General features: G+C 42.0%; 4 pseudogenes; 2 read left to right on the top strand and 2 right to left on the bottom strand.

Moving 5' to 3' along the window:
- Window positions 1-5,967, bottom strand: part of LOC123484904 — an 8,282-nt pseudogene extending 2,315 nt beyond the window's left edge.
- Window positions 5,968-16,237: 10,270 nt separating this feature from the next.
- LOC123484907 lies at window positions 16,238-22,394 on the top strand (annotated as a pseudogene).
- A 5,382-nt stretch (window positions 22,395-27,776) lies between these two features.
- LOC123484903 lies at window positions 27,777-48,192 on the bottom strand (annotated as a pseudogene).
- A 5,224-nt stretch (window positions 48,193-53,416) lies between these two features.
- LOC123484902 lies at window positions 53,417-69,307 on the top strand (annotated as a pseudogene).
- Window positions 69,308-72,089: the final 2,782 nt, after the last annotated feature.

Below are 72,089 nucleotides of genomic sequence, written 5' to 3'. Positions count from 1 at the left end.
AGAGCACCAATGCAGTGTGCAGATTTTTTGCAAAATATTAGCCTCAGGAACAGAATATGAGAGTTGCGGGAGGTGTCTTTAGATGATATCACTATCGCTGACGTGGCAACTTTGTCAAAGTATAACTGCTTTAGTAACCGCACACAACAAATGCAAATACAAGGTCTAATATACAAGGCGATGAAGTCCAGTAAGTACTGTGCAGGCAGCAACCAAGTCTCACTCTAGGACTATATAAGGAAGATGGTCCTCGCCACCATGCATTCTAATACGAACAGTGAGGCAGTGAGTTCACTATTCCAGTTCACTCTACATTCCAGCATGTATGGTCCCGACACAAAGCGCTGACTCATGTAGATGTGGAGTCATTCTAAAGAAGTTCTGCTTTCAGGTCTATCCCAGAAGGTACCAGGATTCTAAACAGAAAGACTGTTGTAGAATCATTGTATATGGGTGGTATTCTGAGTTTGAAATACTCAGCATGGGTGAACATTAGATTTTCATCAGTGTCTTAGATTGACTGTAATAATTTTGTAGTGTCTGTAAAGGGTTCTTCAGCTATTCCCATAGAGAACTCCTTTGGTTCCATAGAACTTTAACAGGTAGAAGAACTCCTTTTAATTTACATAGAACCTCTGCAAAAGGAGTTCTACATTTTACATTTTAGGTCATTTAGCAGACGCCTTATCCAGAGCGCCACTTACAGTTAGTGAGTGCATACATTTTTTCATACTGGCCTCCCGTGGGAAACGAATCACAAACCCCAGGTTGTGTGCCACGCCAACCAACTGAGCTACAGGGGGACTATGGAACTCCAAAAGTGGGGCTCCATGGAACCAAAAGGTTCACCCTGGATCCAAAAAGGGTTCTCCAATGGGTCACACTAATAACCCCTTTGAGTTCTAGGGGATAGCACCTTTTTTTCTAAGTGTATTTGAGAAGCAGAATAGGGTTATTTTGAACATTCTCTGATCAGCTAACCGGATCAATCAGACTGACTGTGCTGGAGATGGCTATGGAGTTAGAGAAAACTAAAGACTTAACCAAAAGGCACAGAGGCAATAAGAGGTTTGATCTGAACACATGTGGGGCCTAGCAGGTGCATCATTGATCATTTCAAGTCCCCCCAAGCATCTCTAAGCAAATTGTTGTGTGAGCTCTCAGTGCCAATGCAACCAGCTGGCTGCAGCTACCACTCCTGGGTAATACTGCCAACTGGCAAGGAGGGCAATGAGGTACACAAAGGTAACCCAACTGAATCTACACAAATGTACAGTACAAAGTTACAGAGCTTTTTTGAGAATAATGAAAGAATATCGGCTTTTCAAATCTTTTTTGAGATTGGCCATATCTTTTTGAATGTGAATGTGGATATTATACATACTTAATCTTTTCAATGCAAACTATGGATTTTGTGTGTGTTGTTTTGAAGATGAATGCTATGAGGCTGTTGTAGTGACATTATTTATGAGTCTCTGGGGGTGTGAACTCCCAGCCTGAGGACACACTTGTTCTATGCTCACACTAACAAATGCTTGGTTGTTTGGTTGACCCAACTGCTGCTGCAGGTGTTGGGGTCACTTCTAGTTGGGTTGTTTTCTTTAAAACCTGCTGGTTATTGATGCTGGGTTACTGAGATATGACCAAGCAGGTCGATCAGAAGACTGGAGGCATAGTTTAGTCGGGGCGTGACATTCAGATAGTTATTTTTAAGCTACCTGAGTAAAATGTCATTCCTGTTCATCTGTTCTGCTGAATAGTTTTAACATGCTATGGTTAAACATTTACTCGCTGAATGATGCTTATAGAAGTAAAAGGAGTTCCCTAAAAGCTTCTAAAATCCCATTGTTGGGATAGAATAAGGTGGTATACCTTATTATAATATGTATTAAATAATCTTAATATTATAGAGGAATGTGAAGAGAAAAAAGGACAAATGTTATTTGTGGTATGTAACTTAATATGATGAAACAGAATGACATTTATGATGTTAGATAAGGTCTCGATACTAACAGTGCTTGTCCTCTCAAGATGAAGCTTCTTCATGAATAATACCTGTAGCATGACTCGCTATCACCAACCAACTAGAGTGTTTACCAATAGTGTTGGATCGTGACATCCACTTGTATTGATCATATCTTCACTAATGCTACAGAGCTTTGCTCCAAAGCAATATCGTTCTCATTGGCTGTAGTGACTCATAACATTGTGGCAATAACAAGGAAAGCTAAAGTACCAAAGGTAGCCCTAAAGTTATTTATAAGAGATCATACAAAATGTTTTCTGAGGACTCTTTGTTGAAGATGTAAAAAATGTATGTTGGTCTGATGTGTATAAGGAGGAGAACGCAGATGCAACACCTGGAGGATTATTCTTGTCAATTTTTACAAACATGCACCTGTTAAGAAACTAATCAGAGAACTGTTAGAGCTCCCCTGGACGATGATGAATTGAAGAATTGTATGGTTCAAAGAAATTATGCAAATAAAGTGGCAAACAAGTCAGGCAGCTCAGCTGATTGGTCGACATACTGTAAATTGAGACATTTTGAACAGTGAACCATCATATTTGTGTATTGAAGATCTAATAATGAAAAAGAAGGATTGCAATGTTAAATTTGGTCAAATGTGTGTGGAAGAGATTGAAAACGATTGTTATCCAACAATAATGATAAGCCACCAGGTACAGACAACCTAGATGGGAAACTATTGAGAATGGTAGCAGACTGTATTGCCGCCCTTATTTGCCATGTCTTTAACCAAAGCCTAAAGAGGTAACCACAGGCGTTGAAGGAAGCTAAAGTAATTCCACTACCTAAAAATAGTAAAGATCCCTTTGCTGGTTCTAATGTTACCAATCAGTTTGCTGCCTGTTCTTAGTAAACTGATGGAGAGAATTGTATTTGAACAACACAAAGCTCTTTTTCTAAAGCACAAGTTAACTACTGACTTTCAGAATGCATATAGAGAAGGGGCACTCAACTTGTGCTGTACTGACTCAGATGACTGATGATTGGCTAAAATAAATGGATAATAATATGATAGTTGAGCTGTATTATTAGATTTCTTGTGTAGCCTTTGATGTTATTGATCATAAATTGTTATTGAAAACTCAATTGTTATGGCTTTACATCACCTGCCATCACATGGTTGGAGAGTTACTTATTCAATAGAACTCAGAGAGGATTCTTCAATGAAGCTTTTCTAACATCAGATATGTACAGTGTGGTATCCCCAGGCAGTTGCCTTGGGTTGTTACTCTTCTCTATTTTTACAAATGATTTGCCACTTGTCTTACAAGAAACTAAAATGACTATGTATGCTGATGATTGCACACTCTACACATCAGCACCTACAGCCAGGGAGGTCACTGAGACTCTTGTGCAAAGGGTTACAGTCAGTGCTAGAATGGGTAATTAATAAACAAACTGGTCTTAAATAAATCTAAAACCAAAAGCATTGTATTGGGTTCAAAGTATTATATCTTAGATCTAAACTCAATTGGAGCTGTGCATGAAGGGTGTGACCATTGAACAAGTTGAAGAAGCTGAACTCTAGGAGTAACATTGGATGGTCAGTTATCATGGTCAAGTCCTATTGACAAAGTTGTTGTTGGGGAGAGGTATGTCTGTTATAAAAAATATGTTCTGTGTTTTTTAAAACAAAGATCAACTGTACTAGTTGTTCAGGCTTTGATCTTGTCCCATCTTGATTATTGTCCGGCACATGGTCAGGTGCAGCAAAGAAAGACCTAGAAAACTGCAGCTGGCTCTAAACAAAGCAGCACACCTTGCCCTTAACTGCACACACAGAACTAACATCAACAAATATGCATGATAGTCTTTCAATGGTTGAAGGTTGAGGAGAAATTGACTACTTCTCTTCTAGTCTTTTAAGAAACATTTGTGTGTTGAAAATGCCTAACCACTTGTATAATCTATTTGCATACACTTCAAACAGACATAACAGACCGGGACATGCCACTATAAGCCCTCTTCACGGTACCCAAACCAAAAACAGATTGAATGCGGCGTTCTGGTTATGGATAGAGCCAGTGTCATCGTGGAATGCTCTTCCACCAGAGGTTACTCAGGCAAAATGCAAGTCTAGCTTTAAAACACAGATTTAAAAAAATATATTTAACCACAGCACCTCCCTATTTCTAAAGATCTAATTTAACTGTACTATGTACAAGAAAATGAATATATATGTGAATAGTGTGTAAATAGTATTTTTGTTGAATCTTGGGTGTCTTCTCTATATATACAACTATTTTTATTTTGAATGTAATATAATATTTTATGTTGTTCTTGTCTATAACTGTTCTGTACTTTGTCATGTATTTGTAGGTTTTATGTGGACCACATGAGGTTGGTGGCACCATAATTGGGGAGAATGGGCTCGGTGGTAATGGCTGGAGCGGTATTGGTGGGATGGTATCAAATACAACAAACACATGGTTTCCATGTGCTTGATGCCATTCCATTTACTCTGTTCCAGCCATTATGTGAGCCGTCCTCCTCAGCAGCCTCCACTGATGTGGACCCCAGGAAGAGTAGCTGCTGCAATGTGCAGTAGCTAGTTTATCATGGCTAGAAGGTATCCAGCTTTTTGTCTGATTAAAGTCAGATTTGACTTTTCGTGAGAAGTTAGGAGAATTTACGTAGCTGGTTAGGAGAATTTATGTAGCAGATTAAGACAATTAGGTTACAGGGAAAAGGGTTATGGTTAGCTAAAACGCCAAAAAAGGCAACTGTTAATTTGACAAAACCTTGATCCCTTCTAGCCATGACTATAGCTAATGGGTATCCTAATAAACTAAACTCAAGGGTGGCCAATAAGATCTAGCTGGAAAGCCACGCCCCTAATAAAACAGGCCTCCTGAAAATAACCTGAGGATTACATAAAAAAATGGCCCAGCTGCTAGGTCCACTCAGCATGAGTGTAAAAAATACCCAACTGATTGTTAAATTAACCCATGTTTGTAAAATCCCAACAAACCAACATGTTGGGGTTATTCACCCAAACCAACTGGCTGGGTCAAAACAACTCAACATGTGTTCTGTCCACTAGTTAACCAGAAAGTAAATGGGTTACCAAATAACCAAAAAGTGTTTGGTATGAACAGTTGGGGGAAATAAACGTAAAACAACTAGAGAAAATGATAAACACAAGCAACATTTGGTTTTGTTTAGTTTTATATTTCAAATAATAATAATAATTATTAGTATTTCAAGCTATTTGAATGACTTTTCCTGTATGCATTGAACCCGCACGTTGATTTCGTTCGTGCTCCTACCCTTTAAATACAAAATACACAATATAAAAAAAACTGTGCCTACTTTAAGGAATTTGTGAATGTATTGTTTTGAAATCACAGACACTTTCTGCTCTTAGCGGGGCGGGGGACGACGCGCTGCATCACCTTGATCAACTGTGTAGTCCAAACGTTACGCACCGGACCCAGCTTGGTCTGCGCGTGAAAAGTGGTTTTATTTTTGTTTTTTTCTAATACAATAGAGCAAACGGTAGCCTGCCTATAAGATACAATAATTACACACCTGTCTCTGCGAAACTGATTATCTCCGAGCTCTCCTCCAGCACTTCGTTGGCATTGCTGGGTCGCGTGTCCATCCAGATTCGGATTTCTACTCTCCCATCCTCGCGCACTTACCGGCGTGGAGTTTCGAAGCAGTCACCATCGCCGCCTTCGGGATAGAATGGGTGATGTTGGGTCTTACCCTCATCTGTAACCTGCTCCAGATATGCCTTTTCACCACCTCCAGAAAGTCAATGTCCACCAGTCCCGATTCCTGGGCTGACCGATGCCACACGAAGTGCAAGTTTCCTGAGCTACGGTGTGCGTCTCCGTTCCCGGCAAAGGGTTCAAGGATCCCGGCGCCGCTTCTTTGCAGAGGACAGACTGCACGCAAGCCATAAATAATGCCACTTTGATTATACAGTTAATCATTTTCTTTATGAAGAAAAAGTCGTGATATTTGAAGTGCCTGCTCAATTCGTTTTCACGCAAAAGGCAGAATATTGCTGTCAAATGTAGGCTATTCACTTGGCGTTATTAAGAAAATACGATTTCGAATGAAAAGAAAGATAAAGTTGTAAATCCCGTTAGTCCGTATAAAGTTGCAAGGAGTCCATGTGGGTTGAATAAAAATAAATATTCCACTCAATTCAGACGCATTTTGATTAAATATTCAATTCACTGTACTTGAAATATTCCTCTGCTCGTGTCTGTGTTCATTCCTGATGTCTGTCACTTCCAGCTGACTTCACTTCAGGGTCACAGTGGGAGCCAAGTCCGTTCTGCCTGTCTCAAAGACTTTGCTTCACCATTTCAAGGTAAATACAATTTAAAAACTAGTAGGCTACCATTTATCCGTCAATTGAGTTTCAGTTCAATGCCTGACGTATCATGCCATGGTTTAATTGATCTGCAATCCGCAATAATCATTATTTAGAAACTAATAGAAGAGGACAAACTAAACGAATAGAAAATCAACGCATTGGTTGATAAACACAAGTCAGGATATTCCATAGAAGGGAAAAACTGTTATTTGTCAATGACAACTTATCGCATATTGTAGCATCCAGTTTTTCATTTGCTTTGACTTACTCCTTCAGTTTTTGTTCCTGTATATCCTTATTGAAATGCACCTTAATTGGATTTGAATTCTGATATGAAATTGCCCTGATGTACTTGAGCACAAAGAGGTCTAATGATCGACGAACCTTTCCTTGCTATGTCGATTTAGGAGTCCCATAGACTGGAGTTTTTATACAAGGAAACCACGTGGGACGTCCCACTAATCAAACAGACTCCTCTAGTCATTTGGTAGGAGATTATGCATAGGCTTAAGGTAAACTATCCTCCTTAGCTGTCCTGTCCAGAGAAAAATACTTATAATCATGGAAAACGAATTAGGAGAGATAAAAAAATGACTTAAGAATTCGAGTAACCAATTATTTACCAGACTGACTGGTGACTTGCATAATGTTGATTTGGGCACAATATAGAGCATCATTAGCATAGACTATCTTTACAGTGGAAACTATCTACTTGAAATAAGTAAACGAGGATTGCATCAATAAACTTCCATTATATAATTAATTAACATTTAATATGTTCCAGCCTGTAGGTCTATACAGTCATATACCAGCTATGTTTTAGCCATAAAACATTTTCATCAACACGTGCTATCCAAATGTTTTTTTGTTGTTGCTGCATTTTCATGCTTCAAACAAAAATAAAAATGTCCAATATAGATGCTCCAAAGAAAAACAGCTAAAATAGAAAATAAAATGGTACCGACAGATTCTTGACAGGCCTTTTTTATTGCGGCTCAACCATGACTGCATGGTGATCATAAGCATCTCCTAAACCAGACTGGATGTACTGGAAACAACACTCAAGGTAATACAGATTTAAGCGCCAAAGGGTACACTGTAGGTGTGGGTACTATTTTTATATTTGAAGTGACACAAAACATAATAAATTTAACGGTCAGAGCTCTGATTTTGTCGTCACTCAAATATGAGTGAAATATAAGCCTAAAAAAATATCACATAATACATTTGACTCAACATTGGCAAAATAGTACTAGGTGAATGCCCAACATATTGTAATGCGACAGCCAAATGGGCGGTTCTCCAAATACTGTAACAGATCAGATCACGTTGAAAGTTGTTAAATGCTGCCACCCTTCTTCTAAATATTGCAACTACACATTGCATGAACTGCACAATTTTTACAATCTGCAGCCAGGCAATAAACCGGATAGGTCGTAGCCACATAGCCTATAAAGGCATATATTCTAACAGTTGAAAAATAAATGTTTTATTTACAGCATAAATCATGAAATATGCTGGGAAACAGTTTGAGGGATAACATGGCACATACAATGACTGTGTAGGCTACTATAGATAATTAGATGTGATAAATGGGAAACTTTGCACTGTTACTATAGCCGATGTATTTGTCAAACGCAGGCTGTTCAATTTCAACCTGAGGGCAGAAACACCCTAGATTTGGTTTTCACTCTCTTAGTTAAATTGTAATCACCCATTAAACATTATTCTATAATCTGCTGTGTAGGCCTACATACAAAATATAGGGTTACGCAAAAACACGCTTGCACCAGTTTGGCATTTATAAAAATTGAACTTGACATGAGAATGTGCTTAGCCCTTGTTTTTAGTGGTTGAAGTGACATATTGCAAGCAGGCAAGTTGAGCCTAGTATTTGTTCAAATTATACATATAATTACACTTATTTCTAAAAAAATTATATAAAAAATTTATATATAATATATATGATTGAATTATTTGCTGTTAGTGAGAAGAGGACCCTGTATATTTGCATTCTAAAATAGTTAGAAAATAATAGTTAGAAATAGGCTCATCACTGCTTAAGACCTCTGGGACTAAAAACACTCTCTGCAACTGGATCCTGACTTCCTGGACGGGCCGAATTCCCAGGTGGTAAGGTTGGTAAATAAACATTGACTGCCACACGGATCTCTAACACGGGTTTCACTCAGGGGTGCGTACCAGTTCCCTCCACTCCCCTGTTCACTCCATGACTGCACAGCCAGGCACGACTCAACACTACCATTAAGTTTGGTTGACTTACACAACAGTGGTAGCCTGATCACCTGACAACCATGAGAGCCTATAGGGAGAGGCCTGAGACCTGGCCGTGTGGTGCTAGTGGGATAACAACCTCTCCTTCAACGTGACCAAGACAAAGGAGAGCGATTGTGGACTACAGAAAAGAGACTGTTACTCTCATTCTCATCGACGGCTGTAGTGAACAGGTTGAGAGCTTCAAGTTCCTTGGTGTCCACATCACCAACAAAACTATCATGGTCCAAACACACCAAGACAGTCGTGAACAGGCACGACAGTTTTGCCCCTCAGGAGACTGAAAAGATTTGGCATGTCCTCAGATCCTCAAAACTTCTACAGCTGCACCATCGAGAGCATCCTGACTGGTTGCATCACCGCCTGGTATGGCAACTGCTTGGCCTCCGACTTGGGGCACTACAGAGGTGGCACGCATGGCCCAGTACATCACTGGGGCCAAGCCTGCCATCCAGGACCTCTATACCAGGCGGCCCAGAGGAAGGCCCTCAAAATTGTCAAAGACCCCAGCCACTCCTAGTCATAGACTGTTCTCTCTGCTACCGCACGCAAGCGGTACCGAAGTGCCAAGTCTAGGGTCCAAAGACTTCTCAACAGCTTTTACCCTCAAGCCATAAGACTCCTGAACACTAATCATGGCTACCCAGACTATTTGCACTGCCCCCCCACCCCATCTTTTTACGCGCTGCTGCTACTCTGTTAATGATTTATGCATAGTCACTTTAACTTTAACCTACCCACATTATTTCAACTACCTTCAACTAGCCGGTGCCCCGCACATTGACTTCCTGAAATCGTACTCCCTGTATACAGTGAGGGAAAAAGTATTTGATCCCTTGTTGATTTGGACGCTTGCCTACTGACAAAGACATGATCAGTCTATAATTTTAATGGTAGGTTTATTTGAACAGTGATAGACAGAATAACAACAACAAAAAAATCCAGAAAACGAATGTCAAAAATGTTATAAATTGATTTGCATTTTAATGAGGGAAATAAGTATTTGACCCCTCTCAAAACATGACTTAGTACTTGGTGGCAAAACCCTTTTGTTGGCAATCACAGAGGTCATACGTTTGTAGTTGGCCACCAGGTTTGCACACATCTCAGGAGGGATTTTGTCCCACACTGACGCTTTGCAACTCGAACCTTCAGCTCCCACCACAGATTTTCTATGGATTAAGGTCTGGAGACTGGCTAGGCCACTCCAGGACCTTAATGTGCTTCTTGAGCCACTCCTTTGTTGCCTTGGCCGTGTGTTTTGGGTCATTGTCATGCTGGAATACCCATCCACGACACATTTTCAATGCCCTGGCTGAGGGAAGGAGGTTTTCACCCAAGATTTGATTTGCACATGGCCCCGCTCCATCGTCCTTTGATGTGAAGTTGTCCGTCCCCTTAGCAGAAAACACCCCCAAAGCATAATGTTTCCACCTCCCATGTTTGACGGGGATGGTGTTCTTGGGGTCATAGGCAGCATTCCTCCTCCTCCAAACACGCTGCTGAGTTGATGCCAAAGAGCTCGATTTTGGTCTCATCTGACCACAACACTTTCACCCAGTTCTCCTTTGAATCATTCAGATGTTCATTGGCAAACTTCAGACGGCTTGTATATGTGCTTTCTGAGCAGGGGACTGACCTTAAGGGGGCTGCAGTATTTCAGTCCTTCACGGCATAGTGTGTTACTAATTGTTTTCTTGGTGACTATGGTCCCGGCTGCCTTGAGACTGACACGATCCTCCCGTAGTTCTGGAGCCGATTCCTCACCGCTCTCATGATCATTGCAACTCCACGAGGTGAGATGCATGGAGCCTCGGCCGAGGGAGATTGACAGTTCTTTGAGGTTTCTTCCATTTGGCGAATAATCGCACTACCTGTTGTCACCTTCACCAAGCTGCTTAAGGAAGCGGTCATGTAGCCCATTCCAGCTCTGCAGAGGTCTTAAGCAATCTTGTCCCTGACATCCTTTGTGGAGCTCTTTTGGTCTTGGCCATGGTGGAGAGTTTGGAATCGAATTTATTTATTGCTTTTGGACAGGTGTCTTTTATACAGGTAACAAACTGAGATTAGAGCACTTCTAAGAGTGTGCTCCTAATCTCAGCTCGTTACCTGTATAAAAGACACCTGGGAGCCAGAAATCTTTCTTGATTGAGAGGGGTTCAAATACTTATTTCCCTCATTAAAATGCAAACCAATGTATAACATTTTGACATGCTTCTGGATTTTTGTTGTTATTCTGTTTCTCACTGTTCAAATGAACTCACTCATTAAAAATTATAGACTGATCATTTCTTTGTCAGTGGGCAAACGGCCCAAACCAGCAGGGATCAAATACTTTTTTCCTCACTGTATATAGCCTCCTATTGTTATTTTATTTTACTTGGGCTCTTTTTTTCAACACTTTTTTGTTGTTTTATTGTACTTTTAATTAAAAATTAATCAATTGTTGGTTATGGGCTGTGAATCTAAGCATTTCACTGTCATGTCTGCACCTGTTGTATTCGGCGATGTGAAGCTAATAAAATTTGATTTGATTTGATTTCCTATGATCATTTCAGAATAAATTCTCACCTTTTCTGGACTGTGATGGTTTCATGCCTGCCAAGTATCCCATAGGCTCATTTGGTCTACAACGCTCCATATCTCATTTAATTGGACCCACTTTACAGTAGTAAATAGATTTCAAGTAGCTAATTTTGCTCCATGCGATCTGATCCGGAGCGCAGTTTAATGGTAGAACAGGCGGTTCACCTTTTTCCATTTACGTTTTTTTTAGGCTAGGCTACTGTATACTGTAATTTCAAATGTCTCAAACAATATTTCATTTATAAACATAATAAATACAGCAATACATATTTTCATAGCCATTGTAGAATAAATTCTCACCAATTTTCTGGCCATGATAGGTTCATATTACAGAAGAAGCTTTAACTCACAAATAAATTGCTGTATGTCATCTCTCATTTAATAGGGCCTATTAGATAAGCTATTATTTCAAGTATTTTGCTCTATGCATCCAAAAGGGAGAGTTGTGTTTATACAGTTTACAGTAGAATTTAAATAGATGAAATAAAGACAGTTGATATTTTGCTTTGAAGTGTGTAGGCTACCACTGTAAGTAGGCCTACTAGGGTTTTTACATTTTGTCACATACTAGACAACGCGTGCTGTAACTTTAAGGGGGCAGCCAACATGTTTAAGTTTGGGAAAAGTAAATGAAAACATTATTGAATTCAAACGATCTGTTTACAGGTCCACAACAATTTGCAATAGTTTTTTTCTGAAACTGTCAGATACAGCAAATGTCACTGTAAACGTTAAAAACATTCTGCCAACACCTCCAGAGACATTTGATGAAGTTCACTGCTATTTCCTTTAGAAACTGCCTGGCAGTAATTGCAACAGAGAGAAATAGTAGCCTAATGGAGTCTTTGTAGGCACTAACTCCGCTTTGTCTGCTGGACATAACTGTGAGGAAATGAATGGTGTTTTAGAAGGGCTTTGATAAACCCTGGAAAATAAGGTATGGGTAAACACAGGCTTATGAGATCTTATACATTTTGTTCTATGAGATAATCTTTATCAGATAACTTCACTTCTTTTTGTGAATTTTTAAGAATTGATGTTATAAAAAAGCACATAAAGGCTTCATAATTCACAAAGGTCATGATAACTGATTGCTACATCTCATAGAACAAAACGAAAAGGACCCTAAGCCTGTGTTAACATCAGACCTTATTTCGAGAATTTATTCTAAAACCCTATTCATTTACATTTACATCTTTCCCTATTCATCTTTCCCAAGGGATGGCTGAACGAACCAGAGCCAACTCATTTCTGGGTTTTAGGACTACAAGCTGGCAAGCTCTATAGTGGAGGTGTCATACTGCCCATAAAACTAAGTGGTCAGACCGGGAAAATGGTTCCAATCGCTTTTTCCACCATTTATTTTTCCCATAGCGGATTTTAGAAACACTAACTAAGGGCTGTGTTTCGTGTAGGCTTACCCTGGTGTGACGCTTTGATAACCATGTAAATCTCTTGGACAAGGTGACTTTTATCAATATATCTCGGCTCTATTTACTCTCAGATTTGAAAATGCTAATTAGTATCAACGTAGACATGCAAGACTACAAATCCTCAGTAAGGTCCTGCACGCTATTTCTAGCTGACACCTTGATAACAGGTATTGTGTCAATTTAAAACGTGCACAAGACAGTTCACAGAATTGTCAATTTAAAGAGATTTAGCCAATTTATTAATTACTACATTTAGCTAACTACATTAGATAGTTAATCCAGAGATTATTTCATTTTGCCCCGATTCGGCACGCCACCCAGATCATCATGGCATTTGGTAGTTCTTTATGATATTTACATTAGGCAGTTAAACTGTTGAACCATTTCCTGTTTGACCGCTTAGGTTTTATGGGTATTAGTGACTTATAATGTAGCTCTCTATACATCCAAAGTACATTGGCACAGTTTCTGTGTAATGGTTTCATTTTATAAAGGAAACATGCAAATGTATAGCATGCACCAAGTTTCTAAATCTCAATATTTTTGTACATTTGAATGGTCATCCAACTCCGAATTCCAACCTGGAATTTAGGCCTCTTTCTAGAGCTCTGACTTTCAGACCTGAAGATCACTGACATCACGATTTGACCGTGATACTTTCTCAACTTCCCAGTTGTATTAGTTATCCTTCTTCTTCTTCTTCTTCTTCTTCTTCTCGATGAGGTTTAACGGCGGTTGGCATCCAATATGTTACATTACCACAACCTACTAGACTGGAGTACAACTCCTTTATATTTTGCTTGAAAATAACAAATAAAATAATTCTCTACCATCTAACACTACACTCACAATTAAAAAAAAAAAAAAATAATAATATATATATATATATATATATATATATATATATATATATATATATATATACAGGGAGAACAAGTATTTGATACACTGCCGATTTTGCAGGTTTTCCTACTTACAAAAGCATGTAGAGGTCTGTAATTTTTATCATAGGTACACTTCAACTGTGAGAGACGGAATCTAAAACAAAAAATCCAGAAAATCTGCTTGCCTATTGTCCTGTAGCCCATCCCAGCCTTGTGCAGGTTCACAATGTTATCCCTGATGTCCCCACACAGCTCTTGGTCTTGGCCATTGTGGAGAGGTTGAGTCTGCTTGATTGAGTGTGTGGACAGGTATTTATACAGGTAACGAAGTCTAAACAGGTGCAGTTAACACAGGTAATGAGTGGAGAAACAGGAGGGTTTAAAGAAAAACAGTGAGAGACGGAATTTTACTGGTTGGTAGGTGATCAAATATCACTTATGTCATGCAATAAAATGCAATTTAATTACTTAAAAATCATACAATGTGATTTTCTGATTTTTGTTTTAGATTCCGTCTCTCACAGTTGAAGTGTAAATGAAGGAATTACAAAAATTACAGACCTCTGCATGCTTCTTCTTGGAAACTCTGCAAAATCGGCAGTATCAAATACTTGTTCTCCCACTGTATATGAATTATTAACACCAACCTAAATCTATTTATTCCTACCTCATGCCCTCAACCTATTATCCAACGTCACCATGACATCGCCACAAGTGTGTGTGTGATCGGGGAGGAAGCAGTCTCAGCCTATCTTGTTCTTATTGTACTATCTTTGGTGGCACAATTCCATATGACATCACATCCGGTTAATATTTTTTTTTCACACGACGTCCGGGAGTGGTCAAAATATCGTCTTTGCGGCTGATAAGTGGAACTTGCCTCTATTTTTGCTGCTCCCATGCTGTATACCGAATAACAGCCAGAAAGACACCAAACTCATTACGAGGAGACGTTTGCCATTCTATGCACTTTTGTAGAAGTATGTACAAGTGGAAATCGATATCAGAAGCGGGTTTTGATTGATCTTTTATCTTGGTCAAACATACCGCCAGTTTGCGCGCACGTCTGTTGATTGACAGATTATCAGCCACAATAGTCGGCTGTCGACAGCTTTCTAATTTGTATCTATCCAATCGAGAGCTGCTCCCTGAAAGAACGTGGCGGGTCTAGAAAAGTAGCAGGAAGAAAGTATCAGAAGTCTCTGGGCCATATTTTTGGTGATCTGTTTTGATTTTAAAAGTAGTTAGGCACTTAAAAGTGACATACACGTTTAGCTGCATAGTTTTTAAAATAGCCAAAAGCTATGGGGAAGTGGCGGTCTTAGTTCCTGGAGAACAGTGTTTGTTATGGTTTTTGTTCCTGCTTGGAACCGACAATAAGGCCTATTACATTGTGGGAATGTTTCTCGAGTCTTGCTATCATACCATGTTGCAATACGTTATGTTTTTTTTGTTGTTGTTTTTTTGGGGATTCCTAATAGCTTTTGCAGAAGCAGCAGCTACACTAGACATGATGTTCACATTCAGTTGATGACACTTACAAGAGGTTCTCTGCCACTTTCTTCTTCTGCTTTCTCCTTTTCTTGTTGTATGCCTCATTATTATAATTTAATTGCATGATCTACTGATATCATTCCTTCAGATTATTTTAACTAGGATCATTGCTATACGGTATCCTTGGTACGCCTCTACTCCATTGAAATGTAAAAATGGTTAAGGTTAGGATTAGGTATGTTGTTGTTAAGGTTAGGGGTTAGGGACCTCTCAAGATCCTGGATCTTTTAACTAGGTTCAGGTTAGCCATATTCTCAACGGAGCTTGTTTTCACACCCAGAGCCTTTGAAATGAACGCCTGACTCCTTCTCGAATGATATGCAGTCGATATTGTGGGTCGTAATTCTTAAACCCTTACCATGTACTTATGTTTGTCCTCTCTTCCACAGCTGTGTGCCTTTCTTTGCTCTGCTGGAAATCCACATTGTTTTTTTAAATAAATTGTGAATCAAATACAACCACCGCCTGTTTGCTCATTGCTGTTTCTCTAAGATGACAACTCAACAAGAATGCCAATTGATCTCAATGAGGAAACAGCGGTAGTTGCATTTGTATGGATTTAAACAAAGAAAGGCACGCTTCAACAGAGAGGACATAGGCACACGGCACGGGTTTAAGAATTTACATTTTATAAAATGACGACTTGCTAGCTAGTCGGAGGTTCATAAAAAAAAACTGTTGTCCGCACTCAACTCCGGGGTGGAGGATGTACTTGGCTAGGCACAGGTTTGCTTTGTTTCCAACCTATTGGCTGTGAAGGTGTGTACTGAAAGTGCAGTAGGCTAGGCCTACAACATTCCTGTTTTATCATTGTAACCCACATCATTTTGTCCTTGAAGGCTGCCACAGCACTGCTGCCCTCATGAATTAAATTATAAGGGTCATCGAATAGGATATTTCCACAGCCTATGTTTCAGACAGCTGCCATTTTGAGATTGACAAAACAGCAAATCTTTTAGGTCCAGGTGGGATCTGTTTTAACATTAGACGTACATACGTATACAAAAACCTGCCTTCTTTCTCTGAACACTTTTCTGTCATGTTTGATGTGTTAGTTTTGTAGGCTAATTTTACATGTTTGTTGGGTCCAACTGTAGGAAGTTCTGGTGTTGGTGGAGGCGGTTTCCGTTAGTGTAGTAGCTGCGAACAGTGTCCAAATCCAAAGATGGCTACTGGAAAGAGTAAGAACCAGAGCTCTCTGGTGCTGCACAAGGTGATCATGGTGGGAAGTGGAGGTGTTGGGAAGTCAGCTCACTTTGCAGTTCATGTATGACGAGGTAAGAGCGAAAGTTTGGTCCTTTACCACTCCGTACATTTCTCCCTTTGTAGCATGTGGTCTGGACACCCAGGCTAAAGAGAGACTGGGCAAGCTGCCACTCAAACCCTCCATTACTGCTTTACCAATGAAAAGAGTTTAAGATTCTGTAAATAAAATAATTCCTCCTTCACTCCTTCCTCCTAGTTTGTGGAGGATTACGAGCCCACTAAGGCAGACAGCTACAGGAAGAAGGTGGTGTTGAATGAGGGGAGGAGGTCCAGATCGACATCCTGGACACAGCTGGACAGGAGGACTATGCTGCCATCAGAGACAACTACCAGGAGCGGAGAGGGCTTCCTGCCAGTCTCTCCATCACCGAACACGAAATGCCCACCGCCACCTCAGAGTTCAGGTATGTCCACTGTTGGCCGACAGTAGTACATCAAACACATGATCAACTGACCAAATGACAGCCTATGCCTTACCCATGTACAGTATATGGCCAGGACCACATGACCTGGACCAGGAAATATTCTGGCTATATACATGTATTTAGTTAGAACATTTAGTGCTTTATATATGTTAGCAGGAGTGATCCACATTTCACAAGAGATGTGTGTATTGTATATGTAGAAGGGCAATTCCATGGTAACGGAATTAGGCTTTGACTAAGTTTTTTCACTTAAAAAATGTATGCCAAACAAAAACCATTAAAAGTTTAAGAAACCATAGAACTCTATGCAGAAGGACTATTTTGAACAATTTCCACTGAAACATGTACAAAAACGAAAGTGGGAAGAACTGTGCAGATGCAAACTTTGCTAATGGAATTATGGTAAAATCTCCTCAGGTTTTTTATGCCACCACGTTTTTCCAAAAACAGTTGAATATCTGTTCGAATTAAGATTCAAAGAAGTCTGCAGGAAAGAATGGGGTCAGCTATGACATGGCACTCATGCTTCAATAACCCCCTTTTTGTTATTAAAACTACAGTAAGTGAAGTGGATTTACACCCGGTACCGGATTTATGTAAAGGAATTACATCATGGGTCCTTGATCTGTACCATACAGAAATGCATAATTAATGTCATTCTCTCATGTTTTACAAGTTTGAACATCACAGTGCAGCACAGTAGAGTACAGTAGAGTAGGTACAGTGCAGTATAATACAGTAGGGTAGAGCAGTAGAGTACATTACAGTAGAGTTCAGTAACAGCGGCTAACATAAATTCTACTGCACTGTACTTACTTTTTACTGTATTGTACTGTACTGCAGGGTCGCTAAGTAACGCAGGATTCTGCATTTTTCACACAGAAAAGGAAATCTAAAACGAAGGAAAATATCTTGCTGCGTTTTTGTAAATGCAGATCTGCTTTTAATTGTAAATTTTGCTCTGCTTCAGTCCAGGGCTTCTCTCAAATCAAGAATGTAAATGACAAATTCTGTGCTTCAGTTGCACTTCACTCTGATGAATATTGCTCTGGCCATTGGATCACCAGACAGCGCCCTGACTGATGTGTAGGCTACTTTTCTACAGTACTTCTACGGGTTAGTTTTTCTATGGTACCAAGTTAAAAATGCAAGATTAACTTCAAGCAAAATATTAGGAAATGGCTGGCTACATTCTTTCTGTATGATAAACATTATTAGAAACGCTGGCGCAAAAATGCTGATTTACTGATTGATTTACTTGTGTGGTTGCTAGCCAAATAGCTGCAATTCTTGTTGTCATCTGAGGAAAAAGATTTTCTGGCGAATGTGTTGCACTAATGTATTTTGTGTGAATAAAAAATAGAGAGTTGCAAGCCCCTTATCACTCTATTTAGCTGCAAAGAACATTGACTTCAATATGAAATGCAGGTGAAATGGTTTAAAACACAGATTTATTTTGATGGTCTGTGTTTTGAAAATGTTGATTTCTGAAAGCTAATGTGACTTCTGGTATTGTACTACAACTGTACTCTTCTGTACTCTAGTCACTGTACTGTACGCTCATCATTGTACTTTACTCACTGTACTATGCTATCCAAAACTTGTGAAACATACAACTATGATAGGTTCAGATTTGGTCCGGTTCGCTCTGTGGACGGAATATACAGTGCCTTCAAAAAGTATTAATACCTTGACTTATTCCACTTTTTGTTGTGTTACTGCCTGAATTCAAATTTGATTAAATATATTTTTTCCCTCACCCATCTACACACAATACCCATACGACAAAGCGAAAATATGTTTTTATAATTTGAAATATCAAATTTATTCACACTCCCTGAGTCAATACTTTGTGGAAGTACATTTGGCAGTGATTACAGCTGTGAGTCTTTCTGGGTAAGTCTAAGAGCTTTCCACAGCTGGATTGTGCCCAAAATTCTTCAAGTTCTGTCAAATTGGTTGCTGATCATTGCTAGACAACCATTTTCAGTTCAACCATTTAAGTCAACTGTAACTCAGCCACTCAGGAACATGTGGTCCTCTGTAGCTCAGCTGGTAGAGCACGGCGCTTGTAACGCCAAGGTAGTGGGTTCGATCCCCGGGACCACCCATACACAAAAAAAAATGTATGCACGCATGACTGTAAGTCGCTTTGGATAAAAGCGTCTGCTAAATGGCATATTATTATTATTATTATTATTATCCACTGTCTTCTTGATGAGCAACTCCAGTGTAGCTTTGACCTTGTGTTTGAGGTTATTGTCCTGCTGAAAGGTGAATTAATCTCCCAGTGTCTGGTGGAAAGCAGACTGGAGACCGAAGCCTCTAGGATTTTGCCTGTGCTTAGCTCCTGACCTGCTTTTAAAAAGTCCTGAACAACTCCCTGTGTCCTGAATCAAGTATATACAAACCCATAACATGATGCAGCCACCACTATGCTTGAAAATATGGAGAGGGTACTCAGTAATGTGTTGTATTGATTTTCCCCAAATACAGTGCCTTGCAAAAGCATTCATCCCCCCTTGGCATTTTTCCTATTTTGTTGCATTACAACCTGTAATTTAAATTGATTTTTATTTGGATTTCATGTCGACATACACAAAATAGTAAAAATTGGTGAAGTGGAATGAAAAATAACGTGTTTCAAAACAAAAATGTCTAAAATATAAATAATCTGAAAAGTGGTAAGGTATATGTATTCACTTTGCTATGAAGCTCCCTAAACAAGATCTGAGCAACCAATTACCTTCAGTCACATAATTAGTTAAATAAAGTCCACTTGTGTGCAATCTATGTCACATGATCTGTCACATGATCTCTTCAGTATATATACATACACCTGTTTTGAAAGGCCCCAGAGTCTGCAACACCACTAAGCAAGGGGCAGCAAAATTTTAGCACTAAGGAGCCCTCCAAACAGGTCAGGACAAAGTTGTGAAGAGGTACAGATCAGGGTTGGGTTATAAAAAAATATATTTACATTTTGAACATCCCACGGAGCACCATTAAATCCATTATTAAAAAATTGAAAGAATATGGCACCACAACAAACCTGCCAAGAGAGGCCGCCCACCAAAAAACTCACAAACCAAAAGTGCAAGGAGGACATTAATCAGAGAGGCAACAAAGACACTCAAAGATAACCCTGAAGGGAGCTGCAAAGCTCCACAGCGGAGATTGGAGTATCTGTCCATAGGACTACCTGCCGCACACCCACAGAGCCGGGCCACGGAAGAGTGGCCAGAAAAACATTGCTTAAAGAAAATAAGCAAACACGTTTTGGTGTTCGGCCAAAAGGCATGTGAAGACTCCCAAACATATGGAAGAAGGTACTCTGGTCAGATGAGACTAAAATTGAGCTTTTGGCCATCAAGGAAAATGCTATGTCTGGCGCAAACCCAACACCTCTCATCACCCTGAGAACACCATCCCCACAGGCCATGGGGGGTGAATAGTTATGCACGCTGCTCTTGCTCTTGTTTCTTTCACAAGAAAAATATTTTGCATCTTCAAAGGGTAGGCATGTTAAAATCAATGATACAACCCCAAAAATCCATTTTATTTCCTGGTTGTAAGGCAACAAATAGAAAAATGCCAAGGGGGGTTAATACTTTCACAAGCCACTATATTCAGGACAAAAAGTGAATTGTTTTGCCAAAAATTTTTCAGTATTACTCTTAGTGCTTGTTGAAACAAGCATTTGTATTTTGTACAGGCTTCTCCTTTTCACTTTGCCAATTAGGTTAGTATTGTGGAGTAACTACAATGTTGTTGATCCATCCTCAGTTTTCTCCTATCACAGCAACATTAACGCCACTATTGGCCTCATGGTGAAATCTCTACAGTTTCTCTTCTCTGGCAACTGAGTTAGGAAGGACGCCTGTGTCTTTAGTGACTGGGGTGTATTGATACACCATCCAAAGTATAATTAATAATCTCACTATGCTCAAAGGGGTAGTCAATGTCTGCTCCCCACACACTTTATTTATGCTCGCCATAACAAAGGGGCTGAATACTCTTTGACTCAAGACATTTCAGCTTTTCATTTTTAATTAATTAGTTAAAATTTTGAAAAATATAATTCCACTTTTTACATTTATGGGGTATTGTGTGTAGGCCAGTGACATTAAATCTCAATTTAATAAATGTTCAATTCAGGCTGTAAATCAAGGGGTGAAAATACTTTCTGAAGTCACTGTAAAGGCCAGTGTGGACTAACTAAATTTAAACTACTTTCAACGTCTATGGACATCCTGTGTCAGTCGGTTCTCAGTGGGTGAGGATGCTGATTAGATTAAATGGAAAGAGAGGTGGGTCAAGGGTAGGTGTCAGTAAGAGCTGGGAGAGGCTACTTTAACTTCGGAGAGTGAGAGAGGCAGGAGGGGATTGTCCAGAATGACTGTTTTAGACTCTTGGTTTGACCACCAGACAACATAGAAAACAGTTATGAGCTGAACATTCTGTAACAGTATGCCAGTGAAATTTAAGTTCAGTTACTGATAATGTTTTTTGCAACTTTGTTAACAATTTGCAAACGAACTTATGAGTTTTAATCACTTAATAATTTAAACAAAATGTATATCAGTAAAATCACTAACTAATTGGTTACTTGTTACTTGTGAATCAGTTTCATTCTCTTATGAGGGAGGAAATTAGAAAATACCTTAAAGATACGTTTTTGCTAACGTATTCATGAAGGCAATAAATGTATTGATATTAATTGGCAAGGGTCTTTACGTCAACATTGTGTTTTGATGTATTTCTGAAACTTTTTAAAATACTTTTTCCATCTGTTTATCCAGAAATCAAAGCCTTTACTTTACAAAAAAGGAAAATTGTTTAAAAAATATGTATATATGCCTTCATTTCAAAAAAATATAGACCTTAGCTTTCATTTGACACCTCATTTGATGTGCTCCTATGAACTTCATGTTAAGTTTTCATGTCCTTTTTTTCAATGGAAATGCCCAGAACAAAAAATACATCTGCACACCCCAGTGCTAAGTTTATTAGAACAGTGTTTAGATCCACAACTGGCCTCATCAGACTAATGTATTGTCTTCCCAGGAGCAGATTATGCAAGCAGAAAACGATACTTCCTCTGTTGGTGGTGGGGAGCAAATCGGATCTGGAGGACCGCAGGCAGGTGTCGCTGGACGAGGCCAGGCCAAGGCAGAGGAGTGGGGGGTGCAGTAAATGTGAGACCTCAGCCAAGACACGAGCTAACGCTTGACAAGGTATGTTACTAAACCTAACATACTGCATTTTGCTACAGTAGGACTAGGAACAACACACCTTCATGTAATTTTCTACTTATGATTTTCATATTTAGATGGGGGGATTGCTATAGAAATATGTTTCTTAAGACATGAGATATCAGAAGCAAACAAGCAAGCATGATTTAAAAACAACCTTTACAGTAAATCAACTTCCATTGTCAATGTAACTAAAGGCCAGCCATTGAATCATTCTTTCTTTTCAGGTATTCTTTTGATCTCATGAGGGAGGCAAAAAAGAAAATGTCAGAGAGCAAGGATAAGGGGTGGAAAAGAAGGCAAGATCAAGAAGTTAAAATGCTGTCTGCTTTGAACTAGACCAGACCTTTCAGTCAGACACACGAGCCAAACCAGACAAGAGCCCACAGCACAGTGGAATTAGAATTCTGACATGTCTATTTAGACATAATGTAGCAAAATATTTCAAACCTTTTGCAACGGAAAACAAAAATGAGCGTTTCTTATTGGACAATATATTATTTCTTCCTTTGGAGAATTTTCTTCAGTTTCTGCTCATTGAACACAAACGGATCTACAGCTCCTTCCCCACTGAACTGGACTTTAGCCTTTAACACGCATATCTTATCCATATACAGTAATCTCCTCACATTGTGGCAGTCAGAGGGGTGACCTTATCACTAACCGAGATCTAGTTGGGTAAACCATCCTTTATGCCACTGTTGGGGACAGGTCCAGAGGGTACTCTTTAGATGAAGTGCCTGGAACATTGATCATCATGAATACAGATTATGATCGCAGACAATCACTCACTCGCACACTACGAAAATATGGCCTTGGTTTGTTACTGTAGAACAAGTATCCTATGCTGTTTGATGTCTTACTGTTTGCACTGCAATCAATTTTATATTCCTACTTCCACTACACTATTTTTACTTTTTTAATTTATGGCACTGCATGAAAATCTGTCATAATTAAGTCACTTTATTCATAATCCAACATTATCCAAATAACAATCCAACATGTACTATATCCATATCATGTTTTTTTTTTTTTACAAATTTGGCTCACCACTTTTCTCCAAGAAAATGTCAACGTTTCAGTGTTGTCTTTCTAATTCTAAACTTGGAACTGAAGCATTAAACTAAATTACTGTTTGTATGTACACTTATTACGGGTTATATACACTGTTTCTGTGTTGCCAAATAAACTTATTCTCCTCTTTGTAATGAATTTGCAGTGTCTCAGTATTTAAAAGACGCCCGTACATCTAATTGAAATGGAATTGACCCTAACCCTGCTGTCCAGCTTCTGGGTCTGTCAACTCCTGAGAGCTCTGTCTAATCACAGCTACAAGTGGCTGGTCCAAGGTCAAAGGTGCTGTTCAAAATTTGCATGAAAGTGCGCGAAGAATTGCGCCCTTGTCGGATGTGCTGTACTATTTGTTGCTGGTGTGGTTTGACTAGTGCTTTTGATGTGTTTGAGGGAGCAGCACCAAAAAGGTTTTATGTTTATGAGTGTCATGAAACACATTCTGGTGCTGTCTAACTGGACTTTGAATGAATGGACGAAAGAGGCCTGCGCCTTCAGTCTGTTAACACTCTAATGTAAAGGCAGGACAGGGTCATATTCACAGGTTACATTGTAAAAAAACATTTTTGCTGCATAAAACTAAACCAAACTAAAGTGTTTCTTATTGGACAAATCCAGGTAGTTCCTCCCTGTTTTAGCCTGTTTTCTTCTTCCATTTGCTGCTTAATGAATACGATCCAGGTCAGCCTTAGATCCAGTAGCACACAGATTACATGTCCCATTGGCAGCTGGTTAACCTCTTCCCCACGCCCAAGTACATCCTATCTCACTGACACTACAACACCTATGGCCTGAGAAACTTCAAGTTCTGAAGACCCTTTTAGCTTGGCAAGACAGCCCTACTGGCTCAAGTCGTTCAGTCACTAAACACAGAATAAGAGACTAGCCACAGCTTCATCAATTTTTACATTTTAGTCATTTAGCAGACGCCTTATCCAGAGCGACTTACAGATACTAGGTTAAGTGCCTTGCTCAAGGGCACATCGACAGATTTTTCAATTTGGCGATCGGGGATTAGAACCAGCAACCTTCTCGTTACTGGCACAACGCTCTTAACCACCAAGCTACCTGCCACCATCTGACCTATAGCCTCTGTAGACGGCAGATTTTGCAACATCATGTCCTCCTGCAGTCAGAATATAATACAAACATCTTTGCTGTAACATAGTTGAGTTGTTTGTCTTCGGGTTCACTGTGCCACAGCAGTCTGAAATTGAACACTAGGTGGAGGCAGAGAATCTTGAAAGGTAAGAGAGAATTATTTAGTTTCCTTCTGCTGAACATGTACAACTAGTCTGTCTTTGTCAAAAAGGTAGAGGGAGGTGCTGAGCGTGTACTTATACAGCCTGACTCACTCCCCTTCCAGCTGACTGCCCTTACCTGACCTGGTTATTAGTGTTATTGTATACATACTGTATCTACAGTCATGTCATAGAAAATACTGTGTATACAGTAGAAATAGAATGTCTAGAATTTTGATTCTCTATGGTGGTTGTAGAAATTAAATTGACTAGAATTCTGATTCAATGGCTGATTCTAGAATGGTGAATGTGGAAAGGCAAATTAGGCTCAGTGTTGTTGCTGTGTTCATATTCACAGTCAAGGCATTAGAAAAAAGGACTATGTCAACAAAATCATACCTACATTAAATCAAATGTTTCAGCAGAAATTAGACTTTACTTACAGAACATTGGCACTTTAATGACATGATATTGCTCCTATTTACAACAAACACAGCATGTCACAGACCAGGCAGAGCCCATTGAGACAATTGAGAATCTGATATTTACCTGCATTTACAAGTACAGTAGTATGAAAATATTCAAAAAGTCAAATGGTACATCCCTTAAGTTTTTCTAACAACTAAAAGATTGAGATCGATACATTCAATTTCTGTACAGCTTCACATCAACAAACTTTTACATTTGTACATCATCTGATTGAACTTTAAACATATTTTACTAGTTCACAGATGAAGTATATATTTACATCAGCAGTTGTGAGAATGTCTGATACTATTACTAAGTGATGATGATGATAAGGTAGAAATGCACTGTGCAATAAAAACAAAATAACCCACAATCCAGGTCTCCCTTGAAAAATAGGTGTTTGACTCAAAGGGATAACCTGGTAAAATAAAATAAAATCTGTGCGTTTTCAGTCTATTTCATGGTGAAGTTATATACTAGTTCAAGTCCCAAATCGCTCCCTATTTAGTGCACTACTTTTGGCCAGAGCCTGTTCAAAGGTAGTGCACTATATAAGGAATAGGGTGCCACTTGGGACACAGCAGTGAGTGATCTGATTGTACCAAAGTTCCCCATTGCATAACAGCTTTTGTAAACACAATCACTTTCAGTAGATACACATCCTTTAAAATCACAAAAACTAACTCATGAAACATTGTAAACATTGTCAGTATAGTACTGCATAAACCTACAGCAGAAGTCTCAGCAAAAATCAAGTTTGACCAAGCCAACTGCTAGCTTGATTTCAAAAGAACAATCACATCTATTGATTCAACCTGAAATCATGGGAAATAAAATCACTATGTGGGTTTCCAATTGTAAAAAAGAACAGTATTGATGGTGATTAATTAATCTATTTGTCAGTGTACAGAGTCATGTTGCTCATTCCAAATTATTTGCATTGCCACTGGACTTATGGAGAGCACTTTTACAGCATATATCTACGCAATGCTTTCCCATAACAATAATTTCAAATTCCAGCAGGACTTTACACAAGGGGAAACGCTTGAACTTTTCTGCTCTTATAAAAATAACTTATTTAAATTTCATTAAACCTTAATTCTACGAAGTATAGTAAATGTACACTAGTTAAATTATTATTAAAAATCTAGATGACACCATATAGCTTAAATTTCCATAGTGGTGTCTATAGGGGGTCGAATCATACATAGCAGCGGACAGCTATGTTCAGCTGAAAAGTGCTGTCCATTCCCAAGAAGAAGCAAAAAGGGTCTCTTATAAAAATATCTTAAGCAAATCTATAGCTTGAGCCTTATAGCTTTTCAACACTTGGTTAAATTTGAAAACATTTTGTTTTACTCACAAGGCTAAAAAAACCTATTGGTCCTGAAAGCTCAGTCTTTTTATGTAATGTATGTACCGTATCAAGGCATTATTTTAGTATGTACCGTATACCAACTGCCTAAAATCCTAATGTACAGTACCATGGGTACTGTTTATGCACCATTTGCCAAAAACCCAGATGCTCTTATTCAGAGAGATCTGAATACCTAAGTATTCAATTTCAAAATCTGGTGCAATGACACTTGATCAACCACTATGTACTGTACCAACAAAATCCTGCATGACAAGGTCATTTTATGTGACTAGCGATAAATAAACCTGGCATAAAAATACTACTCCTTTTTGGGATAGTGGTTTAGCATCTTCGAGAGACTGATGTACCATCTGAATCAAAGTTGAATAGCTGCCTCAAAAATAACAACAACACCGCTACTCAAGTGCCGAGCTTCAATGACAGGTCATCAGCTAATGAGATGATGGTAAAGAGCAGGGAGGAGGCCAAAGAGGAGACGGGCTCACGGGCTGAAATGAGTCAATGCACGGGTATCAAACACATCAAAGACGTGGGTTTCCATGTTGTTGGTACCATTCCAATGACTCCATTCCAGCCATTATTATGAGCCGTCCTCTCAGCAGCCTCCACTGCTCCTAACCTACCCTGCCCTTACTCCTGGTTTGGAACACCTTCAAAGGACTTTGAGTTGTAAGAACTTGCACTGAAGATGACTCTAATCTGTAGACAAATACATATAAAAAGCCTGGGGGTACCCATCTGATTGAAATAATCAGACAAATCCTATAGCCTCAATGAGAGAAAGCAGGAGATGATAAGATGAGTAGTAGCATAATGTAGAAGTCAGAGCGCTTTTACTAGGACCTTTATATAGAATGGAGTTTAATGACGAATAGTTTTGATTGAAAAGAAATTGACTCTTATTAAGTCTATGGAGTAATGAAAGACAGAAAGACTAGTCTGAAAAGAAGCCACTGATATGACAACATTGTGATGATGCACTGATGGGTTGAAAACAAACGTCAGTCCACTTTCCTTTGAGCTGCTATGTTCATTATTAAAGTTTGTCAAAGTAATGACACTATTAGCAATATTATCCAATCCATCTACTGTTCTGTTTCTCTACTCTCTTTCTTCTTTGATCCTGGACCCTTGCTAATATCCCCAATTCCAGTTGATCATTGAACCTTCTTCAAATAATTCTCCAAAGTACTGGGCTGTTTGTCGTCATAAAGTGCAACAGTGCTTTGTTTCCTCACAGGCCAGTTCCGAGTGGTTGTCTGCAGTCGCCTCCATGGTTGCTACTGTAGTCTCTCTTGCCAGACTCAAGGTATGATGTGGGAAGAGACTATTGTGACTGAGACTGAGGGAGCCAGACAGACAGGCTCAAGACAGACAGATAGACAGACAGGCTGTGGAAGAAGAGGGTGGTGTTTAGGCAAATGCAGCCCTGTAACAGTCAGTCAATCAGTCAGTCAGTCCCAGCAGGGTCAAAGCCGACTTCTGTCTGTCTCTTACCTCTGGCTTTGTGGGTGTCAGAGACTCTAAGGGTGTCATGGCCTTGTAGGTGTCAGAGACTCTATGATGTCAGGGGTCGTAGGTGGCTGAGACTCATGCATGTCAGGGCCTTTGTAGGTGTCAGAGACTCTATGGATGTCAGGGGCTTTGTAGGTGTCAGAGACTCTATGGATGTCAGGGGCCTTTGTAAGGCCAGAGACTCTATGGATGTCAGGGGCTTTGTGGGCGTCAGGGGTTTGACCAGTTCCTCCTCATACACCTTGAGGATCGCCTCACAGACAAACCTGTACTGGCTCTGGAAGAAAACAGAGCAGCAGGACTGAGGTTAAATGAGAGTGACTCTGCACTGATGAAAATGATCACTTCCTGTATTCATGGTACAGTCGGGAGTGTGTACAGTAGTTACACAGTGATAACTGTAGCATTTGACACTTAAGGTCATAGAGTAACTAGATTCAGCCGCTGTGGACGATTTTTTGTCGGAGCGGATGGTCGGGGGCCAGAACATAATTATAATAATATGTACACTGCAAATTTACATTTACATTTTAGTCATTTAGCAGATTTGCCTGTATCCAGAGCGAATTTACAGTGCATACATTTTTCATACTGTCCCCCTGTGGGAAACGAACTCACAACCTTCAAGTGCAAGCGCCATGCTCTACCAACTGAGCTACAGGGGACTACAAATTGACCACAACTAAGCCCAATAAGAGACTGTAATTAAAAAATAACAATAATTTCATACCTTGATTACATTGCGACATGTTCACATCTCTTTTATTCGTGGGAATGCTTTTGGGAACAGATTTCCAAAATTAAACAAATTTTTATTAAAAACTCTGGTGATTTTACAGTCTTATTTGACCAAGAGGTTAAAAGCTGTCATCAAGGCAAAGGGTGGCTACTTGAAGAATCTCAAATATAAAATATATTTTGATTTGTTTAACACTTTTTTTGGTTACTACATGATTCCATACATGTATATTTCATAGTTTTGATGTCTTCACTATTATTCTACAATGTAGAAAATAGTAAAATTTAAGAAAAAGCCTGGGAATGAGTAGGTGTGTGTCCAAACTTTTGACTGGTACTGTATATCATGATTACTTGTGTCATGAAGCTAAACCAGACACAACTTTACGAGATAACGGAATCTGGAAAATACAAATTAGAATTGTTTATTAAGCATTACTTTACTAGGTTTATTGACAGAAAATAAATATATTGTACACCAAGGACCCGGGAAGAGTTGCAGGGTAGAGGACAATAAAATACTGATTTGAAAGCTAAAAAATATATGTAGCTCACTACATGATTAATTTTAAAAAAGTAGCTCTCATGCTAGAAAAGCTTGAGGCCCTGATCTAAGCCAACCCCATCTTGCCCCAATAGTTGCACACGCTACGGCTTTGCTGCTAAACAACCAACCTGTCATTGAGGATAGAGCCTCTGCTGTTCTCTTTATAGTCTCATTGTTATGCATCTATGCATCACAGATTAGATTACCGGGTCTGATCATGGCCCCTCTGGCTCTCATTGTCCTCACGATATCCAACGGATACACGGGCTGATTCCACTCAATCAAACACATGGCTGTTTCCATGGTGATGAGCACCCCCGTCCGACTGTCCCAGCGCTGCACAGAGGACGAGGAGAGTGAGACAAGGCTGAAGATGGCAGCAATGATAGAAGAGGATTCAAATCAATCCCCAATTACACTGTAATCAATCACTGTTGCTACAACAACATGCAAGTGTCTTATCGTCTTGATTCAAGTAAAAAGGGAAAATGCTTTTCTTTAAGTCAGGTTATGAGGCAGATGTACAAAGAAGCTTATATTCTTTAGCATGTTGTGTAAAAGGCCTTAGACTTACTTCAAAGCTGTATCAACAGTGAGATGGCTTACAGATGTTAGTTGAGGGGATAAGAGCTTACTTAGTGAGTGCAGCGTTTGTGTGAGAACTTACCTGCAGTGTACTATCACTGCCTCCTTGCCCTCCCTCTTGCCTCGAACCAGACTGACAAAGTCCAGGAAGTCAGTGTAGTCAGTCTGGGACACCGTGGTCAGGCCAGGCCATGTACTGGATCTGAGTCAGCGGTCTGCTCTCCTCACTCTGGAATAGAATCAATCAATCATTCAAATGGCTTATTATGTTTTTTATACTTTTTCTGGTACAAAGCCACTAAGTGCAAAAGTAATGTTTGTTAACCCAGAAATAAAATCTCAAGTAATTTTGGTCAGATGCTCGATGTTTATTTAGTCTGTCCATAAGAGATTATACAAGAAATGGTCCTGTACTTCCAGGTGTTAAAGAGTTATCTCTCTGACCAGAAATGCTGATTTCCTTCTTCTGTCACACAGGACACTCCGGGAAGTCCCCATGGGTAGCGATGGCACCAGGGTTGGGCCAATACTGATGACACTTCACCTGGGAATGAAACAAAAGGATAATTGAATATGGGCAGGAAGTATAGTTTGTCTATTTTCAGGGGGAATGGAAATGTCTTTAATTTCCACCTCATATGTTACCACTAGAAATTCCAAAACAAGACCAAAAGCATTGGGAAGGGGCTGAAACGTAGAGAGCAACCCTGAAACCCTGGTTGGGGACGACATACCCGCCTCCCACCTGCGTGGTGAGCATGACCACCAAGTGCTGGAGCCCTGCTCCCAAGTCATCCTCCAGTCAGAGCAGGCCTGGCAGAGGGCCCTGGGCACGCGATGTAGCGGTTTACAGCACTGGACGCTGATCACCATCTATGGGCCAGGAGAATGGCATGGGGTTGGCAAATATACACATATGTATAGCTGCATATTGGCAAATTCATAAATGAAAGCATAATCCATGTTTGGGCCTAAAAAATGGTCTTCTGATGTATTTAGGCATTGACAGTGTTGAGTATCTATCAAGCAAAAGTTAGTCAATGTCTCTTTCCGGGGTGTTTGAAGTCTGGTGTGAGATATTCATTACCTAGTCAAGGAAGGTGTTGCGGCCTTGGTAATAAAATCAAATATTGTGGCGTATATATCAAAGAGTGTTGAGTATCAAGAAAAGAAGAAGGAGAAGGCCTTCACATTGATGTAATTTACTGATATAGTCCCTCATCCTCGCCCTTCAGACAACCCTGGTTGCATCATCTGTGAGACAGCAGATACAGGAAGAGAGGAAAGGGGTGGCAGGTGAGTATTAGGGAGGGCATTTACGTACATCATTGTATGAGGGAAGAGATATGCGACAGAAGACGCCGTTCTGATGGTTCAGTATAATGCCACATGGTGTAAATGTCTCGATATCGATTTTTGGAAATGTTCTGAGGTAATTTCGCACAGCGACATTGTCAATCCAGGCCTTTTTCCGGTAGAGTTGCTTATAAAACATCAAAACAAAAAAACAATGGTTAACATTTGTCATAAGTTAACCTAGTTCAGACTGGGCCTGACATGAGCTTGGTTTCTAGGGTTACTCTAAACTACAATTCTCACTGATAACCCATCAGTGGAACACAAACAGGAAACGTTTGAGGTAGTGTGGAACAATAACAGGAAGCAATAAACTTTCAATATTTCCTTTCCTCTCTCATTTCACTCTCTTCCTCTCTCTCTCTTCTGGTTAATGACTAGATGCTATCTGATCAGTCTTAGCCATGTGCAATGGGAAATACATTCTAGAACCAGTGGAAACTTTGAATAACCAATCGCATGATAATATCAAAGTGGACTGGGAGCAGCTGAGACACAAGGGCCATGGGGCCACAGAAGCCACTAGTTATTTGGCCCATGTGAACAACAAGCATAATACTGTAGTTAGTATGAGTGGACTAACATCCCACAACAGACAGAGCAAGGAGCCAGATGTTACACTCGGGATGTATAAATCTGAAGCATCCCATTGGAATTCCACCCCACACCAAATATAAGGAGGAGAGGAAGCTTGGTGGCCGGCAGTAGGAGAGTATGGCTGTGAGATGAACTGGGCCTACATTCTGTCAGACCTCATCAAAGAAACATTTGAGCTCAATACAGTATTCTGTTCCCAAAACAAGAATCTGCTTTACGGACAGAGTGAACTGCTCAGAACTTTACCCTTTGCCAACGCTTCCCCAAAATTGCGTTGTTTAGAAGGAGGCAAGGGCTAATTGAGTTATTGCACTAGCACTTCACAGAGTAGGCGTTCCCTAACGGAATTATGCAAATACATGCTAAAATACACCAATAGGGAACGCACTAGCTCGTGCTTGGCTCTGCCCACCTCCTTGCTTGTTCTACCCACTATGCTTCATTTGTTCACTGGAAACAACACCGTGGTGTAATTTCAAATTAGTTATAAAAATATTTGATCAGACTGTGCTAATGACCCAGTACTGCAGGTTGGCATTTCATTATAATATAATTTGGTGGGTGCTTATATTTGTCCTATTCCATGTGTTTTCTTGCATATCCTAACTCCTCTGAGACACTCGGAGAGTGGGGTCACGCCCAGGGTCAGCCATTGTCAACGGCGATCCCGGAGCAATTAGGTTAAGTACTTCGCTCATGGGCAAATCTACATATTTTCACTTTGTTGCTCAACCATTAGGCTACCTGCCAAATTCTCATTAATGAAATCTTATTGGGATGACTCAGGCTGGGAGGCAGCTCTGCAGCGAAGTCGCTGGCACAGCAACAAAGTCATGAAATCTGATTTAAACTTCCCACCCCCAAAAAAAAAAAACACAACAACAACAAAAATATATACCACACTGTTAACCTTATGCTCAACCCTATACATGAAGTCCAAAATATAATTTTTGTTTTCATGAATTTTTACAATATAGCCAATTTTGACTTTGCAACTGGCCCATCTAGCGGAAATCGGTCAGCTCTGCCTCCAGGGACAAGATTCATCCTAATAAATCTTCAACCTTCCAAGTACTCAGGCCCTCTTCAGCTAAACATAAACTATATATTGTAGTATATTATACATCATATGTAAATATGACTAACATCAACCTGCTGCACGCCCCAGTGCCTGCCTTCTTTCAGCTGTAGTATGAGTCCTCCAGCAGGATGTGGGTGGTGGTCTGGCTGGGGCTGGTCCTGGGAAGCCCTCTCTGGGGGAGTACTGGTAGTTAGACTCTGTATCTCCATCCTCCAGCTTCTCCTCCACCAGGTCATACATGGCTGGAGTGAACAACAGGAAGGATGACAGCATGGTTGGAACACTGCACATCCATTGCAGGTGACAGGCACTAGAAAAACTACCCCCAACAACAGCAAAACAAAGAAAGGGTGTGGCAAAAAGGCAAAAAACAAATTCAAAAACGGGCCCCTCCTAAGTGATTACACTGCCGGGGACTGGATGCTTTGCCTTAAAGCTGAGATCCGCATTAGGCGAGATAGCGCCAATAGCTGCCTCAAGCGCATTTGATGTTGTTTTGGTTTTGAAAAGATGAGCCCAGAAACTTAATTTAAAAAAATCGTAGCACATACTCTTCTGTTCTATCACGCATGCAGTGATGTCCGGTGAAATAAATCAGTGTTTGTTGTTTGAAGTACTGTCTTTGTTGTTGTAATATCACAAACGGACGTGGCAGTTTCACCCAGCGATTCCAACTTTAATCAAAACCAATGCCTATAGTATAGTGGATCTGTATTGACTCAATATAGACAGGCAAGCTGCGGGTCCCTCACTCTCTTGTTTCAGGGACAGGCAAGCTATGGTCCCTCACTCCCTCTTGTTTCAGGGACAGGCAAGCTATGGTCCCTACTCCTCTTTTGTTTCAGGGACAGGCAAGCTATGGTCCTCACTCTCTTGTTTCAGGAGAAAAGCTTTGCTGTCCTCTACCTCTTGTTTCAGGGACAGGTAAGCTATGGTCCTCACTCCTTCTTGTTTCAGGGACATCCACAAAAAATCTAATAATAATACATGCCATTTAGTAAAAGATTTGATCCAAAGTGACTTTAGTCATGCGCTCATACTTTTTCTTATATATATGGGTATCCCGAATTAAACTCACTATCCTTACAAGTAATGCTCTACCAACTGAGCTACAGAGGACCGCAAAGGATCATAAAGGACCATAAAGGACCACAAGGTTGCCTGCCTTCTCTCACCGTTGGGTCTGACCAGTGGCGGGTTCAGTTCTCCTGAGTCGCTTTCCTCCTCACAGCTGGCCTTGATGAACATGACCACCTGGTCGTGGGTGTGTGTTGATGTCCTGGACCGTTGATCAGAACCACCATGCCCCCTCAGTTCAGCCGGGAACACACAGGTCAGCCTGGGGAGGGCATTAAATCAGAATAGAAGAGAACGGGTGTTATTTTTCATTATTCATTATCTGTGAAAGTCATTTGAGAAGTTCAGGGGTTTGGCAGTGATGGTGGCCCAGGTAGTACGACACGCGTGCCCTTTGTTCCCGGGGCCACTCGGACCGATCAAGGCATCTTTTCTGGTCCAGCCCACCCCTTCACATTGAATCCAAATCGTCCTTGTTCATCGGGGCACATTTTACATTAACACAGATTGTCATGAGGAAACCACTCCCATTGGGCTGTGAGGTTGAGAAGAAAAAAACACAAAGCAAGAAGCACAAAACAACGTTTTAGTAAAACGAAAATGTAGGAACATGTACAAAGATGCCTCTCGTTGGTTTTACTAACTAGCAATCACTATGTGTGTGTGCGTGAGTGTGTGTGCTGTGTGTAGGTCTTTCTCTCTGGCCATATCTTGTCTTCTGACAGAGGTGTGTCATACAGCCTCATTGATGTGGTTGTCCAACTCCCTGCTGAGAGTGGGACTGGGACCCAGCTGGACAGAGGCCTCCTGGTCTGCTTAGGGGCAGAGCGGGAGCGGCTGGCCAAGTCGATGGTCGAGTCTGGTGACCTCGGACACAGAACAAATCCAAATGAGTCTGCCAGCAAAAAATTCTATTACAGCATATATCCAAACATCAACCTAGTGCAGGCTTTATTGAGAATAAGTAAATTAATATAAATGATGCGTATGTGTGTTAACTCCCCTTTTAGTGTTATATATGAACCTGGAAACACACACACACACACACTTAGTCGAGAGCTCTCTGACTCAACATTAACTACACACAGTGGAAACTGTCATGTTCCAGAGCTTAACCTCTCAATGGAATACTTTCCTTTCTAACGTAACCCATTTCTCAGAAGGTAATAATCATATTCTGTGTCCACTGAATCATTACAAGGCTCAGTCAGAGCAGAGGGTTCTCAGTTCATAGGAAGTCTTCCCCTATTTCCTATCATTGCTCATGCATAGCCTCAGCCTGTGTACTAGAACAGCTTACTAGCTCTTGGAGAGGCGCTGTGTGTCCCACCAGCATATTACCCTCAGCTTGTGTGTTCATGTACTTTCCCCCCAGTCAGAGAGCATCCATGTTGTTTAGCCTGCTGTCTGCCTCTGAGCAGCCCTGGAGCACAGATCCTGGTGGGAGGTTGCTGGTTGGGACAGCACTCACCAAAAACAAACAGCGTCTAGTGCTACAGACTCCTCAAAAGGAGTCTACACGAGATACACGAGGACCACAGAGAGTGATAAGGTCAAAATGACACGCACAGGTACACAATTGGAGAAGCGCTTATCCAAAGAAAAGAGGGAAAGAGCGAGAGCGAGAGAGAGAGAGAGAGAGTTGAGAGAGAGAGAGAGTGAGAGAGAGAGAGACAGAGAGAGAGGGAGAGGTGAGAGAGAGAGAGAGAGAGAGAGAAAGAAAGAGAGAGAGAGAGATAGTGAGAGAAAGAAAACGATCTCGAAACAAAGAAAAAAGAGAGAGAGAGAGAGAGAGAGAGAGAGAGAGAGAGAGAGAGAGAGAGAGAGAGAGAGAGAGAGAGAGAGAGAGAGAGAGAGAGAGAGGCAGAGAGAGAGAGAGAGAGAGAGAGAGAGAGAGAGAGAGAGAGAGAGAGAGAGAGAGAGAGAGAGGAGAAAGAGAGAGAGAGAAAAAGAGAGAGAGAAAGAGAGAGAGAGAGAGAGAGAGAGAGACAGGAGAAAAAAACGATCAAAGTCGAAAACAAACATGCCAAACTACTTCAAAGATTTCTGCTCTTTCTCAAATACACATGCAGAGAATACTGTCTGTGTGTCACCATCCTTCATTTTACAAGAGGGAAAGAGAAACTGAAGCTAATGGCATATTTCCTTGCTGGGTTATGAGAAGATTTGCAATGGTTCAGCCCACACTGTCTCTGTCTTATTAACATAACAAGCATTCACCATTGTGATGTGCCTGCAGCCTCAACCCTACTGCTGCAGCTCTTTGGCTTCAGCCTGCCTGCCCAGTTCCAACCTCATTATGGACGCTTAAATGACAAGGCCATGAAAGAGGCCTATTTTGTAGTCTTCAGGCAGGCAGAGCTTGGTGCTTACAGCCCCGGGGTATTTACATAATAAAAAACAAATGGTTTGTAAAGAACATAGAAAATTAGAGGCGGTGTGTGTGTATGTGTGTGTGTGTGTACGTGTGTATAAGGACATTCAACCAGATCTGGTCTCTGAGATAAAGATGCTCATGGCCTAGTTCTTTTGGTTTGAAATGGCCGTGTGTGTGTGTGTGTGTGTGTGTGTGTGTGTGTCAGAACAGACTACGGGGTGAATCCTAGGCTGATGGAGTTGGCCTGGGTTAAGAGGCTGACTTGTGATTGGTGAAGGTTTGGCAGGGCGAGGCATGGTCGTGGTAGATCACATGGTCCAGCAGGTGTCCCACGGAGACGGCCGCAGGTGCTCTTGTTTCAAACTTGGAGTTCCTGCTGAGACAAAGAGGAGAGAGAGAGAGGAGAACATGTAAAAGGTACCCGTGTGTACTGTCATCTAACGTTATTTAGAGGTACTTGACATTGCTCCTCCTCCTCAACAGTCAGATTACATCTATAGCCCAATTTCCTTACATTTACATTTTACATTTTAGTCATTTAGCAGACGCTCTTATCCAGAGCGACTATACATCAATTAGGGTTAAGTGCCTTGCTCAAGGGCACCCAGACGATCTCTTTCACCTATGAAGAATTAAACCAGCAACCTTTCGGTTACTGGCACAACGCTCTTAACCACTAATGCTTACCTGCCGCCCTACTTACCCCTCCGTCTCCCGAAGTGTGCACTTGTTTCAGTGTCCAGCTCATGGATTTGAAACGAAGGGAATGCTGTTTGCTTACACTTAGGGGGTTAGGGCTACTCACTGGTTGGGGGTGCCTGGTGGGGAGCGTGTAGGCAGGCTCATGGGTCTAGACGGTCGTCAGACAGAGAGGCTCTGGAGGTCCGGCTGACTGACTCCCAGTCCATCCCTCCACCCACCAGCCTCCGCACCAAGGGCTTACTGGGAGACCACATGGGTTGAAGCTGATATGGAGGTCATTGTTATTGATAGATTGGACTGCAGCAGGTAAAACAGTGTCATCGTGATTTCAATTTAGGGATGAAAACTGTTTACAACTAGACTTTTGGTCATTATTCAGTGGAAGAATTCCGCCATCCCATATGTGTTCTCACATCTCTGATGTCATTCTCTTACTATTAGTGCGCAATAGCGTCACTTCATTTGGGTTTCAGAATGTGTGCTACCTGGCCGAACACCCTGTCCTTGATGCCACTTACTCCTTGCCGTACTGGACAGACTGCACCTCTGTCCTCCCACTGCCATATAACACAGAAGATAAATTTTTAACATTTAAACGGAAAACACTCACCGCCTTAACCTCTGCCCTCACACTTTCATTTCCTGGAGTAAGAGGGGACCAAAACCAGTGTTGCACTGCCTACTTTCTTTAGACATTTTACAAGTGTATTGTGATTGAGCCAGCAGAAGTGTTAAGAAGGACACACCCCAGTGTGAAACCATAGTTCTCTTTATCTGTCACACATTATTTGTCAGTCACTGCATCTGGCATGATGGCATTGTAAGCTGAGAGGACTGGAGCTTTGGGTCTCTACTGGCAGTTGTGAGGCACAGTAAACATATTCCTGTGTTATGCAAACCCCAGCCCATACGATTTCTGTGATCGCCTTGTACATAGGTCAAATGGCACCTGGTCATGATTGGTCCAAAAATAAGTAAATAGCTTCAACAAAATGATGTGTTATCCTGAGGGGTAAATACCGAATTAGAAGGACTGGATCTGAAACTGAGTGAGTCAGGGGGATTGAAAGGATTAGGCAATGTTAGCCTTTTCACTCTTTAGAAAAAAGGTGCTATCTAGAACCAAAAGGGTTCTTCGAAGCTTTCCCCATAGGAAAACCCTTTGAAGAAACCCTTTTGGTTCCAGGTAGAAACTTTTGGTTTCATGTAGAACCCTTTCCACAGAGGGTTCTACCTGGAAACAAAGGGTTCTCCTAAGGGGACAACCACAGAACCCTCATTGTTTTCTCTTGTTGAGGTTTACACACCTTTAGACAGTAGCTATACAGTTACACACACTATAATTGACAAGACTCATGTATAACATTGACAAACAAACATAATCTTTGCGGGAAAAATTAATTGCAAAATGCCATCATTACAGCCAGTTCTGCCTGCTGGGATCACAAACGTGATCACGGACTCTCTTTCAAAACACATATTAATATCACCAGAGACTATGCCCAGGCAGAGTCCAAAACAGGGCCTAATCAAAAAGTAGTGCACAATATAAAGGGATAGGGTGTAATTTGGGACACAATGACACATTCCCTGGCCTACTCACCAGTGAAGCTTGCCCGAGCCCAGTTGGAAGACATGTCAAAGAAGTTCTTCTGTGGTGGTAAGGGTCGGTCCAGTCTGAAGAAGGTGTGGTACTCTCCACAGGCCTTCCATAGGTTCTTACAGGCTCGGTAGTTCACCATGTTAAAGGTTAACAGGCCTCGCTCATTCTGGAGAGGGAGGGAGGGAGAGAGAGAGAGGGCTAGGGAGGGAGGGAGAGAGGGCGAGGGAGGAAGGGAGAGAGAGAGAGACAGAGAGAGCCAGAGAGGGCGAGGGAGGGAGGGAGGAAGAGAGAGGCCGAGGCGAGGAGAGAGGGCGAGAAGGGAGAGAGAGAGAGAGACAGAGAGGAGAGGGCGAGGGAGGGAGGGAGGAAGAGAGGGCAGGGGAGTAGGACGAGAGAGAGGGCGAGGGAGGAGGGAGGGAGGGAGAGAGGAGGGCGAGGGAGGGAGGAGAGAGAGAGAGGGCGGGGGGAGGAGGGAGAGAGAGAGGTCAGTGGTGGCCTCTCAGCACACTTAGGGCGTACAGTACAGCATGAAGCATGGCACAGTCGGTGTGTGTGTGATTATCACATATGATCAAACTGATGTCACTGATCACCTAAAAGAACATGGATACAGAGGAAGAAATCACCCTTCGACTTGCATGGCGGCCATGAGTAGCTTTAGGCTAGACACTATGGTTTTCTGTAGTACTTCTCTACTCGGATACATGAATTATAGCGCATTCACATCATTTAATCTTAGATGTTAAGTACTGTACAACAGCTTTTAAAGTGTTTTTTGTGTATTCCACTAGCTAGGAAGCCCTAGTTGGGATCAAATGATTTTAGATTTAGTTTCATTATGACCAGCCTAGCACACACAAGGTGCATTATGTATTCTCAATGAATAATGATGAGAGAGAATTTGAGCTCTCTCCTAATAGTAGGGATGTAATCACAGTTGAAATCAGGACATACTTACCAATTCTCTTCTGAGTTGAATAAAAATTGTCTACATTTAAACGAGATCTTTACAATCTGTAGCCTGGAAAAGAAAGAAAGAAAGAAAGAAAGAAAGAAAGAAAGAAAGAAAGAAAGAAAGAGAAGCTATTATCTACCCATAGGAAGGAATCTCTCCTTTTATTTCATGATAACAGAGACCATATCCAGTGTTCTGAAGCTAATGGATAAGCGTATAGAATACATATTCCTCTTTGCCACCCATGTTATCTCCATAAGAATCTATTCTTTCATCAGAAACCAATCATTTTCAGATTATGTTCTGTATGTTCAGTGTTCTATAGTTCCATTCTGCCTGCTGGCCTATTTCCCTGGTTCCTTAAAGCATGACTCAGAGAGAGAATCTAAATATAGACGGCATTGTGACAACTGACACAATTACACTATTACTCATTTCTTCAGAAGTCTCTTTTTCATGAAGATAAACTCTCACTGTACTGTACCATCAAAGGGAGTGGGCAAGATCAAACAGTGGGGAGAGAGGGCTCATGTTGTCACTACAGTAGAGTTAGCCTGCACAATAGAAGTTGTGGCTGAATCTGGACCATGGAAAGTAGTAGAGCATCGTTAAACAGCTATTGATTCATTATCGCTTTCATGCTACGTTTGCTACTGTTTTACTTAAGCAATAAGGCCAGAGAGGTGTGGAGATATGTGGCCAATATGCACCACGGCTAGGGCTTGTTCTGCACCGATGCAAACATGGAGTGCCAAACCGTACCCTAGCGTGGTCATATTGGCCATACACAAACCCCCGAGGTACCTTATTGCTATCTATATTTCGTTACCAACGTAATTAGAGCAGTACAAATCCATATTTTTGTCATACCTGTTGTATCACGGTCTGATATACCACAGCTGTCAAAATCAGCATTAAGGGCTCCGAACCACCCAGTTTATAATACTCTTTAGGTTCTGTGTGTCCCCTCCAATGGCCCCTATATGGAGACGGTGAAGCAGAATGTTGAAACATACTCAATTGATTTGACTCACCATGGAAAGCAGTTGATTCGTACCCTGTTCTTATAGTAATGAATCCCAGTTGACATCACTCCGATTAAAATCTCAGTGTTGCTTTGATCCTGTAACGAGGAGGGAAAAAGGGGACACGGAGGTTTGAAAAAGTACCCAGCTTTCTGACTTCCTATGGATGGGATCTACTTAACAGAAACTCAATAGTTGTTAAATGGAGGAGGGTATAACCACCACACTGTCTAATGAAACCACATTGAAGAAGGTTGTTCGGAAGCCATAGTGCATGCATCACTCCATTGCACACCTGAACACTTACCCTTGCATAGTGCAATTGGACTCCCATAGAGCTCTCAGTGTCCGTGCTGTGTTTAGATAGTTGAACTCTGACTGGGCAGGAGACAGTCCCCTGAAAAGAAAGACAGAGAGAGTGTGAGAGTAGGGAGAGAGAGCAAGAGAGAGAGAGACCTTAGTTGGCTCCCACACAGGCCATTCAGAGAGCGAGAGTAGGCCACCCTACCATCTCTGTGTGAGAGGGTAAACAATGACAGCCCTTGTTCTGACCTGGGCACAAAGGTCTGAGACCGCCTCAGCCTCAGCTGCAGTGAATGGAGCAGTCCATTCCTGTTTAATCTAGAAGTTACTTGATCTTTTTTGTGCATTTCCTGTTTCTCCCGATGTATCTACAACACAATATCTGAGAGTTTGCATCTTACTTGCACGTTGCTGATGCTGTTTGAGAATCTCGTTCTCAAAGTCTTGTGGTGCATTGGGGATGAAAGAGTATTCGGAGAGGTAGCCGGGCAAGTTCTCGTCGTGACTGTAGTCCCCTAGCTCAGTGCAACATCAACACAAAGCTTACACAGTGTGTGAGTGTGTAAGTGTGTGTGTGTGTGTGTGTGTGTGTGACACAGGAGCACAATGAGGCCTTCACGCCTCTCCTTCCCTTCCTCCTGTAACAGCTCCCATTCATTCCTCATTTTCTGGTCAAACTTCTCCTTTGTGCAAACGGAAAGAAGCAGGACTTTGCAGCTTGTGAGAGTCAAACACCCTTTTTTTTTGTCAATGTTTTTGAAAAAGAGAGACAGAGAGACGAGTCCTCCTGCTGAGTGTCTCAGTGTTTCCATACTGTATAAACAAGTCTGCTAAGGCGTCCCCAAAGGTAATTTCTATTCCCTTTGGGCACTTACTCAGCTCTTAGGGCTCTGGTCAATAGTGCACTATATATGGAACAGGGTTAGCCATTGGACACAAACCCCTGTCTTCCGTAATGAAAAAGGGGAGCAGACATGAGAAGTTGGGGGGTTAAGTGCATCCGTTCCGAAAGCACTTTAAGAAAAATATGTGAGCTCAATAATGTGAATAAATTAATAAATAGCCTTGCTCTTTCATTTTTATAGAAACTACATCAGTATGTGAAAACAATGGGGGAAAATGGACAGTAATAGCCCAATATACTCTAACTATCCTGCAATGGAATTGTGACTGACAGACAGACTGGCACATGTGAAATACCCTCCATGCTATTATTGTTATTACAGTTATTTCGGTGAGACCACCATGGCCACTTTCCATTTCCTCCTGCGACCTCTATACCTCCCACATAGCATGATACGTTTACTACAACCCCACGAGGGAGCCAGCCAGTCAGCCAGCCAGCCAGTTATCCCAGCCATCCAGTCAGCCAGCCTATTGGGCTGAACAACCAATGGGCAGTGTTCTTCTGCCCTTTCTGCCAGCCTGGTTGTGGTGATTGTGCTGCTCCCTCCTCCCTCAGCAGCGTATTGGGGTCAATGAGTAAACAAGGACCCGCAGCAGCCAGGCTACATGAAAGCAGCCTCATTACAAGCCAAGTACTATAAAGGGAAGTAGTATTATGGTTGTTTTTGGTCTGGGGTTTCCAAGCTACTGTAATACTCTGATCCCCCATACTCTCCAACGCTTGAAATCACATGGTGGATATTGAGGGAAACAGAAACATACACTACTGAACATGTTCTATCATCATACATTCAGTTAGTTACTCCTCGGTTTGAGGCAGAATGTAAAGACCATAAGTCAGTAGTATATTTGAATAGCTAAAGAATTATTTAAGTACTTAGCATTGAACAGCGTGTGAAACAAGAAGAAGCTGGCTGTGGTGTATGGATATGGCAGCCTGCAAGCCCAGGATTCAAGTTATTACTCCAAATTCATCACAAGAAGATTATTAAAATGTTTGAATGAACCAATCAAATAAGGAGCTGTGTGTTTATCAAATTCACACTCACCTTCCACTAAGTATGTCCTGTTTAATCTGCAAAAGTACTGGTACCTAAAGGACCCAGAACAACAAGATCAATATAGGCTTTTGAGTCCACTTATAATCCCAAACTGTATGGAGAATAGCCTAGATAGCATAGAGGAAGGCCTATAGTGTATTGCCTTTTTATTTACATTTACATTTTATGTCACACCATTAAGCACTTACCGTGTATACTCCTCCTGAAGTTTATTGGGGATTCGGTTACAAAAGAATTTAACCCTAAAGTTCAAACTGTGGCAGAACCCCCCCAAGTAAAAACAAACAAGCAGATTAATGGAAAACTAGCTATAAATATAATATTCAAAAATACTAGAGAATATTCCAAATGTATCAAACATACTTTTAATTGCTTTCTAATCGGTTTTGGTTGGATCCAGCCACCTCTGTAAAAATGGATGAAGACAACCTCAGACACAGTATGGGACAAGAGGGAAAAATAGGGCATACAAAATGGAAGATACATTTCTACCACAACATTAGAGCAAGTTTAGAATAGAACTCGCAACTTGGTTTTGCGAGACAGCATCACATAAAAATATACATTGTATAAAAGTCTGAATTTCAGCAGTCACAACTGAATAATTGCATTGTTATTTGTGAACTTTCAGAAACACAAATCGTTAGCCTCTACATACCTATTCGCCGCTGTTTTAACTCTATTGTTTTGAGTGGATTATGACCCACTAATCTTCTTAGCATCTCAAATCCGTTTGCTGTAGCAACCACAGTTTGCTGACAGGGCTGGGAGAGAGCCTATTCATGAGATGCTGCTATGCTGCCAATCAGCGTGTTTGAGGGGACTCAGCCAGAGCAAGGCCCTGCGTAGATCCACTGAATCCTGATCACATAATAATTAGTAATTTCGGAAGCCAGTTGATTTGTAGATCAGTGATTCTGCGCCATCCGACCGCAATGTAGTTCTGCTGCACAATCTCAAGGCCTCACCTAATCTCGTGAGACAGACTGTTCAAATAAACGATCGAGGGAGCTAGCTAGTTACCTAGCGTAGCAAGATTTGGTTCTGGGTTCTGATAAGATGCCTCCCATATGACTGTCTTAGAGGAGTCGTTTCGGCCAGCTCTAGGGCGAAGTAGTCTCTCTCCGTCAGCTCCAGGTGTTTGAACACTTCCACTCCAGCAGGACTTCTGTCCTTGATGGTGCTTCTGCAAGGAGAGAAACCAGACAGACATATGGCTATCTCATAATACAGATCACTGAAGCAACGTAGGGACTGGAAGTGTGTTGGCCATAAAGCGTTATTTTACCTCCAATAGAGTAGCCTAAAAATACTTAATTGATAGAGGGTTATTGCAAAACTATCACACAAGTATGTGTAATGCTTAGCCTACTGGATTTCTAACTGGAGGTTGGGCATTGTAAGCTTTCATAACAAGCTCACGCCTGCTTTCTAGAAGTAAGTCCAGGGCAATGATGCAACCAGCGAGGCTTCTGGAACACAGAACCAGATCATGTGAGATGGAGAAGGAAGGAACACAAACTATACTAGAAAGTGACTTCTCTTGCCTGATTTGATTGGCCAATGTCATATAGGCTACCCACTGGCTACTAGTGGTAGAAGACCATTGGTCCGAACATTGAGCCTTGAGGAACACCATACTTCTCAATCTCAACTGAGGCTCCACAATCATATCCTGCCATTAAATCCCCAGTGTACCTTGTAATGCCAACCAGGCAGGAAAGCAGGAAAAGCAGAAAAAGCATGTTTCAATCACCCACAACTACATACGTCAATCTCTCAGTAATGTAAAGAAGCCGGACCAACCAGTTGACTGGTATGTTTCATTGAAACAGTGATTTCCATGGAGCTTCACTATGACCCCCATGCACTGAAACAGATGTACTTTCCTTGACTGTGTTTGACTGTGTCCACTGACATTAGGTGATCAATAATGTAGAGGAAATTAATAAAAACGGAAATAATTAAGTATCTTTATAAATAAGTAAACACCACCAGGGCTGTGGCAGTCATGACATTTTGTCAGCCGGTTATTGTCGTCAATAGTAAAAGGATGTAATTGAACTTTTGCTGAATAAAATAGAAAGGATATTTTTCCCATTGCGGAGCGAAAATGCGTATGTTGAGTGTGTGATAATATGACGCTAAATGTAGAGTTATTTGGCAACTTTAGTTGTGAATGATACAAACTAGAATGCCTCAGGTAGAAATCAAAATATATTGGGCTGCATGATGCCACTATAGGCTATTGATGATTTGAGAAAGTCGCTAAAAAAGCTTGCGCTCTGTTCCTTGCCTCAGGCTGCACAGCTGTTCTCTCATCAAGTGATCCTATTTTCACCCATCAGACTATTTTCAATGTAATCTTGTCTTTACTAATATGTAAAATTAGTTTGGATTTAAGATTGGCCCATTATCAACTGGGCAGGGACAGGGGACAGGGGAAAAAAAGACATCCGTATGCCGCGAATAGGTTACTCGGTTTTTATAGCGGAGCTGTGCTTAATATGAGCAGATGAGAAATAATAGAACACTTATTTCACTCCACGCATCAACCACTGTTTGAAGCGCATGCTCAAGCTTCGAGATGGTTATATCTCCACCCAAACTCTGTATGTGGGCTCTCAAACCCTGTTCCTGCCACTACCCAAGAAACCAAGTGAAAATCTGTTCAGAAACATCAATATGAAACATCTTTCACTAAATTGTTGACAGCCTCTGTGTGCTGAAGAAAGTAATGAAGGAGAGAGTGGAGACGTGAAATACACAGTTGTGAGATATTCTGTAAAAAGGTCTTGTGTCACCCTTAATTAATAAAAACACATTTTAAAAAAGCACTATTACTAGGCCATTCAAAAATCTAATTCCTATAATTGTAGGCTAACCGTAAGCAGCCCTGCACAATCAATGAACCAACAGCATCAGCCCAGGGTTATAAGTTCTCTCCGTGACCCGTGGATAGACATTTTGGAAGCGTAGCATAAGGTAACCAGTCCATCCAGTATGCAAAATAATACAGTCCACCTCAAAGGCGTTTACTCGAATGTGTTTAATTATGGGAGTATAGGCTAGTCATTATGTACCAAAGACATCTTAAATCAGTTTTGTTTATTTGCTATGCGTAATATGAATTAATCATCACCTTGAAAGCGCTGTCCATTTCTTTGTTTTAGTCTTTGAAACAACATCCACAATGGCCATGTTTTCCACTCAGTTTTCAACCTGCTGTTGAACTTCTTTCTTCAAATTGATCATCACAGCGTATGTGAGTTTTTAAAAGCATGATATTGTTTTGATGGAAAAGTGTTTGATGTGATTTTTGATTGTGCATTTGCATTGGATGTGAGAGTGGTTAGAGGGACAACAGAGCCCTGAGTACCAGGCCATTGTGAACTGATCGTTAGCGCAGTTGGGCACCACCACAATATGTCCAGAGTGCATAAGAGGAGATTACGAAATACGCGTGGAATTTTACTGCCGGTCATGACTCATGACTGCGGTGTGGCGTTAATACGGTAACCGCAACAGCCCTAATACACACAAGTCTATGTGGAACCAACGGGTTAAATCCAGAGTGCTGTACGTCCAACTTTGGAGATTAGCTTTAACCATAGTGGTCAGCAGCAATCAAGTCATACTCTCTCCAGCCACTAGGCTAATGCACAGCAGCCACGTTGGGAATCAAACTACCAGCTAACGAGGGGCTTCTGAAAGGCCGGAGATGAAAACTGGAACAATGAAGCTCTACAGCTCTAGAAGTTAAACAGACGCCTGTTAGAAGCCTTCTTGTAGATTCCCAGTGCAGTGCGGTATTGGAGGTGGTGCACGCGGTGGCAGTAGAATGCCAGGAGGGACATGATGATGGAGCTGTCAGTTGTCATTCAGTACTGACTTCCCCCTGTGGGTAGAAGCGATGTGTCTGTGCACACTGGATGGTTCCCAGAAGGATAGAACCGACATCAACGCCAACAAAGCATATGAAACACATATGCACACAAACGTGATGCACACAACCCGAGATAAGGCCTGTGTTCCACCTAATCCTGACTGGCAGTGAAGCATTGACCTGGGTTTACCCCGCATGGCACTAGTAAAGACAAAGGACTCCATAATGCAGCTCTGTAGTCCCAGAAATGGACTCATCTTAATTCATGACCAGGGGATTAGAGGGCAGTAGCTGAAAGCAGATTTATTTTGCCCCAGAATGAACAAAGAGTATCGGGGCAACAGAGATGCTCGGGGGTTAGACTGAGGTGCTGTGTGTGTGTTGTAATTAAGATTACCTCACAGAGGGGACTGGCACTAAATTGTTCCTCTCTCTGCTTCCCTACCCACGGTACACCACACGGGCCAGATAGCCCCCCACACTTGTCGGAAAGGCCATTGTGATGTGTGCAGTTCAGTCCTGGTGTAAGTGTTTACTCCATTCGGCTAGTAACCCCCCGGAGACTCCTTTGAAACCAAAATGCCAAACATTCTGCTGTGTCTGTGCTATGCTGCTATTAATGACAGATATCTAAAATTACCCCAGGCTCCTTCGGGTCCCTACTACTGCAATGCATCTGTACTTTAAAGGGCAACTCTCCACCCACTTTTCAACCTCATTTGCATTATCTCCAGCACAATACCAGTGTATACATATGTGAAAATGGTGCCTTTCTACATTTTTAGAAAAAATATATAAAGTTAAAAGGTTCTACCCAATGACATCATTTTCAAACACTATAAGATTTGGCGGAGCAAGAAACACCACTCCCTCTGTTTTTCTTCGTTTTAATCCTACCCTGTGATGTCACAGAGAAGCATTTTAGGACCTTTGTTATCTTTTTAACCACAGATCCTTAGAAACGTGCCGTTTTTCACATATTTAGAAACTGTATGGTGCTGGAGGTAAATGAATATGAGGTTGAAAAGTGGGAATTGCCCCTTGAAACAAAGTCTAATGTATCTTTATGTTTCCACTTGGTTTATGTGCAGCCTATTGATAGACAACTAGTCTTGATAGACAACTAGTCTTGAGAGAAGGCCCTAACTCAGTCACATTCTCTATGGTGATATGTAGGGCTGTACAGTCAGTGTAGGTGCTGGGGTTAGTATAGTACAGTACGTACGTTAACCTTTGAAGAAGCTTGATGTGTTAATCCAGCAGAAAGAACATTACAGACCACCTCTGTGTGCTGCTGTCTTGTGCCATCTCCGATCTTTCGGACATTGTGGTTACTGCCAGCTGGCAACCGGGACCGTGAGGTCATTACTGTCCACACTGGGTCTGCAACACAGAGAAACAAAACAGCAGGGTTAGGGACCTTATATTACTGCATTTAAATACATTACATTGCATTATGGAATGGAGAATGGTTCTAGCCTTGTCTTCATTTTTTTGCTTAAAGCAGTGGCAACGCGGCATATTTGAGTCAAGTAAAAGAATAAAGATAACGACACTCCTTAAATCTGTGACTGATGCTGATGATGTCATACTGGTCATTATAGCATTTCTAGAAAGAGATCCCTATCAGATCCATTGCCCTTGATCCTTTACGGTCCATGGTCTTACAGTCAGGCTGCAGTACAATGAAAGGATTCAGTGATTCAGTGAGGCATGACCCAGTTCACCACCGCTGGGAGGAAGAGATACACACACTATAGGGGACTTCCCCAGGAGGGTTAGGTCTTCAGCGTTCCCCACCAGAGTCCATACACACACACACCACACACACACACACCACACACACACACAACAGATGGATGCTGTCAGGCCTAATGTGGAGTTATAAAGTTGTAATAACAGGGGAAGATGATAAATACATACTAAAAAATCATATTTCATAGTCATATCAAATATTAGGGAGAACATTTAAGAAACATAGAAAGAGTTTTTCTACAACCTGGATAGGCTATATCACCTTTGACCTTTTTCCCCATGACATCATCCATTGACAGCACACAGAAAGGTCCCGAAATAAACCATGGCCACACCAGCAGCAGAGCTTTTGTCAGTGACAATGGTGTTCCTGTGAATGTCACAGTGCAACACACAAAAAAGACATGCTGAGGCGCTGTGGTGTAAGTTGTCACACTGGCCCCGTCTCTAGAACCACATGGGTCCTTGCACCCTGTCACGGGTCTCATCTTTCTCACAGTTAGAGAGAGGTTAAAGCAGGGGATCAGGGATCATACGCTTCAAAATCTTAGGCTATTATTCTATAATGTTTACATCATTGCCATTATTTTTAACTTGTTTTTAACAGTTCACATGCGCTTTGTCTATGTTTTCCGTGTATAAATTGTCTTGAATTCTTGGAATGAAATAATCAATATCTAGGGAGTGGAGCTGTCCTGGCCTGAACCATATCTTATTATCTATTCGTCTATTCAGACATGTTTGTTTTGGTTTACTATCGCTTACCTACAGAAAAAGGCAAATGTCCCAATGAGTCTCAGTTTAACTAAGGTTATTTACAACGTGGAGCCCTCCTTTAAACAAAGTTGCAGTCCCAAAATAATCACAAACAGTATGCAAATGTCCAACACAAGGAACAGTCACAGTAGAATCCCTATAAACATACTGATCCATAGAATACCTACTTTGACCTTTTACTGTCTGTCACTGTGTTTGTTTACTGCACTTTCTGTCCCCATATAGCATGCAGGACAACCACAGGAGTTGGCAGTGAATGGCCATGGCAGCTTGCCTTGAGTGGGGGTGGGTCCATCTACTCCCATGAACTTGAGGGATGGGAGCAGATAGACTGTGTGTCAGTGTGACCTAAAAGAGCTGAGCAACCCCACTTCCCAACCTAGCTCGCCTGCCAACACCACCACCCCCCACCATAACAGAGTCCAAATCATAGGGCTGAGTCTCAGGGGCTGAGTGACCTTTCAGTAATAGAGCCACAGCTCTGGATTACTGGAGCTGGATGGAGAGACCAGACAGGCACCACGCCAAATGCAGAGGAGCTAGCCTACCTTGAATCCCAATGCCACCCCTAGGCCCCTAGGACCGGGTTAGTAGCCTAACCCCCAAATAAATTAGGCTAAACATTGTTTTACATTTCCATCAGGTGATATGTTGGCCTACCATTGTCTAAGTATTTTCACACCAAATGCGACAGGGCAGCATTACCTATCTGATACAGTAATCACTATGGGTTATAAACAAAATCCCTTTAATGTATTAGGCTACATTCATTCTTCAAAAGCATCTGTGTACAATAGGCTTCTTTATGACAGCTAAGGGACTAATCGTTTATCAAACCGTGGCTCCTGAAACACTCCCACCCACTCCAGCACTGGATTAACATGCTGTGTGTACAGCTCAGACCATCTGTCCCCCAAGATACTACATAGTTACAAACAACCAGGGTCATGTTCATTTAGGCATGAAACGGAAGACAAGTGACTCAAACAAGGAGGGACTACTTGTACTTGTCCAATAACAAACACTCATTTTCGTTTCAAAACGTTTCCCTACAGTCGCCCTACTACAACTCTTGGTGGGTTATGTTTCCCACACACAAAGGGAATTCCCCATCCTCTCAGATCTTCCACTCTGCAGACCTCAGTCACCACAGACACATCCCAAAATGGCACCCTATTCACCATAGGACTCTGGTCCAAAGTAGTGCACTAAGTAGGGAATAGGATGCCATTTGGAGGGCTGCCATCATTAGATCCTTTGTTGAGTGCAACACATGCATCACAGATCACACACTCATGCGTTGATACTAGAGAGCGTCACTCTTTTTTCTATCTTTCCCTACTGTGTTTTTCCCATGCGTGGTCTAGTGTAAGCCTTCTTAGCTCTGAGGCTAAAGCCAACAGTAGCTAACAAGCCATTTAACCCTGGGCACAAATCTAAACAACATTGTTCACGGCAGAAGAGATTCACTCTGAAAAGGCTTCTGGGTTCGCCAAATGAAATCACTTTGCACTCCTAGGTGCAACACAGATGCTATCAATTATGTCCACATAGAATGTTGAGCATAATGATGAATAGCCTAACAAACACAATTAGGTTATCGATGACTGTGAGCTAGAGGTTAGAGAAGCTTTTGACATTGATTAAAAAAAACTTTGCGGCCATTCTCATTCTCATTCTCCCCGATTCCTTCCTTCCGCCTCTCCCTCCCATTCTTAAAGCTCCAGAGGCGTTTGTTGCTTTACCGATCTCATTCATTCAGATATTTAGCCCCAGCAGCGTTATTAACTCACCACCCCCAACTGTGGAGGTGGGGACACTACAATGTAGACCCCCTTAGTGATTCATCCTGTTTTAGAGCTTAATGAGCACTTATCATGAGTTTTATGTTATTTACCACTCGTTTTCCGTTGTCTGCAGCACACACTACGTTTGCTCGGGTTTCAGTCTGTTTCAGCACATTCCCCCTCCTCCCCCATCAGCCCATGTACCCCATCCCACTCTCATTCATTGCACTGTCAAAAAGCCTTGCACTTGACAATAACCTGACCCAGTCTAAAAATGTGGGGCTGCTTTAGCCAGATGGGGAGGGATGGAGAAAGATGAGCCGTAGTGTGTAGGATACAATCATCCTCTTATTTCTACTCTCTCTCTTCATTCTCCACTATAGCCCTGCAGCTCTTTATCAGAGAGATAGAGACCGTTGAGAGATTGTCTGGTGATAGTAAGGCTGCTCCTCTATCTCTATATTCCCACTATGGTCAGAAGGAGCTAGAGAAGGGAATATTAGGATGACATCTGTGGGGATTCTATAGGATTCTAGGGATGATGCCATTTCTGTGAAGCTCTATTCGCCTCGGTCTTTTTCTTTTAATGTAGTAGCAGGTAGATTAGAATCCTAGTGTTTCTATGAAGTCAGTCAGTGCACTAGACTAGAGCGATCCATATTTCTTGTGATAGTACCGAGCACAGGGTCTTGCATTCAGCAGCATAAATACAACATGAATACGTGTCATAACTGCATTATTACAGACAAACAAGACTTGTAATGTAATCCGAAGTGGAGTTTATTATGTCAACCAGCTAAACCACTGTGTAGCCTACCTGTAATCAGAATCAGTGGGGTCTCTCTGTGTACTTATTCAAGAAAGAGGTTTATCCATCTATTGACCCGGACATATATTTAGGCTCTACCTTCTCCCCCTGGCCTACACTCCCCTCCCTCTCCCAAAACCAGACACTAGGTTAGAAGTGCACACTCTATTCTGTTCTGTTCTGTTCTATTCTAGTTAACTGTAGCCTATATGGCTGTCGGCTGCCATTTGACAGGGACAGAAAAAAGGTGATGTTAGCTAGCTAGAAAGCCAAGCCACCAGGCCATCAAATATATACACACTAACGTAGAGGTGTAGCTGTACTGTCTCTGGATAGATTAACATCTAGTTAGCTAGCTAGCTACATCAGCTGTGCTATGCAGCTAGCAAACGAACCATGGCATGACGTTATTATTATGCAGGCTGCTTTACCTTCATAAACTGCTCCGGTTGAGTCCAGGTTTTGAGGGATAAAATCAAAGAACACAGCAATAAGTGGGAACGAGGTGGTGCAATTCAACCGCTGCAGATCCACACAAATCTCCTCATCGTTCGCAGCAGCATACACTCGCTACGGCCGCAAGGGTTCGTTTCTTTTCAGCACCACAGCGATGATGGACCCATGCAAACGTCAATACAGGACGCAACCATTGTAATGCGAGCAAGGCATACACGAGCAGGTAGGTATGATCGCACAAAAACAGAACTTATTTTCCGCAGTCTCCAAACTGTAGTTCAATTAAAAAACAATCCCGTTTGAAGACGTTGATCATTTATATCGCTGCAGCATAAACCATGGGGCACCAACGAAATATGGCGTAAACTCCACAACACATTTTTTTGGAACGGGGGTGGTGTCTGTCAACCTAGAAGGGCGTAGCATTTGTGTCGGAGGCGCAGATTTCACACCACGACACGCGCAGTTTACATTGTGAGAAATTGGTAAAAATATAAAATATAAATATTATTATATTATTATTATTATTATTAGATTGTACGTAACTTCACATATTTTTCCATAAAGGTAGTTTGTGTGTGATATATTAAAAGCTTGCTAAATATTTAGCTACCTTTGCAAATAAATATCCTATACTCCCATCTAGTGGCCAATTCTATGTTCATGCCACTTCTTTTTGAGATGAAATAGTAATAACTGGTATATTGTATCTAGTTTCAAAATGAAAATGCAGGAACTCTGATAGTGATCCCCATTATTGTACGCCTCCATTTAGAACTGCCCGCTTTTAGGTAACACGTAAGTAACATTAGCCTACTTACAATTATTTTATGGAGAGTTTGTGCAAGTTGTTAATAAATGGTTCTTTATTCGTTTTTGTAGATAGTTTATAGATACGTTGTAAATAAGCATTAGGCTTATTGGTTGAAAATTACTTACGTTATTTTTCTATGGTCACATCTGGATTTGAGTCATTATGGAATGCTCCATTTCGACATCAGGGGAGGCTGTTCAAATATTGTTATACTTTCCCTCTCAGAAATGGCAGATTAAAAACATAACACATTGAAAGTCAATAATTTAAGCACTTACATTAAGCCTGACAAACTCTAAAATGAGACCCATAATCATTAAAATAATGGCTTATTTGCTCAAAATAATACACATTGACCCCCTTCTTCAGCGTGAAGCAAACCTATCGTATCAGCTGTTGCAACGCAAAGTAACTGTTACATTTTTTGCTTGGCAGATGCTGGTTTACCAGCTGCTGTGATATGAAATGGATTAGATAGAAATTTACGATCTGAATGAAGTCAGTTTTACAACATGAGAAGGCAGGAAATGTGACTTCATGCAAGCGACTTTACCGTAAATATATTGGGGTAAGTTATTTTATTTAATCGGCTACTACAGATTGCGATGCTTTGGGATGTCTGGTGTTTTCAGATGTAAAGTCACGGCTAGTATCCTACTGAAATTAGTGTGGAAGTCAAATTATACCATGGAATAATATGCTATGGCGAAACGCATTTTACAATACGGAATCCCACTTTATCTGGTTATGCTGAAGCAAAGAATTGTCAAATTTTGTTATAGAGTGAATTTGGCACTATGAAAACAAAAAGTGTTAATTGGGGATATGGGATTTGTGAATCAGAGATGAATGGGGATTGTTATGAATCACAGTTCTGACTGATCACAAATGAGGTGTATGTGTGCGCGAAGTGTGTCTGAGAAATAAGGAATCACGTGTACCCATGTCGGACTACATAGTCCGTTTGATCAACAGGTTATGCTGGGCAGGCAGGTCACATAATATGAGATTAGAACAGCCATTGATGACATATAACTGAAAAAGAACTTAAAGGCCTATCTTGCATACTTTGAAAAAATAAACTAGATTCAGCCGCGGGCTGATTTTTTTCTTGAGCGAGAATAGTCGGGGGTCTGGAACATAATTACAAATAATTTGTAGACTGCAAATTGACCACATGAAGCCCAAACAGATATAATGTTTGCTTAAAACAATCAATTAAAACCTTGCTACGGTTTGTATAAGATCACGTGTCTCTCTATTGTGCGTGGAATACTTGGGAACGATTTCTTAAATTAAAATAACTTGGAGCTGATTTTGGGGAACACTGCCCTAGAGATATGGTACCCCCTTGAACCCAGAGAACTACCCCTCAGAATAGGGTCTCCCCAGCCCCCAGGTTTGACTGAGAATTGTTTGGGTTGGTTGGCCCTTGGCCCATTCTCTGGCTACAACATTGTTTTGGAGGGCCTGTAAGTTCCACAGGCAGCTGGGTCCCTTTCCTGCTCTGGCCAGGGACACAGGCTACAGCATCCACTGAGAAAGGAAACTCGCCATTCTTCCACGCCATTGATGACTACAGGAAGGAAGAACTCTCTGTGACCTCATCCTGTTAGACCCGTGCCATTGTATGGAGCTGCAGGCTGGGTTTGCTTACTCATGGCGTGGGTGTGGGTGGGGTGATTCCCTGACTTAAGTACGTCAGTGAAGATCCAGCAGACAAGGAATATGACAGCTACAGTACAGACCTCAGCCTTGTTTGAGTGTTTGAATGTTTTCAGTGAAAAAGGTGTGGGTATTCCAACATAAGAATTATACTTTTGGCCCAGTGAGTTAAGCGACTATATAAGGGATGGAATTAAACATTATGATGATCATGTTTACTATACATTGCAGTGAAAAATAAGGATTTCTGCTTTTATAATATTATTTAAGATGTATATTGATCTATTACCACACTATTACCTCTGCCATTTCATTTGTGATTTTTGTCAGGTGTTTTTGTCCAGAACAAGAGAGGGGCAAAAAGCCCATTCTAAACAGCATCAGTCAGACATACACCATCTTCCCTCTTCCCTCTTCCCTCTGTGTTCCAGGTATAGCATAGCTGTCGCTATGGCAACGAGCGCTGTTCCAGCGACAATCTCCCCACGTATAAACTGGTAGTGGTGGGGGATGGGGGGAGTGGGGAAGAGAGTGCTCTCACCATTCAGTTCTTTCAGAAGATCTTTGTCCCTGATTATGACCCCCACCATCGAAGACTCCTACCTCAAACACACCGAGATTGATGCCCAGTGGGCCATATTGGACGGTAAATGGATTTATAGATAGCACATACAGTACCAGTCAAAAGTTTGGACACACCTACTCATTCAAGGGTTTTTCTTTTATTTTTACTATTTTCAACATTTTATAATAATGGTGAAGACATCAAAACTATGAAATAAACACATATGGAATCATGTAGTAACCAAAAAGTGTTAAACAAATTCAAATATATTTTATATATTTGAGATCCTTGAAATAGCCACCATTTGCCTTGATGACAGCTTTGCACACTCTTGGAATTCTCTCAACTAGCTTCACCTGGAATAAGCTTTTCCAACAGTCTTGAAGGAGTTCCCACATATGCTTAGCACTTGTTGGCTGGCTTTTCCTTCACTCTGCCGTCCGACTCTCATCCCCAAACCATCTCAATTGGGTTGAGGTCGGGGGATTGTGGAGGCCAGGTCATCTGATGCAGCACTCCATCACTCTCCTGCTTGGTAAAATAGCCCTTACACAGCCTGGGAGGTGTGTTGTGGTCATTGTCCTGTTGAAAAACAAAATGAGAGTCCCACATAAGCCCAAACCAGATGGGATGGCGTATACGTTCTGCAGAATGCTGTGGTAGCCATGCTGGTTAAGTGTGCCTTGAATTCTAAATAAATCACAGACAGTGTCACCAGCAAAGCACCCCACACCATAACACCTCCTCCTCCTGCTTTATGGTGGGAACTACATGCAGAGATCATCCGTTCACCCACACCGTGTCTCACAAAGACTACGGCGTGTCTTCAGCGTGCAGCGGTAGGACTGAGTCAGGCGCAGGACACAGAACTGAGGAATAGATTAACTTTACTTTCCGAAAAACAACAAATCTAATTTCCACGCAGGGAAATACATCGGCTCACAGCAGTATAAACACCAAACAAAGAACAATCACGCACAACACCATGAGGGAACCAGAGGGTTAAATAGGGAAACAAATTAACGTGATGCGAAACCAGGTGTGTAAGCAATACAGACAAAACAAATGGAAACAGAAACGTAGATCGTGGCAGCTGAAAGCCGGTGGCACGAACCGCCGATAGCCGCCCACCATAGGCGGAGAGCCACTTCGCGGGAAGTGGTGCAGTACCCCTCCTTGACGGGCCTTGCCAGCCGCGCGCCGACCCCGACCTCGGGACGACCCGGAGGACGAGGCACAGGACGATCCGGGTGGAGATGGTGAAATTCTGTAGTAAGGAAGGGTCCAGGATTTCCTCCACGGCACTCAGCATCTCTCCTCCCGGACCTTACCCCTCCCTACTCCACGCAGGTACTGAAGGCCCCTTGCCCGACACCTTGGAGTCCATGATGGCTCGCACAGTATACACCGGGGCCCCCTCCAATGTCCAAGCGGGGCGGAGGAACCTCCCGTACCTCAGACTGCTGGAGGCCGGACCAGCCACCACCGGCCTGAGGAGAGACACATGGAACGAGGGGTTGGGCCACGGTAATCACGGGAGCTGTAACCTATAACAAACCTTGTTCAGTCTCCTCAGGACCTTTAAATGGCCCCACAAACCGCGGGACCCAGCTTCCGGCAGGGCAGGCGAAGGGGCAGGTTTCGGGTCGAGACCAGACCTGGTCCCTTGGTGCGTACCCGGGGCCTCACTGCGGTGGCCGGTGCGGCGCTGCCTTCTGTCGCCTGATGGCCCGTTGCAGGCGTACATGGGCAGCGTCCCAGGTCTCCTCCGAGTGCCCGGAAACCATTCATCTGGCTCTGATGCCACGGTGCCAGGACCGCTGATACCCTAGTACACCTGAAATGGAGAGATGTTTAGTGGAGGAGTGGCAGGATCGGAGTTTGGGCCATCTCTGCCCAGGGATGTAAGCCGCCCACTCCCCCGGCCGACCCACATCCTGGTTAACATCTCTCCACCTGCCCACTCTCGGGGTGAAAACCTGAGGTCAGGCTGACCGAGACCCCCAGACGTTCCATGAACGCCCTCCAGACCCTCGATGTGAACTGGGGACCCCGGTCAGGCCACTATAACCTCAGGCACCCTGTAGTGCCGGGAAGACGTGGGTAAATAGAGCCTCCGCAGTCTGTAGGGCCGTAGGGAGACCGGGCAAAAGGGAAGGAGACAGCAGACTTGGGAAACCGATCCAGACAACGACCAGGATCGTGGTGTTACCTCGTGACGGAGGAAGATCCATCACGAAGTCCACCGATAGGTGTGACCACGGCCATTGTGGAACGGGTAGGGGTTGTAATTTCCCTCTGGGCAGGTGTCTAGGTGCCTTGCACTGGCGCACACGATTTGCAGGAGGAAACATAAACCCTCACATCCCCTTTAGCTAAAAGTGGGCCACCAGTACTTCCCCACTAAGACAGCACACTGTCCGACTGATGCCAGGATGACCAGGAGGAGGGTGACGTGTGGGCCCAACAGATCAATCGATCGCGGACATCAAACGGAATGTATAGATGCCCAACCAGACACTGGGTGGGAGTGGGCTCCGTACGTAACGCCCGTTTGATGTCCGCGTCAACCTCCCATACCACCGGTTACACCAGGCAAGAAGCTGGAAGTATGGGAGTGGGATCCGTGGACCGCTCCTCTGAGTCATACATCCGGGACAGAGCGTCTGCCTTAACATTCTGGGAACCTGGTCTGTAGGATAGGGTGAAAACAAAACGGGTGAAAAACATGGCCCTACCTTGCCTGGCGAGGGTTCCAGTCTCCCCGCTACGCCCGGATGTACTCAGATTGCGGTGGTCAGTCCAAATGAGGAAGGGTGTTTAGCCCCCTCAAGCCAATGTCTCCACGCCTTCAGAGCCTTGACAACAGCTAACAGCTCCCGGTCCCCCTCATAGTTTCGCTCCCTATTGGGCTGAGCTTCTTTGAAAAGAAAGCACAGGGGCGGAGCTTTGGTGCGTACCCGAGCGCTGAGACAGCACAGCACCTATCCCAGCCTCGGACGCGTCCACCTCTACTACTGAATGCTAAGGAAGGATCCGGATGAGCCAGCTTACGGGAGCCAAGGTAAACAGAGCCTTCAGGTGACCAAAAGTCCTGTCCTTGCCCCAGCTGACCACTGCACGTCGCACCGGCCCCCCTTCAGCAAGGAGGTAATGGGGCCGCTACCTGACCAAAGCCCCGGATAAACCTCCGGTAGTAGTTGGCAAACCCTAAGAGTCGCTGCACTTCCTTTACCGTGGTTGGAGTCGGCCAATTACGCACGGCTGAAATGCGGTCTTTCTCCATCTCCACCCATGACGCGGACAGGCGGTACCCTAGGAAGGAGACGGACTGTTGGAAGAACAGACATTTCTCAGCCTTGACTTACAGGTCATGCTCCAACAGTCGACCAAGCACCTTGCGCACCAGGGACACATGCTCGGCGCGTGTAGCGGAGTATATGAGAATGTCATCTATATACACCACTACACCCTGCCCGTTGACAGGTCCCTGAAGATCTCGTCTAGCAAAGTTGGAAGACTGATGGAGCATTCATCAACCCGTGCGGCATGACGAGGTACTCATAGTGCCCAGAGGTGTACTAAATGCCATCTTCCACTCATCCCCCTCCCGGATACGCACCAGGTTATATCGTGCTCCTGAGATCCAGTTTGTGAAGAAGCGCGCCCTGTGCAATGACTTCGTTACACTGGCTTTTGAGGAGGCAACGGGTAACTGTACTTCACCGTGATCTGATTTATACCCCGATAGTCAATGCACGGGCGTAAAACCTCCATCCTTCTTCTTCTCACAAAAAAGAAACTTGAGGAGGCAGGTAAAGTGGAAGGCCGAATGTATCTATCCCGGAGATTCAGGAGACACATCAGTTTCCATAGCCGCCGTTCCTCCTGTGACAGAGGATACACGTGACTCCTGGGAGGTGCTGCGTCTAGCTGGAGATTTATCTGCACAATCCCCGTCGATGTGGGGTGGTAATTGAGTCGCCTTCTTTTTACAGAAGGCGCGAGAGCCAATCGGCATATTCGGGAGGGAAATGTGCATGGGGGAGACTTGATTTGGACTTTCCACGAAGTTGCACCTCACAAACTACCTACACACACTCCCTGAGCACTGACGTGACCATCCCTTCAGAGCCCTCTGTTGCCACAAAATAGTGGGGTCAGTGAAGGGCCAACCAGGGAAGCCCCCAACACCAGCAGGAAACGCCCAGAATCAATCAGGAAAGAGACTAATACTCTCCTCATGACCCTCCTGCGTTATCATATATGGTGGAGCTATGACCTCCTAATCAGGCCCGATCCCTAAAGGACGACTATCTAAGGCATGTACAGGAAAGGGCACATCAACAGGAACAATAGGGATCCTAATCTAAGTGCAAATGCACGGTCAATAAAGTTCCCAGCTGCGCCTTGAATCTACTAGCGCTTGTGCTGGGAATGCGGGGGAAAACTCAGGAAACTTTATACAGACATACATGTGCGCAACAGGGAGCTCTGGGTGAGTCGGGTGCCAACTCACCTGGGATGATCCACCAGTGCCCTGCCTGCTGCCTCCCGACTCCCTGGGGGAACCTCCCCAGCACCCGACCAGCAGTGTGCCCTCTGCGGCCACACTTGGTGCAGGAAACAGCCCCCTCCCGGTCACCCTTAGAGCAGCACCTCCGAGGCTCCATAGGGGTGGGGTCGGAGGTGCTGGGGAGTGGAATGGACGGACCTGATCCGACGTCCGCGGGTGGCCAACAGGTTATCCAGCCGGATGGATAAATCCACCAGCTGGTCGAGAAAGTGCGGCGGTGGTGTCCCTCGCAGGCCAGCTCACCGTACGTCCTCCCGTGACTACACCGGTAATGGTCGGTCAGGGCCCTCTCATTCCATCCCGTGCTGGCAGCCAGGGTCCTGAAGTCAGAGCGAAGTCCTCTGCGCTCCTCTTCCCCTGTCTGAGATGGAACAAGCGTTCCCCACCGCTCTCCCCTCAGTGGGTGAAATCCTCATAGCGAACCAACGTAGCGTTTATCCCTCCCCCATTCGGCGTTGGCCCACTCCAGCGCTTCCCGACAAACAGGAGATGAGGGCGGACACTTTCTCGACTCCCGAGGGGGCCGGGTGGAGGTCGCCCGGTAGAGCTCCACCTGGAGCAGGAACCCTGGCACCCGGCAGCCGTCCCATCATAGGCCTTCGGGAGCAAGAGCCGGTCCCACTGGGTCCAGGTGACGGAGGGTGGACAGCGGGTGTGGGTTGAGGTGAAGTTGATGGGGTTGTGGAAAAACCCTCTCTCTCCCATCGCTCAATGGTGTGCAGCACGCGATCCATGGCTGTGCCCAGATTGTGGAGCATCATCGCAGTGCTGCTCGGACGCGCTACTCCACCGGTAACGGAGGACTGGTGTACCTGCTGGACTCAATATGGGGTGCGTGATTCTGTCAGGTGTCAGTGTGCAGCGGTAGGACGGAGTCAGGCGTAGGACACAGAACTGGAGTAATAGACGAACTTTACTCGAAAAACAACAAATCTAATTTCCACAGCAGTATAAACACCAAACAAAGAACAATTACGCACAACACCATGTGGGGAACCAGAGGTTAAATAGGAAAAACAAATGAACGTGATGGGAACCAGGTGTGTACAATACAGACAAAACAAATGGAAAACAGAAACGTAGATCGGTGGTCTAGAAAGCCGTGACGATTGACCGGCAGTTGGAACCAAAATTCTCCTTTGGACTCCAGACCAAAGGACACATTTCCACCGGTCTAATGTCCATTGCTCATGTTTCTTGGCCCAAGCAGGTCTCTTCTTCTTTTAGTGTTCTTTAAGTAGTGGTTTCTTCGCAGCAATTCGACCATGAAGGCCTGATTCACACAGTCCCCTCTGAATAGTTGATGTTGAGATGTGTCTGGGACTTGAACTCTGTGAAGCTTTTATTTGGGCTGTAATTTCTGAGGCTGGTAACTCTAATGAACCTATCCTCTGCAAGGGCAGAGGTAGCTCTGGGGTCTTCCATTCCTGTGGTGGTCCTCATGAGAGCCAAGTTCTCATCATAGTGCTTGATGGTTTTGGCGACTGCACCTTGAAATTTTCCGTATTAACTGACCTTCATGTCTTAAAGTAATGATGGACTGTCGTTTGTTATTTGAGCTGTTCTTGACATAATATGGACTTGGTCTTTTACCAAATTGGGCTATCTTCTGTATACCCCCCTACCTTGTCAAAACACAAATGATTGGCTCAAATGCATTAAGAAGGAAAGAAATTCCACAAATTAACTTTTAAGAAGGCACACCTGTTAATTGAAATGAATTCCAGGTGACTACCTCATGCAGCTGGTTGAGAGAATGCCAAGAGTGTGCAAAGCTGTCATCAAGGCAAAGTGTGGCTATTTGAAGAATCTCAAATATAAAATATATTTTGATTTGTTTAACACTGATTTGGTTACTACATGATTCCATATGTGTTATTTCATAGTTTTGATGTCTTCACTATTATTCTACAATGTAAGAAATAGTAAAAATAAAGAAAAACCCTTGAATGAGTAAGTGTGTCCAAACTTTTGACTGGTAGTGTACATTACAAATAAAAAGCCCAACCTGTTAACCTGGCCAAAGTACTATATCGTTTTCCCAGAAATAACCTTTGTAATGTACTGAAGAACAATATTGAATGTTCTGTTATAAGGAGAAAAAAGGAACACATTATTGTGCTACCATTGTTAGATGTGAGGGATCAGCACACAGTTACACATATTTATGAATAACCAAGATCATTCATAATACTGTTCTCAGTGTAGATGTTATGTGTGTGACCCGTCTGATCGTCATGTCTGTCTCTGCAGTTCTGGATACAGCAGGCCAAGAGGAGTTCAGTGCTATGAGGGAACAGTACATGAGGACTGGGGATGGGTTCCTCATCGTGTTCTCTGTCACAGACAAGGCCAGCTTTGAACATGTGGACCGCTTCCATCAGCTCATCCTCAGGGGTGAAGGACCGGTGGGATTTACTACTTTACCTCCCACTGGTGGCCTTGGCCAGGACAACAGTCATTCATTCAGTTATTCATGCATTTATTAGTCCGTCCATCCATCCATTCGTTCATCCATTCGTTCATTTGTTCATTCGTTCATTATTATTTTCCTTATTTTTTAGGGAATCCTTTCCTATGGTTCTTGTGGCCAACAAAGTGGACCTGCTGCACTTACGTAAAATACCCAGTGATCAGGGGAGGGAGATGGCTAGTAAACACAGTGTGAGTGAATGTGTGAACTTTACATATATATAATTTACAGATATTGTTTGATCTCCTTACTCAATTCTGATTTTTTAATTTACAGATAGCTTACATTGAAACAAGTGCTAAGGACCCAGCCATGAATGTTGACAAGGCATTCCATGAGTTAGTTAGAGTAATCAGGTATGTTACCACAACAGATTATTTAGAGAAGGTCTGTTTGATACAAAAGCTATGAAAGCCATTTTAAGCTCTCTCTCTCTCTCTCTCTCTCCCTCTCTCTCTCTCTCTCTCTCTCTCTCTCTCTCTCTCTCGCGCTCACCCAGGCAACAGATTCCAGAGAGGAGCCAGAAGAAGAAGAGGATAACCAAGCGGCGGGCCGACAGGTCCACTGTCTCCCAGCAGACTGCACTGTGTCGTCCTATTCGATGGCTTTTCGTTGTACAGCGGCTCCCTACAGGACAAGGGGGAAGATTATTATATTTAGGAGTGTTTACTCTCTACACAAAGTGCCAGGATGCAGTTTGTACCCTCTACCCTGGCACATGAGTTAGGTAGTAGGGTCAGGTCCAACAGCACAGCGTTGTGAGTGACATGGGATGTGAGTGACTCACCTAGGGAAGGACCAGCGAAGTATTACACCTCTTCTGGGGATGTGCACTAACTAACTTGACTACATGGAGATAAAGTGGCATCAATACTGCCATTGTCTACCGCTGAAGCTCTTTGAGAGAAATACTGGATATATGGACTCACAAAGATCATCGGTAAATAATTAGGACATACTGTAGCAGGGTCCCACAAACGTTGTTTTACTAAGAGGTAGGCCTTTAAAACTTGGTCCATGTTTTTAAAAATTATTTTCTTGTGATTGTCCCTCATCTGTGATACATGTTTTCAATTAAGATGGAGGCTGATTGAGTAAAGCACTGTAAGGAGGGAGGAAACAGAGAGCTTTCCCCAGCGAGGGGAGTATAGTAGAGAGGGGAGTGAGAGGAGGGGAGAGGATGTGTCTGTTTGTGTTGGAATCAGTGGGCTTGTCAGACAGCAGAGAGAAGAAGGGTAAGTGAGGAAAGAGATACAGAGAGAGAAAGACAGATTCCAAATGGATAGCAGCTGGCAAAGGGACTTCAGACATTGTCTCAAAGCCTGGGAGGCAGCCAATGTGTAGCCCCATGATTTATACAGGGCGAATATCTTTATAATCTCTGAACAAGACTGTTATTTAACTGTATTGTAGCTTATTGAACACACCAAATGTCTTATTTGAACGTACACTTGTGAACCATGACCATTTTGATGTATCAGTGCTCACTGGATATAGTTGTGTACTTCTCAAAACGCTTTAAACACACTTTTGTGGTGTGTGTGTATGTGTTTGTGTGTGTGTGCGTGCGCCGGATATGTTGTGGCCGAGACGATGAAATCAAATTTTCACATGTGAATATTAGTTTGCTTTGCTACTATTTCACTATTTATTTTATATAAGTAATGTATTGCTATGTTATCATTAGTACAAGGCTACTCCAGAGAGGCACAAAGCACAGAGCTTAACTAAGAAAATGAAGGAACAAAAGATTTGTAAGTAATAAATGTGTGTTAATACATTTTGTGTTCTATTATATGTATGTACACACATCTTGGGTAAACTGGTTTGTTAGGATGAAAGCATAATTATAATGGCACAGAAGACTGTCTGTCTCTGTCAATCTCAGTGAATATTAGTGTGTTGATGGTGCCCTCTAGTGGATATAAATGTATTTGCAAGAATTGGTTGTACATTATTTCATATTTAACTAGGCAAGTCAGTTAAGATCAAATTCTTCTTTACATCTCAGTGCTAGAGGCATCACTACAGACCCTGGTTCGATTCCAGGTTGTATCACAATCCGCCGTGATTGGGAGTCCCATAGGGCTGGCGCACAATTGGCCCAGCGTCGTCTGGGTTTGGCCGGGTAGCCGTCATCGTAAATAAGAATTTGCTCTTAACTGACTTGCCTGGTTAAATAAATAAATAAATTAAACATCTCTGTACCCCACACATAGTATTATCTGTAAGGTCCCCTCAGTCAAACAATGAGTTTCAAACACAGATTCAACCACAAAGACCAGGGAGGTTTTCCAATGCCCCGCAAAGAAAGGGCACCTATTGGTAGATGGGTAAAAAGAAAAGAAAATCAGACATTGAATATCCCTTTGAGCATGGTGAAGTTATTAATTACACTTTGGATGGTGTATCAATACACACAGTCACTACCAGGGCCGGCTCCAGCTATAAACGACATAAGCGTTTGTGTTTTTTTTTGGAACCCAGTTGGGGTCTGAACTTACTGTTGCAAGTTAGAATAGTAGAATATACAATTTGGTTGTGCATCAGCAGTTTTTCTCTTGTTTTGTCAGTCACTGACAGTCACTCAATTAGCCATGTCAGCGAACAATTTTTGGATTGATAAGTTTGTCTGGCCAGTTATCTAAACTTGGGGCATGTGCCCAGGGGCCCTGATTGCCAGGGGGCCCCTATTGAATTTGTTAGTCACTCTCACTCAGATATCATTATCAAGGCATACTGTAAGTCATGGCAAAATTTGTAGAAATGCAGGAAATGAGCTTCAAAACTGCAAAAAGTTATGTCTGCCACATGGCAAAATGAGTAGAATTGCAGAAAAATATATTTAAAACTGCAAACATTTCTAGGTGCCTCATGGCAAAATGAGAACATTTGAGATTTCTTTTTCTCTGCCCCATGGAAAAATGGTAGAATTGCAGGTAATTTGCAACTCACCACTTTTCAACCTCATTTGCATTATCTCCAGCACAATACCAGTGTCAACATATGTGAAAATGGCTAATTTCTAAGTTTTGTAGAATTAAATATAAAGTTTAAATGGTCTACCCGATGACATCATCAAAAGTTAAAAACAGTGATTTTCAAACAATATGAGATTCAAGGTGATAGTGTGACACTCTGGCTCTAGGACTTTTGTATGTGAGCTAGAGTGTATGTTGTTTTGTTGGGGATTTGTGTTTTTCTATGTTGGTAGTTCTGTCGGGTGTATTTCTATGTTTGCAGGTCTGTGGGTTGTTTTTCTAGGTGTTGTATGTTAGTAGTCAATGACTCCCAATCGGAGGTAATGGAGTGTCAGCTGTCGGCTCGTTATCTCTGATTGGGAGCCACATTTAACTGTCAGTTTTCACCTTGTTTTGTGGGTTATTGTTCCAAGTTCAGTGTATTGTTGGCGTTAGGACTTCACTATCGTCTTTTGTTGTTTTTACGTGGTTGCTTTATAAATAAAGTCATCATGTTCACTCCACGCGCTGCGTATTGGTCCGCTCCTTCCGACGATCGTGACAGATAGAAAATACCCTACCTTGGGCTAGAAACTCGTTCCAGGTTTTGAAAATCACAATTTTTTACTTCTAATCCTACCATGTGATGTCAGAGAGAAGCATTTTTTAAAGACCTTATCTTTTTAACCACAGATCATAGAAGCGCGCTGTTTTCCACATATGTAGACACTGGTTTGGCGCTGAAGATGATGAATACGAGGTTGAAAAGTGGCAGAATGCCCTTTGTAATTATCCACCCCATGGCAAAATGTGTAGAATTTAAGGAAATTAGCTTTTCCAACTGGCAACATGAGTAGAATTGCATGAAATGTGTTATAAAATTGCCAAATTTTCTCTCCACCCCATGGCAAAATGTGTAGAACTGCAGAAAACGTGTTTTAAAATGTAAATTTTTCTCTCTGCCGTCAAGAGGGGGGCTGCTATAACATTTTGCCCTCTTGGTGATGGGGCCCCCCAACCAAATCTCGCATAGGGCCCCCAAAAGGCTAGAGCCAGCCCTGGTCACTACAAAGACACAGGTGTCCTTCCTAACTCAATACTAACTAATGACAGAGTGAAAAGAAGAAAGCCTGTACAGAATAAAAATATTCTGTTTGCAATAAGGCACTAAAGTAAAACAACAAAACATTTGGCTAAGAAATTAACTTTATGTCCTGAATACAAAGCGGTATGTTTGGGGGCAAATCCAACACAACACATAATTGGAGTGCCACTCTTCATATTTTCAAGCATGATGGTGATGCATCATGTTATGTGTATGCTTGTCATCAGCAAGGAGTTTTTTTGTTTTGATAAAAAGTAACAGAATAAGCACAGGCAAAATCCTAGAGGAAAACTTGGTTGAGATCTGCTGTTGTCCCACCATGGTCTGAATTTGTCCCACCAGACCATGGTGGGACAAATTCACTTTCAGCAGGACAATAACCTTAAACACAATGCCAAATATACACTGCAGTTGCTTACCAAGACAACATTGAATGCTCCTGAGTGGCCTAAGTTACAGTTTTGACTTAAATCAATTTGAAATCTATGGCAAGACTTGAAAATGGCTGTCTAGCGATGATCAACAACTAACCTGACAGAGCTTGAATAATTTTTTAAAGAATAATGTGCAAATATTGTACAATCCAGGTGTGCAAAGCTCTTAGAGACTTACCCAGAAAGTCTCACAGCTGTAATCGCTGCCAACAGTGATTCTAACATGTATTGAATCAGGGCTGTGAATTCCTTATGTAAATGAGCATTTCTGTATTTCATTTTCAATAAATGTGCAAAAATGTCTAAAAACGTGTTTGCACTTTGTCATTATGGGGTATTGTGTGTAGATGGGTGAGAAAAAAAATCAATTTTATCCATTTTCAATTCTGGCTGTAACAACAAAATGTGGAATAAGTCAAGGGGTATGAATAATTTCTGAAGGCACTGTATCCCACAGAAAGCTAAGCACTGAAATAACCAAATCTAGTTTATGTAATGAATCAATTTGTTGTTTCTTAGATTTAGAGACTGAAAATCTTCTGAATATATCAAATTAGATTAATATAGCCATTTATCTAAGCATGCTGCATTTTAGCCAGTGATGTTCAATTCATGAGTATCCAAATTAGTGTTGTGATTAAGTGTACTTCATAGTCAAATTAGTGTTGTGACTAAGTGTACTTCATAGTCAAATTAGTGTTGTGACTAAGTGTACTTCATAGTCAAATTAGTGTTGTGACTAAGTGTACTTCACAGTGAAGGGGGTTGATGATGAACAATGTGATCCTTTGTGATCAACCTCTAAAATGTAATTTATGGAAATGGTCTAGCTCGGGAGTAGTACAATGGATCACACAGAGCATAACCTACAGTACAAAGACCAACAGCATCATAGAGAATGAACATGCTTATTTCAATAGGCCAACATAATGTCAAGGAGTTCTTGAGAATATATCAGATTTTTCATTTTGCTTGCTAGGCTTACATATCCATTTTATTCTATATTTTCTATATATTTTATTTTATTCTATTCTATATTCTAGTTTTCTGGAAGCGAATAAAGTGAGAACATTATTGTTTTAACCTGTTTTAAACATACAGTATACTACCATTTCATTTGGCACATTGTCAGTACAGCGCTGTAATCAATTATTTGCCCCCTTTCTAATCTTCTCTATTTTTGCATATTTTTGATACTGAATGTTATCAGATCTTCAACCAAAACCTAATATTAGATAAAGGGAACCTGAATGAACAAATAACACAACAATTATATACTTATTTCTTTTATTTAATAAACAAAATTATACAACACTCAATGCCCCTGTGTGAAAAAGTAATTACCCCCACACTCATAAACTGGTTTTGCCACTTTTTTAGCTGCAATGACTCCAACCAAATGCTTCCTGTAGTCGTTGATCAGTCTCACGTCACTGTGAAAGAATTTTAGCCCACTTTTTCCATGCAGAACTGCTGTAACTCGTGGACATTTTGTGGGTTTTCAAGCATGAATTGCTCGTTTCAAGTCCTGCCACAACATCTCAATTGGGATTAGGTCTGGACTTTGACTAGGTCATTCCAAAACTTTTTAGCCATTTTCTTGTAACTTGATTGTATGTTTTGGATCATTGTCTTGCTGCATGACCCAGCTGCGCTTCAGCTTCAGCTCACAGACGGATGTCCTGACATTCTCCTGTAGAATTCTCTGATACAGGGCAGAATTCATGGTTCCTTCTATTAAGGCAAGTCGTCCAGGTCCTGAGGCAGCAAAGCATCCCCAAACCATCACACAACCATCATATAGCCTATTAACTAGCCTTGTATATGATTTTTCATATATAAACTTAACCCAATGATCCTTTCATTTGAGTGATAGGCTACCCATTCCAGTACTGTACGTATTCACGTCTGACACTGTACCTGTGTCCTTGCTTTAAAAATAACATGTTTTTATCTGGTTATTTTCCGCAGCACTGTCTTTATCATTCTCCTTATTGCTGTATAAAAGGAGGGTCCGGAGGAAGGAGAGTTACACTGAAACCAGCAGAGGTCCAGAAGGTAAGCTGGGCTAAAAGGGCACTGACTTCACACTTTTTGAACCTGTTTGTAATGTCTGTCTGAGCCTAGGGACACAACGACGTTAAGGTTTTGAACAATATGTTATTTTTAATGTCTATATAGGTTACACTATTGATATGTCTCTCTATCTCTTAGAACCACATCCAAACATGAAAGTCGTTGCTTTTGCTCTCCTGCTCCTGGTGGCCGGTCATAATGTTTTTATTTTCAAAAGTTCGGATAAAAACCTTGATAGTAGTTCAGTAGTCTGTACTAGACTACACACTATGACTATGGCCAGTGACTTTCAAAGTTTAGTCGTATTTCCTTAATGTTTCTATTTTTCTTCTTCTCTCTCTCTCTCTCTCTCTCTCTCTCTCTCTCTCTCTGTTGCACTGGACGTCTGGGCCCAGTGGGTTTCGTCATCATCATCTCTCTCCCCCCTCTCTATCTTTCTCTCTCCTATTTCTCCAGAGAACACCTTCCACAAGTCCTGCTTCAAGATGATGGAGTGCCTGAAGCTTGGTGTGACCGAGGTCTGAGAGTCACCTGCTGCAACTGGGACAACTGTAACGGTATAAGAGCCAGGCCTCTACTCACCTTCTGTATCATTGGTATGCATGTGGCTGGAGCCCAGTTCAAATGGCAATAAAATACATTCAGTATTGCAAAATGTTATTTTAATATTTTATTCCTGATTTCAACATACTGTATGTATAAATGTCATAATAAGAACTTGTTTACAAATGATTCATCATCCAATACCACCTCTTACATAAACTATGTACACCAGTCAGTTGTTCTGTTGATGTTTGATATTTCAAAATTCTCTTAACACCCTGTCCCAATGTGGAATGTCCCAGCGTGGAACACGACACTGCAAACCTTTGTGTCTTGTGAAATCTGTTCATTTACAGAGACATAGGGAACTACTTGTGCTAAACCTGAGTAAATACATTGCCCAATATCTCACACAAAGGACTCATAGATAGCAGGTTTATTAGCATATTATGCTGTATAAAAGTAGAGGGAAGTAAAGGGAGCTCAACACACCTACAGGAAATACAATCAGGTAAGCAACTACTCCACAATCTATAGCTCCTAATAACTTTGCCTCATGATATTGTGCTACTGGGGTTGTGAAATGGTTGGTTTCAGAATGTTCCTGCACATTTAAAATGAATCAGACTAACATGGACCTACATGTTGCAATTGTTGAACATGGCATAATCCCACAACATAGAGGGAGTCTTTGGTGAATCCTTTTTCTATTGTTGGAACGATAGATCAAAACACTCCCGAAGAAAGACAGAGGAAAGATGAAAGCCGTATGTTTTTCTCTCCTTCTCCTGCTGGCATGTAGCTTTGGTGAGTCTGCCCATCAAGGTCTTCTTTATATTATTTAATTTCTATATTTGACAGGGACAATGCCAAATAAACACATGTACCAGATTAAAGCTTGATTTCTTATATTCTTATCTCCATTCTTTAATCTCCAGTCTCTCAGTTTACACAATGGACAACCAGATGCACTCCAAAACAACAGAGATAATACTGTTCTTCTGTTTTCTCCAGGAGAGGGCCTGAAATGCAACCGGGTTGTATTGGCAAAGGCTGCAGAAACACTCAGTGGAGACCTGCCGTATTGACCATGACACCTGCGGCACCGGTCATATTCAAGCCCCCACCATCCGTGCGTATCTATTATCCTCTTCACTAGGCAGTATACTCCTGAGTTTCATCTGTATATATCCCTTCACTAGGCACTTTACTATGTGTGTAACCCCTAGGATCAATAACCAATCGGTAAAACACCAAATACTCGGATCCTTTTGATTGACATCTAAGGAAAACATTTGCTTGAGCCAATCAAGAAAATGTGCTGGTTTGTGTCTTCTGTATCTGGTGTTTTACCCTATGTCTCGCTTCTCTCTCTCCACAGCTATCTCATATTTCAAGAGATGCATGAAGATGTCAGAATGCAGGTTGCTGGGAAGCAACAAGGACATTGATGCCTATTGCTGCACCTCCAACCAATGCAACTGAGAGACACATCCTCTGTCTAACATACTGTATACTATACAGTCCATTCATTGTACTAAGCTGAATGTCATGAATCAATGCAGATGATTGAAACTGTCAAGAAGTTACACAAATAAAGTTGTATTTTGCGTCTTTGTTCCAAACAGTTTGCATTTATTTATTATTTATGTTTGACATAATTAACCTGTGATTAGCCAGGTGATGGCCTGGAACATGAGCACTGCACTGAGCAAGTTTAGTTTATACAGTATATGATACATCATATACAAGTCATATACAGGACTAGTTTATAGCCTCTATGATGTATTACCCAGTACCACCACAGAAAATATAGACTCCATTCAGCTGTTCTGTTGAGGGTTTGATATTTAAAATTATTATTACACACTCTGTCCCGATGTGGAACAGAGCAGACCTGGGATAACTATAGTTTTATCTCTGCGTTGCGGAAAGTAACTATATTTTCCAGGGAACAAACAACAATTTTAATTACAGATCCCCAAAATGAATACTTTTTAAAACTATTTGAATACAGCTCTCATAAATTGACAACTTTTCAAAACTATTTGAATACAGATCTCGAAAGTTACTACTTAAAAATTTTTTGAATACAGACCACAGAAAGTGACTACTTTTCTGAAACTATTGGATTGGCTGCCTTCAACTAATGGCAGGGCTGTATTTGGAACTTTTGTTTCTGATTTCAACATACTGTATGTCTAAATGTCATAATAAGAACTTGTTTACATATGATATGAATGATTCATCATCAATACCACCTCTTAAATAAACTATGCACACCAGTCAGTTGTTTTGTTGAGGTTCGATATTTCAAAAGGTTCTTTACACCCTGTCCCAATGTGGAATGTCCCAGTGTGGAACACAGTTACTGTTTTGTGGCACGCCCTGTTTCAGCAAAAATGTTGGGAAAACCGGGAACTTCCATTGATTTTGAGATACATTTTTATTATTGCTGCAGAACCATATTCCAAGTTTGAATTTCCATTTTTACAACAAATTATATTTTCATCAGAAATCCCACACAGCTGTGAGTAGCTAGGCCTACCTTTAGAGTATGGATAGCTCTAGAGCCTCATAATAATGTCCGGGACGGAGTAAATGGAATGGCATTAAATACCTGGAAACCATGTTTGATGTATTTGATACCATTCCACAAATTCCGCTCCAGTCATTACCACGAGCCCATTCTCCCTAATTAAGGTGCCACCAACCTCCTGTGATGTATAGAGTAGGCTAGGGGAACTACTTGTGCTAAAGCTG

Source organism: Coregonus clupeaformis, unplaced genomic scaffold, assembly GCF_020615455.1.
Source record: "Coregonus clupeaformis isolate EN_2021a unplaced genomic scaffold, ASM2061545v1 scaf0490, whole genome shotgun sequence".
Taxonomy (NCBI): domain Eukaryota; kingdom Metazoa; phylum Chordata; class Actinopteri; order Salmoniformes; family Salmonidae; genus Coregonus; species Coregonus clupeaformis.
This window is presented reverse-complemented; position numbering and strand designations above follow the sequence as displayed.